General features: G+C 37.8%; 1 protein-coding gene, 1 long non-coding RNA gene and 1 pseudogene across 3 annotated transcripts in view; 2 read left to right on the forward strand and 1 right to left on the reverse strand.

Annotated features, from left to right (window-relative positions):
• BTF3L4 (basic transcription factor 3 like 4) overlaps positions 1-3412 on the forward strand; it is a 29408-nt gene extending 25996 nt beyond the window's left edge. For both annotated transcript variants that reach the window (XM_077779735.1, XM_077779736.1), the window contains 3 exons: positions 701-902; positions 1739-1798; positions 2954-3412. In XM_077779735.1, the coding sequence (XP_077635861.1) occupies positions 701-902; positions 1739-1798; positions 2954-3000 (309 nt within the window). In that variant the 3' untranslated portion in view covers positions 3001-3412. The remainder of the gene's footprint in view (positions 1-700; positions 903-1738; positions 1799-2953) is intronic.
• A 16794-nt stretch (positions 3413-20206) lies between these two features.
• Positions 20207-38930, reverse strand: LOC144244441 (uncharacterized). Its single transcript, XR_013338946.1, has 5 exons — positions 38879-38930; positions 38522-38653; positions 27210-27334; positions 24852-25138; positions 20207-20285 (listed from the first exon to the last, which is right to left on the reverse strand). It is a non-coding gene; the product is annotated as an uncharacterized LOC144244441 (long non-coding RNA).
• A 10265-nt stretch (positions 38931-49195) lies between these two features.
• On the forward strand, positions 49196-49804 carry LOC144244440 (small ribosomal subunit protein uS10-like; annotated as a pseudogene).
• The last annotated feature ends 22285 nt before the right edge of the window (positions 49805-72089 follow it).

Consider the following 72089-nt stretch of genomic DNA (forward strand, 5'->3'; position numbering starts at 1 on the left):
GAATGTGAGGATGGTTTTAAAGGTTTCCTGGTAATTGATAAAGCATTTTCAAGTGGCCAGGCAAGTTTGGAGAGCTTCTTTGACATTTACAAGGGTTATTAAAGGTTGTTGAGAAGCTACATTGAAGAGTTAGAGGAACTGACAAAATACACAGAATGATATGGTGAGAACAAGTTGAAACTTTTGTAAATTTACTAAGTGTTAAAAGAAGTGAAAAACCTGATTAAATTTCCAAGTGCTCTTTATGGATTTTCAGTGGTTATTTTTTACCATACGCCATTACTCCTTTACAACCTGTTGCCTAAGTAAGATGCTACCCCACCAAATAGTATCTGTACCAATTTAGTGTAATAGTGTAAATTAATTAAGATATTGGGTAATTTCATTAAGAAGGCAGTTCTTGGCTGATAATTCCGTTATTTTTAAAATATGGTCATAAACTTCTTTCTCATAGTAGAAGTCTTTGAATTTGTAGATTCTATAATAAAATGACTATTTCCTGAACATCTTAGTAATTTGTGCCACCTATACCATTTTACTTTGTTACTACTAGAGTCTTTTTCCACCCATATCTACTGCTTACTACCTTGGGATTGTTAAAAAATAATAATAAACATAATTGGCTAAACCATTACTTAAACAGATGCTGTTTTAGTTATACCAAATATGTGATATACATTTTGCTTCTGTGATCATACAGGTGAACATGATTAAAGATGATGGGACAGTTATTCATTTCAACAATCCCAAAGTCCAAGCTTCCCTTTCTGCTAACACCTTTGCAATTACTGGTCATGCAGAAGCCAAACCAATCACAGAAATGCTTCCTGGAATATTAAGTCAGCTTGGTGCTGACAGCTTAACAAGTCTTAGGAAGTTAGCTGAACAGTTCCCTCGGCAAGGTAGGTATTTCAGTTTAGTGTCTTTCATTCTCCACCTCAGTTTAAAGAACCTAATGATTTAAAAGGTGTGCCATTTTATACTAGAAGGATTTGCTTGCATGTAAATTTTACTTTTTAAAATGTTGCTTTGCTTATATGCTTCATAATTTTTTTGAGTTTTCTTTAATAATTGTGCAGTGTAGCATACTGAATATTCAGATACATTTCAGGAGTAATAAAGAATTGAGAGGTAATTACCTAAAAGGAAAATGCCACGATCTGCAGACCACATTTTGTGGGCAATGTTTGGTATTCACTTCCGACTAATGACAAGAATAAGATACTGTTATTACAGGACTGTATTTTTGTTTCATATTGTTGATTGTACTATAGGTGCAGCAATCATAAATTCTGAATTTCCAAGATAGTCCTGATTTCAAATGTGTATTGTCACCCCTAAAAATCAAAGAGCCTGTTACTTCAGTAGCTAGATACTTTGTTACACCAAAAGAGAGGGATAGTCTTGAATATCCATTTTTGACTTAGAGCATATGGAATTTAGAGCACAAATTAACTGTAATGTCTTTTTTATTTTACCTCATCCTGAATTATTTCAGTTTTCTTATAAATTTTACCTTCATTGCCCATTGAAATTGCCAGCTATATTTAGTATATGCCTAATGAAGTTAAAGTTTTATTGATTTTACTATTAAGTAAAAACTACGGTATTAGATAAGACAATCTTTAGCTTCTTCTGAACAACTATATAAGATTTAAACAGAAAAGAATAAATATTACAAGTATTCTATGTAGGCCTTTATTCTTCCAAGATTAATTTTAAAATAAACTTTTTGTAGTGTTGGATAGCAAAGCACCAAAACCAGAAGACATTGATGAGGAGGATGATGATGTTCCAGGTAAGTGACATTTCTTTAGTTTTAAGATTTTTAGCAGGGGCACCTGGGTGGTGCAGTCAGTTAAGTGTCCAACTCTTGATCTTGGCTCAGGTCATGATCTCACAGTTTGTGAGTTTGAGCCGCATAGGGCTCTACGCTGACAGTGTGGTGCCTGCTTGGGATTCTGTCTCTCCTCTCTGCCCCTCCCCAACTTGTGCTGTTTCTCTCTCTCTCAAAATAAATAAATAAACAAACATAAAAAAAAATGTAAAACAAAAGATTTTTAGCAGCCTATTTATCACATTTAATTCACTATATAATGACTTTCAGTTTTTGTCAATGGTAAACTCATAAATTTAAATAGATTCACAATGATATGCATTATAATCTAATGAAAAAGAATAAAAGCCCTCCCATTTAGAACTTAGAATCAGAAATTGTCACACAAAGCTCTGCTACCTGCATTTATTAAATTAGAATCACTGTGATTATAAGTTTGCATAGTTATTGTTAATTTTCTGTGGTAATTATGATTGACATACAAAAATGCTGTTCACCTTAGTAGTCTGCGTAGACTAAAAAAGGATTTACATTTCCTTAGGATTACTGTTTAAAAAAAATTTTTAAATGTTTTATTTATTTCTGAGAGAGAAAGACAGCATGAGCAGGGGAGGGTCTAAGAGAGAGTGAGACACAGAATCTGAAACAGTCTCCAGGCTCTGAGCTGGCAGTCAGCACAGAGCCTGACGCAGGACTTGAACCCACGAACCGTGAGATCATGACCTGAACCGAAGTTGGACGCTTAACCGACTGAGCCACCCAGGTGCCCCAGGATTACTGCTTAAAAACAGATAAATGATGGGCGCCTGGGTGGCTCAGTCAGTTGAGCATAAAACTGATTTGATATCGGCTCAGGTCATGATCCCAGGGTCATGGGATTGAGCCTTGTGTCAGGCTCCACACTTAGGATGGAGGCTGCTTGAGAAAAATTTTTTAAAAAGCAGATAAAGGAAGCATTATTAGTGAAATGCCACCAGTTCATTTCTGCCTCTTGTCCTAAATGTTTTCAGGCTAATTCTAGTAGCAACAATTTTGTTTTATTAGGGTTAGAAGATAGGAATTTCATTTAGCACTTTTAAAAAAAAATCTTTTACTCATTTCCTTATTTTTTTTCAGATCTCGTAGAAAATTTTGATGAGGCATCGAAGAATGAAGCTAACTAAAAAATTTTTTCTGGTGTTTGGAAGCTGGCATGGACTAGATTTAACAAATCAGCTATGTGGTTCCAAAGTTTTACAGACATGGAGAACATCAACTGTTACTAGTTCAGTAATATAAATATTTTGTATATTAATAATGCTGTTTGTTCAGCATTTTTCGGTCATTTGATTTTGCATTTTGCACTTCCTCCCAGGATCTATTCTTTTGGTCAAAATACGAAGTATTGGTGCAGTTTGAGGGTGTTTTGGTGTTTGATTCTCAGTTTTTTGTTTTGTTTTTTGTTGGAGTATTTTTGGTGTGTGTATGTGTATGTATGTGTGTGGGTATGTGTGTATACAGTGGAGAGCAAATTGGAAAACAATTCTATTTATCCTCCTTCTTCCCCCAGTAGAAATAAAACAAATCTTTACATTTGTTACTTTTTATTTTTTTCTAATAATGCACAGAATTAATGAAAAGTGAGTATCTTGGATTTCAGATCTGAGGCAATTTTACCCTTGGAAGTTTGGTTAATTTGCTTGGTTAACATATTTTTCATACATATCTCTGGGTTTAAAATGTCTTGAGATATTTTGCCACAGCTCCATGTTGGCATAGTGGGTAGCAGATCTTTGGTGTGGTTGCCTTAGATTCACTTACCTAGTCACACCCAGAAGATTTTCTTCTAGCTCTCTTCCTAAATGCCTTTTTCCCCTCTCCCTTTGGTCTCCCAGTGGCCTGGTCAGCCTTTGGTAATGCTCTTCCTCATCTTCTACCTAACCTGAGAAGGATGTTCTCCATACAGAGTTAAGTGAGTGCCTAATCCCCTCTTTTTGTAAGACATTTTCCCCCCATCTTGAGGAACAACAGCTCCAACTTCAACTTTTTATTTCCCCCTTGCTTTTATAGTTTGGTAGATTTCAAACTGGAATAGCTAGCATGTGCTTGCTAAATAATTTTATGCCAGCCTTATCCTGTAGACTAGCTGTTCTTAATAGCAGGTGCAAAAATACCTGTTTCCAGCAAGGTTAAAATTAGGAATGTCCTTTTGAGTCAGAACAAGATAGGCCATGGACTCATTCCCTAGCACAAAATGTCATTCTATGAAATAGTACTGGCCGCAGGAGGATTTCTTCAACCACTCTCCTACTATTGGTCTTGAACCTACCTCTGGATTGGATTTTACTGTTGTAGCTGCTCACAGCATCCTCCTGCATGCTTAGAGTAATGCTTTTGGGGGGACACTGATAAAATACAGTATTTATTTTTTCACCTCCTTTCAGAAGACTTGGAGGTAAGTTGCATTCATTAGTTCAAGTTTCCCTCTTGCTGTCTGATGATAAAAGCTTGCATTTTGCCATATCAGCGTTTGTTATAGCCAATATTTAAGGATAAGATTTAAAAAAACTTGTCATTTCCTGGCCTACCAGCAAACTAACTGTGGCTTAACCTTGCAGCATATCAGCTTTTGTTTCAAGCCAGATATCTTTATTTGATATCTAAAGTGCAAGACCAACAACATATCAAGAGATCTTTAGACAAGAAGGCAAAGCTCTTGTATTTTTTTCACCCAGACACTTCCATTTATTTTATAAATTTGTTCATTTTTCCTGTTCTGTTTTATATAATATATGGACTTAACTACAAAATAAAGTAACAGTAATAAAATAACAAAAGAGGATAATATTTCCTCTTGTGCCTCTCTTATTATTGTCTACAGAATTTCCTTGTTTTGTATTGCCTCTCTACTCCCCACCCCCAGATGAATTTTAGCCCAGTTGTTATTTGAAATAATGTTTCATCTATTGTTAGATCAGTAACTCTAAATTTTCTACGTAGTCCAAAATTCTATTCTTCTGACTGTCCCTAAGGGGTACATTGTGGGGGAGAGAGGGTCATGGAGACTTCCAAGTAGTTAAGGGCATATAAGAGATAGTATATAGCAAATTTAAAAAAAGCACTCATCTGGAAGTCAGGAAACTTGGGTCTTAGTCCAGACTATACCATTAACTGCTTGGGCAGGTCACCTAACTATTCTAAAATTGATCATCAGGAAAGTGAGAGGTTTCCAAATCTTAATGTTTTTTCTGCTCCTACAGTTCAGTGAATCTCATTTCTGAAAATTCTCAAGGAAGTGGTTTTATATTTTCAGAAATGTCTGTTTTTATCAAGATCCATTAAACTTTTTTGTGTGTATATATGTATATATATACTGCTTCCTCTTTTTTCTTTTGATTACATTTTAACTACTAACCCAGAGGAGCTCCAGTCAGTATTTCTTTTTATCCTATTGACAACAACTGTTAATGCCTGGCCTCTCTTGGGTGCAGTGAACCAATATTCTTTTTTGTTTTGTATTTTCAAACCTTCTGCTTTCCTGGACAAAGCATACTGAGATCCTAACTCAATCCAAAGCAATGTTCCTGCCTTTAGAGTGAGTAGGCATAGGTAAGAGTATGGATGAAACTTTTGTAAATAGTGTTCTTGGCATAAATATTAGTTATATAGTTTTTAATATGTGAAGTAGTAACTAAATGTATACTTTTTAGTAAGGTCATGTATTTATTGCAATGATAACAGTATTTTCTGGGGAAATTCACCTTAAATTTTTGGGATAATTAAAGAAATATCTGTAGAAATTGATTCATGGTCTTAATTTTTGGAATTAATCCTTTCCAATCATGCAAAGCTCCTCATTTATCTGTCTTGGGAAGCCCAAAGTAAATCATTGGGACTCTACTTGTCTTATCCTACTTTTCCTATCAAGTAATGGTTTAAGAATACATCAAGCAAGGGGTACCTGGGTGGCTCAGTCAGTTAAATATCTGACTCTGGGTTTTGGCTCAGGACATGATCTTGAAGTCTCTGGGTTCCAGCGTAGCCCCATGATGGGCTCTGTGCTGGCAGTGCAGAGCCTGCTTGGGACTCTCTCCCTCTCTCTCTCTACCCCTCCCCTGCTTGTGCTCTCTCTCTTTCTCAAAATAAATAAACTTAAAAAAAAATACAACAAGCACTTTTACTGTTAAGTAACTATTATTTATGGGATTCCATTAAATTAATTTTAATATGCATACCAGATTCTTGTAAAGGCCCATGTTGGGGTGTGTTCGATTTGTTTCTTTGTTGGAATTCAGTGTTTAACCTAACTATGCAATATATCCACAAATGATAAGACATAGTATAGTATAACAGGAAATGCACAGTTTTTTAGTTAGAGATCAGTTCCATTACCTACCGTGCTGTAACCTTTCCAGCATGGCTGCTGCAATGTACAACTTCAGGGGCCATCATGTTTGCTGTGGTCCAGGGAGCACCATTTTCATAGAATACAATGTGAATAGTGCCCCTGTAATAGTACAGTAATGGTCTCGGGTTCCTTAGAACCCCTAAATGGTTAAGGTGAAGATGAAAGATGATTCAAGTGTGTCATCTCCCTAGCCATGGAAGAAAGGAGCTAATGGTTCTAGGCATAGCAAGGCTCTCTACACTGTGACCCTCCAGTTCAGCCTTTTGCTCTGCCACATACGAGTTTGCTTGGATTATTGGTCTCGATTATGAGTCACTTCCTTCAATTCACAAACTACCTAAATCTCATATCAGAGCATGTCACAGCTTTACATTTGTCTCCAACATGCCATTCTGTTTCAAGTTTCCTGATGGAAGATGGGGTGTCATCCCCAATATCTAGCAGAGTGTTCAACATGTAGTCTACTCATAACTAATATATATTGAATACAGAGTTGTTTAACTCTCAAACAATCCAGTGGGACAGATATTCCAGTTCTACTCTTATTTTTTTATAATGTTTATTTTTGAGAGAGAGCAAGAGAGAGACAGAGCGCAAGCAGGGGAGGGGCCGAGGGAGACCGAATCCAAACTAGTCTCCAGCCTCCGAGCTGTTAGCACAGAGCCCAACGTGGAGGTCAAACCTATGAACCATGACATCATGACCTGAGCTGAAATCAGATGTTCAACTGAGGCACCTAGGGACCCCATATTTTTATTTATTTTTTAATTAAACTGCTCTTGAAATGGGGCTAGAGCACTAATGGTGGCCCATGTGCAAGCTGGTGAAGCTGGTGAGAATGAAGTGGACATGGTAGGTTATATAACCCCAGAGGAAACCATCTCAGAAAATGGCTTCAACATTCCTGTCCTCATGAAGCCTAGTTGTCCTTTTTCTTTCCCTGGGTTGCTAACTTGCCAGTGAGATTTTTGTGTTCTATAATATACTTAGAAACAAACTTAACCAAAGAGGCAAAAGACTTGTACACTGACAACTACAAAACATTGCTGAAAGAAATTAAGACATGAATCGGGGTGCCTGGGTGATTTCGTTGGTTAAGCATCTGACTCTTAGTTTCAGCTGAGGTCTGCTCTATTTCAAGTTTCCATTCCTTTGTTCTTAAAACACCTCCCTCTGCCACCATTACTGTTGTTTAAGCTAGATTAAGTGAGTGTTCCCTGTAACTAAATGATCCTAGAGAGAAAGCATTTGCATTTCCTCCATAAGAATCTGATCACAGATGAAAAGGAGTGCTTTGAAGAGATCACTGTCACTGGAGGGCATCAGATATATTAAATGAAGGAGTTGGAATAGATTAAGATATTTTCAGACCACTATGGACTGCTGGAAGTAGCATGAAGGTAGTGAAGTGTAATGGTAAAGAGGGTTTGAGGTGCCAGTAGTAGTTGTATATTCAGATCTGAGCTCCACCACTCTGTATGTGACTTGGATGTTTTACTTAACTGCCTAATCCTCCATTTTTCCATTTGGAGAGTGAGAGATGATAATACCTTGCAGAATTATTGGGGAAAATAAATGTATATGAAGTGTGTGCACATAGTAGGGACTCAGTAAATTAGTTTTTATTATTAAAGCATGACTGGCTTTAAAGCATGAGGCTTTATTAAAGCCTCACTGGCTCAGTTGGTTAAGCATCCAACTCTTGATTTCTGCTTAGGTTGTGATCTCACACTTTGCGATTCGAGCCTCACATTGGGGTCCATGCTGACAGCACTGAGCCTGCTTGGGATTCTCTCTCTCTCTCTCTCTCTCTCAAAAAAAAAAATCATGACTAATATGGATTGTTCAAATCAAATCATGGTGGTGTTGGCCCAATTTGTAGTATATTGTTAGGTAATAGAATTGTTCTCAAGTTTTTTCCCATTTGACCCCTGTTTGTTACTACCTGAATCTTAGTAAATGCCAGGAAGGATAGAAGAATGGATGAATCAAATAGCATGGAATAGTAAGAGAAAAATTAGACTCTGAGTTACTTGGGAACAGGGGATAGCTTTTATTACATCTTTGTGTCTTAGGTGTCCAGGACAGGGCCTGGAATATAGTAACAGTAAGCACATCTGAGGTAAACTTGAATCAATTTAATTTAGAAATCCATGGATGACCAAATATTTGAGCCAACTGGTAGCCAGAAGTTTCATACCATGTCGTTCTCTACCCCAGATTGTGCAAGTTTCATGGGATTTATTGAGTCATATAGCCCAAGCAGCAGCATTTGCTCATACCTCAGCCTTGACCTTTCAGAGTCCTTTCTTGCTCTGGGCCCCAGTCAAAAGCACCAACTTGTATCCACTTATAAATGGGTCATAGCAGTATTTTCCAAGTGCAGAATATGCTGCTGCTAAAACTCATTAAGTCTACCTAACGTGTTTCCTTCTTGGTGGTAGGAGGTCTTTGTGCAATGGCTTGTTCTTGTCTTTGGAGGGAGTGTCCTAGAAAATTTCAGATCATTGAACCCCTAAAAACTTCACTGATGTGGTAAGCCTCTACATCTTTGTATAGATACTGCCCCACATTCTGGAGTACATGTTCCTTATCAAGGTACCCAGACCAATTGCCATTTACTTCTAATTATGTCTGATTAACACAATGGTATTGGCATACTAGGCCAATATGATGTTCTGCAAAATGTTCAAAAAGTTCAGGTCCCTTTAGACTATATTATGGACAGAGAGCATGTGAATTAATATGACAGTGGGGCAAGACCATGAATGTATACTGTTGCCCATCCTATGTGACCATCTTTTCAGATGGTTGTGGAAAAGAACACATGTGCCAGATCAGTGGTTGTACACCAAGTACCTGAAGCTCTGTTAAACTCTTCTAGAAAGATATAATCTAGCATAGCAGGTGTAGCTGGAGCCACTACTTGATCAAATTTGTGTTAGTCTTATCATCTGCCATGGTCTATCAGTTTTTGCAGAGGACAGACTGGTTAAATGTGAATATGACAGGGGCGCCTGGGTGGCTCAGTCATTTAGGCATCTGACCAGCTTAGGTCATGATTTTGCAGTTCATGGGTTTGAGCCCCATATCAGGCTCTGCTGACAGCCTGGAGCCTGCTTTGGATTCTGTGTTTTCCTCTCTCTCTGCCCCTTCCCTCCTTGCACTCTGCTCCTCTCTCTGTCTCTCAAAAATAAATTTAAAAAACAATCTTTAAATTGTGAATATGACAGTGACCATCATTCTTGCATTCTTTAAAGTTCTGAGGGAGGCACTAAACTCTGCCAGTCCCTTAAAATGTGACAAGTTTTTTATTTATGTTGGCATTGTCAAGGAGCAGTTTCAGGAGGTTCTAGTTGGCTTTTCTTACTACTACTTAGTAGCTCATATTCTACGGGTCAAGAAACTACTGTGAGGGTTCTTTAATTTGTATGTATGCCCATTCCAATTATACATTCAGGTACAGGGGAAATAACTGGGTAGGTCTATGCATCTTGTAGAACCACTGTGAGAAATACCTGGCCCAAGACTCCTATTTATTACCTGACTCGCATATGCTCCTATTTCAATAAAAGAACCATGGTAATGTTTTCAGTCCCCAGGTATCAGTGTTAACTTGAACCCTGTATTCAACAACCCTAAAAAGATCTAGGTATTTCTGGATATTTCTCAAGTATAGAGTCATCTGAATAAATGGCCATTGTTCCCTTTGGGGACGAACTGGGGGAATCACTACCATATTTACTTGCTGTGATTTTGCAGGGTCCTTCATAATGGGAACCTGGTTCATTTTTTTATTTTTTATTTTTCTTATGTTTTATTTATTTCTGAGAGAGAGAGAGAGAGAGAGAGAGGCAGCATGAACAAGGGAGGGTCAGAGAAAGAGGGAGATACAGAATCTGAAACAGGCTCCAGGCTCTGAGCTACCCGTCAGAACCCGATGCGGAGCTCGAATCCATGAACTGTGAGATCATGACCTGAGCCAAAGTCAGATGCTTAACTGACTGAGCCACCCAGGCGCCCTGAACCTGGTCTCTTTCAGTTGATAGCTTCTGAGTCTGACAATAGGCAAAGATTTTTTAAAAGGTTTTTTTTAATGTTTGTTTATTTTTTGGGGGGGAGGGGCAGAGGAGAGGAAGACACAGAATCTGAAGCAGGTTCCAGGCTCTGAGCTGTCAGCACAGAGGTGGGGCTCAAACCCGCAAACTGTGAGATCATGACCTGAGTCGAAGTCAGATGCTTAACTGACTGAGTCACCCAGACACCCCTGTAAGCAAAGATTTTTGACTTTCCAGTAAGACAGCTGATCTCAGTCTCTTCTTTCTTATCCATTTTTTTAATAATTAAAAAAGTTATGATGAAAAACAACATAAAATTTACCATATGTTTAAGTGTACAGTTCAGTAGTGTTAAGTATATTCACATTGTTATGCAAGAGATCTCCAGAACTTTTTCATCTTGAAAATCTAAAACTCTATACCTGTTAAGTAACTCCCCATCTACCTCTTCCCCCAGCCCCTGACAAACACCATTCTATTTTCTATTTATTTCTATGAATCCAACTACTTTAGATGCCTCATATAAGTAGAATAATACATTAGTGTCTTTTTTGTCTACTTATTCATTCTTGATCTCTTTCAGTTATATGTAATATGCAGTCCATCTATATTGGCTCTGAGAACAACATGTTCTTTGAGCTATCTCTAAAATCTGTCAGCCAGATCTTCCTGGCTACCCACCCTTCTGATGGTTAAGTACTGCCATCTGGCCTCTGCTAGTCTGAGATCTTATCCCCACTGCTACTAGGGATCCCACCTCCTACCATCAGTCCTAACTTAGAGACAATGGTTGCTACAAGATTCTCAGTGATGCTAGTGCTTTCCTTGCCTACTGTATTCTTTGGTGCTTCAATAAATGGAGTGTCTTCCAGGCCCTTCCAAAAGGCACAATCAACTGCTGGATTTTTCAGTCTTAGATATTAGACCCATTATAGCAAGCCTACTTCTTTGAACCTTTTGATTCCTTTGGCCACAGTTTTTCCTGGCAGTTCTGGCATGTCTATTTGATTTAACGTAGATATGGGTTATTTTTTCAAGCTTCAAAGAACCATCCCAGTAGTGTAGAACCATCTCTTGGGACCCTTGCAGAGTATTAAATCCTGTGTCATAGCACAGTGCCCTGGTACGGATGACTCTCCCTTATCCAGCCTTAAATCCCACTCCCATTTATCCAACTCTCAGTTATACTCTCCAAGTACTTGCCATTATATGTAAGTCAGGTCCTATAGCTACTCTGGGATATAATCTTGCCTAGTTGGGCTATTTGATCCTAGTTACAGATCCGGGACCAGGAGGAGAAATCAGGGCAGATCCTCCAGAGGACTTGCATTGTTTTACAAGGTACCTACAAAGTGGGTAGGGATGAGTCTTTATCTTCCTTCCTGAGAGACCAAGGCACTTAGATAGGTCCAGAGTGTCACCAGCTAGACCCCAAGGCCTGACCTTTACTGCTCACCTGCGTGTACCCACTGACATTTGTTACACATTTTTCCTTAAGCTTTTCTTTCCGGCTCATCTCTTAACTCAGACAAAGACCCTACAGGTATAACATCTCATGATGGAAACTGAAACTATCCCACAAGCAATTACAACTACTCAGAGGAAGAGCTCTGGTGGCCCAGATCACCCAGACCAGTTTGAGCTAACTCCCCAACATACACCTGTGCAAACAAGCCATGGAGTGACCTCTGGAATGACCAACAATTACTTTGACCTCATTATAACACTAAAATCTCCACCCATGGAGAAGCACAAGCTTCATTTACATAACATATACTGTATATACAGGCATGTTTCCTTAAGGAGCATGCACGACCTTATGCCTGCCTCTACATATATGACATGACTTCCCTATTTAAATAATTCATCCTAACCCTAGGTGAAGGGAACCCATTCGCCCTTGCTCAGAGAGTCCCGGCTTTGGAAGTTATTCCCCATGATCTCCTTATTTGCAGCAAATAAAGTTTCCTTCATGCAACAACTCACCTGGTGTAGTTTCTATCTGTGACTCCCCAAGAAGCAAACTCATGTTACTTCAGTTACAAGAAGATTCAGAGGAATCTTGGGATCCAAATTTCTCATGTACATTTACTTAGATATCTTTGCCTCAGATCTCAGGGTTCTACTTCTTCCCTATCAGGACCCACTTTTTATGAGGAGACTTTCCTGTACTAAAAATTCAGTCTTTTCTAAAATTCTCTAATTCTCATGTTTGCCTTTGTTTCCCTTGCTTTCCGTAACATGTCTAGTGAGAAGTTGCCCTGGCCAAGGTCACAGAGGTTGCTGCCTGTGGTTGCTGCCTACAGGATTTTGATGATTTCCCATCTCACATTTAGGTCTTTCATCCACTTTGAATTTATTTTTGTGTACTGTGTAAGAGTGGTCCAGTTTCATTCTTCTGTGTGTCATCACCCAGTTGTCCCAACACGTTTTGTTGAAGAGACTGTCTTTTTTCCACTGGATATTCTTTCCTGCTTTGTCAAACATGAGTTGACCATATAGTTGTGAGTCAATTTCTGGGTCTTCTATTCTGTTTCATTGATCTATGTTAACAATGTTTGTTCTTCCAATCCATGACCATGAATGTTTTTCAATTTCTTTGTGTCCTCTTCAATAGCTTTCATAAGTCTTCTATAATTTTCAAAGTACAGATCTTTTACTTCTTGGTTAGGTTTATTCCTAGGTATCTTATTGTTTTTGGTGCAATTGTAATGGGATTGATTCCTTGATTTCTTTTTCTGCTGCCACTGACTTCTGTGCATTGATTTTATATCCTGTGACTTTGCTGAATTCATGTATCAGTTCTAGTAATTTTTTGATGGAGTCTTTCAGGTTTTCTACATAAAGTATCATGTCATTTGCAAATAGTGAAAGTCTGACTACTTCCTTGCTGATTTATATGCCCTTTATTTCTTTTTGTTGTGTGACTTCCAGAATTATACTAAATAATAATAATGAGAGTGGGCATCCTTTTCTTGTTCCTGACCATAGAGGAAAAGTTCTCAGTTTTTCCCCGCTTAAGATGATATTAGCTGTGGGTCTTCCATACATGGCCTTTATGATGTTGAGGTATGTTCCATATCTTCCTAGTTTGTTGAGAGTTTTCATCACAAATGGATGCTATATTTTGTCAAATGTTTTTTCTGCATCTATTGACTGGACCATATGGTTCTTATCCTTTCTTTTATTAATGTGGTGTATCACGTTGCTTGATTTGCAAGTACTGAACCAGCCCTGCAGGCCAGGTATAAATCCCACTTGATCATAGTGAATAATTCTTTTAAAGTACTATTGAATGCAATTTGCTAGTATATTGTTAAGAATTTTTGCAGCCAGTTTCATCAGGGATATTGGCCTGTAATTCTTTTAAGGGGGGTGGTATTTGTCTATTGGGACTTCATCAAGATAAAAAGCTTCTGTACAGCAAAGGAAACAATCAACAAAACTACAAGGCAGCCTACTGAATGGAAGAAGATATTTGCAAATGACATATCTGAAAAAGAATTAGTATCCATAATCTATAATGAATTTATCAAAGTCAACACCCAAAAAACAAATAACCCAGTTAAGAAATGAGCAGGAGACACAAATAGACACTTTTCCAAAGAAGACATCTAGATGGCTAACAGACACATGAAAAGATACTTAACATCACTCATCATTAGGGAAATACAAATCAAAACCATGATGAGATACCACCTCACACCTGTCAGAATGGCTAAAATTAACAACACAAGAGACAAAAGGTGTTGGTAAGGATGTGGAAAAAGGGGAACCCTCTTGCACTGCTGGTGGGAATGCAAATTGGTGTAACCACTCTGGAGAACAGTATGGAGATTCCTCAGAAAACTAAAACTAGAACTGCCCTGTGATCCAGCAATTACACTATTTTGTAACCCAAAGGATACAAAAATACATATCTGAAGGGGAACATGCACCCTGACATTACCAATATTAACCAAACTATGGAGAGAGCCCGAATGTCCATCGTCTGAATGGATAAAGAAGATATGGTATACGTATACAATGTTATTACTCAGCCATCAAAAAATGAAATCTTGCCATTTGCAATGACATGGATGGAGCTAGAATGTATTATGCCAAACAAAATAAGTCAATCAAAGAAAGACAAATATATGATTTCATTCATATGTGGAATTTAAGAAACAAAACAGATGAATGTATGAGAAGGAGGGGGAAAAAAGGAGAAAGGGAAACAAACCAAGAGACTTTAAACAATAGAGAACAAACTGAAGGTTGACGGAGGGATGTGGGTGGGAGATGGGCTATATGGGTAATAGTATTAAGAAGGGCATTTGTTGTGATGAGCACTGCGTGTTGTATATAAGTGATGAATCACTGAATTCTACTTCTGCAACCAATATTGCACTGTATATTAAATAACTAAAATATATATAATAAAACAATTCTCCAATTCTCAGAACTGTCTCTGACCATTGGCAGCAAAAGATGAAGGTCTCTTTATTTATTTTTATTATTTATTTATTTTAATGTTTATTTATTTTTGAGAGAGAGACAGAGTGTGAGCACAGGAGGGTCAGAGAGAGAGGAAGACAGAATCTGAGGCAGGCTCCAGGCTCTGAGCTGTCAGCACAGAGCCCAACACGGGGCTCGAACTCACAACCATGAGATCATGACCTGAGCAGAAGTCAGACACTTAACCGACTGAGCCACCCAGGTACCCAGATGAGGGTTTCTTTAAATGCTAGCAGGAAGGTCCTTTGCTTTGAATTGTTGCTTAGTAGATCTGAGCCTGTCATTTTCTTTCATCAGTTAACCAATGGCTCTTAGCAATAGTCGCCAACTTCCACAATCATAGTTGTTATTTCACATATATCTTTCAAATGCTTGAGACATTGTACCTGTTACACTGAGCATCCCCTTCCTTCTACCTGTATCCCACCCAAGTTCACTACAGATGAAAGACTGAAATTGCATCTATAGTATGCCAGGGAATTTCATGCTCCATCTACCACAGTTCTTGTATGATCCAACTCCACAATCTCATCATTTAAGATCTGCTTTCTAGGAGCACTCTCGGCAACAAATGTTTTAGGTTAGGTTCCCTAGAAGCAGAGCCTGAGATAGAGATTCTAGTTGAAGTGATTTATGAAGGGATTTGCTCTTAGGAAAAGAGGAAAGAGAGAAGCAGTAGAGGGAAGAAAAACTAAGGAACATTATAGATTTTTTTTTGTTTATTATTTATTTTGGGGGGGGGGAGGGCAGCAGAAAAAGAATCCTAAGCGGGCTCCACACTTCCAGCGTGGAGCCTGATGAGGGGCTTGAATTCATGAATGATCTAAGGCAACACCAAGAGTTGGACATTTAACTGACTGAGCCACCCAGGCACCCCAGAACAGTGTAGATTTGAAGACTAGCTTCAATCTAATCCCACAGGGAAACTCTGAAACAAGAATTATACTCTAAAATTAATTTCTTCAGACATGGGACTATGTCAGACAGCCATTGCCTATTCTCCCCACTTCCCTTGCCCCCAGAAGAGATAGCTCTTGTTTGATTGAGGACAAGTTTCCAAGAAGGGGAAAAGCTGTGAGCTGTTATCAGCCAACACTGGTAGTTACTGGAGATTGGATGCATCAACTAGGAAAAAGGATTTGAATGTGGCACCAATACATCTTTCTTTAAAAAAATACATATTTTCTTAAAATTTGGAAATCTACATATTGATAAGGGTCATATTATCTTCAAATAATATGTTTATAATTCCTTATCCACAAGTCCAAATTCCCAACTAAATGCAAGATGGTTTGAAAAAAAGTGTGTTTTTGGGGTGCCTGGGTGGCTCAGTTGTTAAGTTAAGCAGCTGACTTCAGCTCAGGTCATGATCTTATGGTTGTGGGTTCGAGCCCTGTGTTGGGCTGGGTGCTGACAGCTCAGAGCCAGGAGCCTGCTTCAGATTCTGTGTCTCCCTCTCTCTGACCCTCCCCCACTCACACTCTGTCTCTCTCTCTCTCTCAGAAATAAACATTTAAAAAAGAAAAAGAAAAAAGTGTATTTTTAAGAAATTTGGTACAAACTGCAAAAACATAAAAATGTTAGATTATAGAGTACTGCCTTAGACTCAACTGGATCTTACTTATATGACCCATGTCATATACATTTTCTAAATCCAAAAAAAAAATCCTCATTCTGAAGTAAATCTGGCTGGGAGTATTTTGGATACAAAATTATGGACCTATAGCTACCATTTGTCAATGTGTAAACAGTACACATGTCAAAAGTAATCCTTAACAACCTTGAAATAGGGATTTACTTTCCCATTTTTCACATGAGGCGACAGTAGTACAGAAAGGTTAACTAACTTGAGTAATTAACTTACTCAAAGTCACAAGCTAGTGAGTGGAAAAGTCAAATCTGTAAGACTTCCAAGGCTGGTCCTTTCAGTTATACCATGCTGTGTCTGCTAGTGAAATCACTTCTTGTTTCTGTAATGATATTAACTTTCAGTAATCTATGATGTTTTGCAAAGAGCACTGTGACTTCTAGGAGCTCTATTACCCAAACATATTTGAAAATCCCTAGATTTGCTAACTTTAATGGTCTTTTCTATCCCTTGGAATTCTTTGTGGTTCTGTAATTCTAAGAATAGTGCCACTGGTGAGCTACTATCATTGTTATAACATTTATGGTGGGTCAGTTCTTTAGCTTTGCACAAAAATGACAGCTATTTTACTCATTAGCATTTATTCCTCTCACAGGATAATTTTCATGGGATTTAGAAAGGACTGCTTATAAATACATTATCTTTGTGGAATGACTGACCGCCAAGGGCAGCTTATCTTGACTATGACTGAATCCAGGGAGCCAGAATCTAGGCCATTGATAAACTTTCCAATGCTCATTTTATCTAATTAGCCCTTATAAGGATATTGGGATATCTTGCCCATTCTCATCTCCTGGAGCAAATGGGACAGCAACTAGGACGCATGGCTCCCTCAAAACTCTGCTATCCACCAGAGGCATTGGTTGCCTGCATCAGGGGCTACTCAGACCTGATATTCATGAAGGGTACAAGAGGATCCTTACCTTGCCACTTGTATTATTTTGCCTTTTATCTGACTTTTCTTTCTTCCCTCTGGGGCCTGAGGGATGTTTTGGGGTGGTGGTAATAAAAGAGAACAATGAAACTCATTTGGCAGTTGCTCATGAGAGTCATTTCCTTAACTTTATTGCCTGAGCCTAATAAAATAGAACTAAAACCTAAGGATGTGAAGTTTTCCACAGCTTTGATTGTACCCTATTCCCCAGAACAACATCCAATCATAATCTCATATTTATTAATTCAAATTTGCTTTTTTTATATCACTGATGACCTTGTTCAGTGAATTAGAAGAATTTAATCTTGACTTATTTTAGCTTTCAAGTTTGCAATATACAGATCTCTAGGCACTTTAAAAGTCTTGTTTTAGAAGCAAAATTGGAAGTGGCACTGAGTTGGAGGCTAACAAGTCATATGCCCGTGGCCACGACAGGGAAGTAATCAGAAAAATATTTTGCAGTGCATACATACAGAGGCAGGGATCTGCTTTACTTATTTTGTTTTAATCATCATCTAAGGTGAGATCAGATAGATTTACACTCATCATTCTATTTAATTCCAACAACTTTGAGATAGGTACTATCGTTATACCTGTTTTATCAGTGAGGAAAATATGGATCAGAAAGGTTGATTAACTTGTCCAAGATCACACAGCTTGCAGATGTCCTAACTGGAATTTAAACACAAATAGGTTTTGTCTAATTCCAAAGCCAACAGGTTTGGGTTTGGGTTTGAGTTAAGAATAAGATAAACAAGGGGCACCTGAGAGGCTCAGTGGGTTGAGCGTCCGACTTTGGCTTAGGTCATGATCTCATGGTTCATGGGTTCAAGCCCCACACCTGGCTCACTGCTGTCAGTGCAGAGCCTGCTTTGGATCCTCTGTCCCCCTTCTCTCAAGCACACTTGCCCATGTGCTTTCTCTTTCTTTGTCTTTCTAAAAAATAAATAAACATTAAAAAAAAAGAATAAGATAAACAGTAGGATCCTCAGGGAATTTGCAGTACTGATAATCGTCTCAATAATCATATTTCTCTTCTGCCCTCCCAGCGTTGAACAATAGCATTTAATGATTGCTTCTCTGTGCTCATCACTATGCTAGGTGCCTTACAGGCATTACATCACCTAGTCCTCAACAGTTTCCCTATTGAATGGGTATCATTAGCCCTCTTTTACATAAAGTATTACTAATAATAGAGTAATTATAAAGTACAGCTAATATTTATTGAGCTCTATGTACAAAATATAGCTAATATTTCTTGAGTCCTCATAACAACTGTTGTTGCAACAACTGTGCATGAAGTAGATGTTCTTATCATTTCCATTTTACAGATGAGGAACCTACAGCATAGTTGCTTTAGTAACCTTCTCAAGGAAACACAGCTAAGTAAGTGGGGAGAAAACCTAGGTACTTTGGTTTCAGAGCTTATTTGATTAACTACTTTGCCAAACTGCCTAATGTCAGGAGAGCTGGATTCATATCCTAAGTCTGTCTTACCCCCTATTATTCTCTGTCCAGGCCATATGTTGTTCTTCTCAATTTTTCACTTCTTTTGTCCTCTTTTTTTTTTTTTTTGAACCACCCAATTTCTCAACAAACACTCACTGAATACCTACTGTATATGCTACATACTAGGGAAACAGGATACCCAACCAATGAAATACTGTGTAGTCATAAAAAAAGGAAAGATCTCAATATACTGATAGAGCATAATCTCAGAGCTATACTGTTAAGTGATTAAGTAAGGTACAGAAAAGTATATATAGTATACTTTTTTAGGTGTAAGAAAGAAGGGAACTATGGAACAAACAGTCTAAACTCTTCCCAAGTGTTGGTGTGATGAATGACATTGAAAGGTTAAAGGGTGAGTATTAAAAGACATGAAAGAGACTTGATAAAGTAAATGCAACATGTGATTCCTTAATAAGATCCTGGATCTGAGGAGGAAAAAAGCTGTAAAGCATTAAGTCCTAAATTGTACAGAGTCTGAGATGCTACCCCAGTTGCACAGACACATACATATACATACACATGAAACCTCCAGTTCTGGATAAGAGAGAAACTGCTTTTACTGACAGCAATGTTAGCACCAGTCTCCTATGCCCTATTTTCCCATAGGGTGACAGAAAAGGGGCCTGGTATCACCTACATGTACAGTGGAGTTTGTACTACATAAAAGTAAGTCCAAAATTATCAATTTCAGAGCTTATCTAGCATGGCCTTCACAGCTGCCCATCCTTCTTTCCAGAGATCCTGGCTCTGGAATGTAAATAAAGTCTATGTGGGAAAAGGTGGGAAAGACCTCTAATTCACCTTTGTGGAATGTAAACAAGTGGCTGGGGAGGGAGGAAGGTAAGACTTTTTATCACTCCAGAAATCTTTCTCTTTAGGGTTGCTATTCAAACCAGAATTATTTCCCCCCCTTAGGAAAATACTTTCCATGCAGAAATGTGAAAGTATTTGTGGAGAACTGCATTTTGACCTAAGGGATATCAGTGAGACAATGAGTGAAAATTACATAAGGATTATATATTAGACAAAAACATGAAACGAATGTTAAATTTCCTGAAATTGATCACTGCATTATGATATACAGTAAAACTTTGGTTTACAAGCACAATTCATTCTAGAAACATGCTTTTAATCCAAAGCACTTGTATATCAAAGCATATTTCAAGAACCATTGGTTCAGTTGTAATCATGTGACATTCAGTGTCATGTACTACTCATATTGCAAGACATTGCTCATTTATTGAGTTAAAATTTATTAGAAATATTTGCTCACCTTGCGGAACACTCACAGAACAAATTACTCACTATCCCTTTTCTTAGGAGATAACTGCTGAAGTATTTATGAGTAAGTTCATGATGCCTGCAACTGGCTTGCAAATGGTTCAGCAAATAATAATAATAATACAATGAGCCTAAAATAAAAAATACAAGAGGCAACAAGTGTTGGTGAGAGTGGGGAGAAAAAGAATACAGTCCTAACAAGAATCCTTTAAGGAAGGCATCATTATCCTCTTTGTATAAAGAAAGAGACTAGCTCAAAGATAAAAAGTGGCTTGCTTAGTCACATAACTAATAAGTTAAGGAGCCTGCTTTTCAAACCTATGTATGTCTGATACCAAAGTCATTGTACTTGTTTTTCCACATGATTTCCTCAGGGGCAGAAACTACTTTGATTTCTTTTTATATTATTAAGGCCTACATTGTGCCTGTGAGTAGTAGCCACGTCATAAATATTTCTTTGCTGAAAAATTGCTAGTCCAAACCATGTTAGATCATACTTCCGTATTTTCTTTGAGTATTTTCCCACCTGAAATACCCTGACTTATTCTTTGCCTATTTAAAATCTACGTTTGAAATGTCTCTCCTTGGAGTTTCCCTGACTGTTGCAGCTTACATTGAGCTCTTTCTCTCTGTTTGAATAATGCTAGCCCATACACGTTAGCACTGGATTGCATTCTGCCCTATATTGCCTGTACTGTCTTATTAACAGCTACCTTCTCAGGACAAGGACAGGGTCTTCTCTTTGGAATGCATCAGAGCTCATAACATAGACCTAATCACATGGCTCTTTGGTTAGATGACTTCTTTCATCTAGAGCCAAATAGCCCTTAGTAACATTGAGACATTACATTCAATTCTACACACTTCTGAGATTAGTAGTCGAAATCCTACTCTCTGATTAAGAGTCCTCCCTCACTGAGGGGTGCCTGGCTTGCTCAGTCAGTAGAGCATCTGACTCTTGATCTTAGGGTTGTGAATTCAAGCCCCATGTTGGGTGTAAAGATTACTTAAAAATAAAATCTTAAATAAAAAGAGTCCTCTATCATTGAACAGGAATTGCTGCTGAGGCACAATAAATTCACTATTAATATAGGATAAGAGTTGAAAACAGAGATGAAAACTAACTATATCAAGATTCCACCAATATAATTCCAAGTTCTACTTTCAGTCCCAGAATTCTTCAGTGTCTCTAGATTGTTTTGGAATTCCCAGGTTCTATTCTATCAACTCCCGGTTCTAATATTGGACATCCAGGTCTACTCTGAAAATACTGGGTTCTACTATTGGGAATCTATATTTTCCCATCATTCTAGTTTTGGGCTACAAGATTCTACTCTAGGAACCTAATAATTTATGTTTATATTTCCAGGTTGCATTCTTTAAGTCCCACATTCTCCCACTGGGCAAACAAATTCTGCTGTTAGAACCCAAGATGCTGCTTTTGGAATCATAGCTTCTACTTTGGCAACTCCAGATTCTATTTCCTAAATCCCAGATTCTAATATTTTAATAGTCCCAGATTCTATTGTGAAGGCTCAAGATTCTCACATTGGGGTGCAACTGGGTGGCTTAGTTGGTTAAGCATCTGACTCTTGATCTCAACTCAGGCCCTCAGCTCAGGATCTTGATCTCAGACTTACGNCTTAAAAAAAAAAAAAAAAAAATTCCAACACTGGAACTCCAGGTTCTATTGTTGGAATCACAGATCTCATTTTTGGAACAAAATGTTGTACTCTTTGAACTCAAGATCTTAATATTGGATAATACATTCTGCTATTACAATTTAAGATTTCATTATTGGAATTCCAGTTTTTAATCTGAGAACTCAAGAATTTAATGATTCTAGATTCTCGTATTAAAATACCTGGTTTTTGTCTCCCCTAAAGTTTCTACTATTAAAACTCGAGGTTTTATTCTCAGAAACTAAAATTCTACTTTAGTAACTTATAGTTTAGTTTCAGAAACACAGAATCCACTATTGGGATTAGACTTGACAATTCAGAGTTGAAGCTGAAGTGCTGGTATTAAAATTTAGGACTCTCATACTGAGATTAAATCAGGATCCTTCATCTGGAACTCTAATTTCAGAAATGAATGAATTTTTTTTGAAACCCCAGATTCTACTGTGTGAGCCCCTCATTCTATCATTGGACATAAAGATTATTCAAGTTGCTGCTACTAGAACTATAGTTTCTTTTTTTTTTTTTTTAATGTTTACTTTTGAGAGTGAGAGAGCTCATGAGCTGGGGAGGGGCAGAGAGAGAAGGGGACAGAGGATCTGAAGCAGGGTCCATGCTGACAGAAGTGAGCCTGATGTGGGGCCTGAACCCATGAACTGCAAAATCATGATCTGAGTTAGATGGGCAACTGACTGAGCCACCCAGGCACCCAGGAACTATAGTTTCTATTACGGTAACTCTAGGTTCTATTTATTAAACCTCAAGTTTTACTAATGGAATTCAAAGTTCTAGATTCTAGTATCTAGAGATACTTATGATAGTGGTTAGAGGCATGAGCTGTACAGGTACATAGCTTATGGTCAGATATGATCTCTGTGCTTCCCAGGTGTGTGACCTTTGGAAAGTTATTTAACCTCTGTGCTTCAGTTTCTTATTTGTAAAATAGGAATAAAAATAATAGAATTTTTGTGAGCATTAAATGTAATAATAATACATGCAAAGCTCTTAGAACATTGGCACATAGTAAGCAGACAGTCATTAGCATTATCACTGTTGAAGCCTGAGTCTAATAGTAATCTAATGAACTAGATTCCAATTTAAAAATTTCATAATTTAATATTGCACCTCAAGGTTCCATTATGGCACCTCAGGATTCTCTCCTGAAACTCAAGATGTGCTATCTGAATCTCATACTTTATACTTGTATTTTAGGCTAAGCCTTCAAACTTCAGTACTGTATTATTAGAACTTAAAGTTCCAATCTCAAAATCAAAGATTCTAATAATATAATCCCATGTTCTAATCTTGGAACTCCAGGTTTTAGTTCAGAAATTCTATGTTCTTTCTCTGACACTGAAATTCTATTTTTTTAAAAAAATTTTTTAAATGTTTTTATTTATTTCTGAGAGACAGAGATAGTGTGAGCAGGGGAGGGTCAGAGAGAAAAGGAGACACAGAATCTGAAGCAGGCTCCAGGCTCTGAGCTAGCTGTCAGCACAGAGCCATATGCGGGGCTCGAACCCATGAACCATGAGATCATGACCTGAGCTGAAGTCAGACGCCCAACCGACTGAGCCACCCAGGCGCCCCAACACTGAAATTCTATTGTTGAACCTCTAGATTCTCATAACCTGACATTTCACTATTAAAATTCCAGGCTCCAAATTCAGAGCTTGAGATTTGAATACTAAATTCCAGTATCTACTACTGAAACTTCAGGTTCTATTTTCTGAACCTGAGCAGTCTACCAATAGAACTCAGCTGTTCCTTGGAACTCAAAATTCTACTACTGAAAGTATAGGATCTACTCTTTGAACTTGAATCCTATAATTAGATTCCTAAGCCCCAAGCAGAAATTCTACTTTAGGAATTTCAATAATGGCAACCCAAGATATATATTTAGAATACCAAGTTCTGATCTGTGACTTTTATATTTTATTTTTGACCTCAAAGTTCTATCAGAGTCTGAGATCTTAACACTAAATTACAGGTGTCAAACTTGGAATGGCAGATTTTACTATTTTACTCCAGATTTCATTCTTATAACCCTAGATTTGAGTCTCCATTTTCTAGTTTCTATCTAGTGGATGCTGAGAAAGGTTTCTTGAGAATTTCCCAGGCATTACTACTTGATTATATACTGTCTGAATCATGCTCTCATATTCCTGAGATAACAAACTCCTTGATGAATGGAGTCCTCTAACAATGATTACAGTAAGGGGAAGAAAATTGGCCCATGACAAAATTGTTAAGTTAATGAAACTTCCCACAGTTCTCCTTCTTGCTGCCACTTACTGTCTCATCTTTGAGGCTCTTCTTCAGATACCTATTTCCTATGCACTCCCAATGCATCCATCCAATCCACTTAGGTCAAGTAAGTGGCTCTCAAGAATATATTTGAAACTTTTTACACTAGTGTACAAATGAATTAAAATATTTCATATATTCCCCTTCCCCTCTCCTCCATTTAAATATTTGCAATTTAAAGCCTCAGCCAAAGAGTTGAAGCTCCTAAAGTGACATTTCCTATATTTTCAAGGAATGAGAGCAGTAATTTGGAAAGAAAATCACAGGGCCTCTGAAAGACTGTTGTAATCAATCACCTTACCTGGTGGATCTATATATTATGATCCAAAAGATTCTGTGATTTGGAAAAGTTCCCTCATTTCCATTCCCATTTGTAAAATGGGGATAAAAATTCATGTAGATAATTTATATAAGAGAGCTTTGTGAACAATTATGCAATTACTCAGTGTTGGTAATTGTTATTGCCTCTATCCTTTACTCTTTTCTAAAGAGCACTCCCTAGCTGCTTTGGCCATGACTGCTGTGCCATGTGTTGGACATAGCTTGAATTACACTGCTATTTTTCTCCTAAGCAATGCCAACAATCACGTTAGATTTTCTCTAGCACACTTGAAGATCCATTAGAAAGAAAACTCCCTTGATTGGTTTCACTGAGTTTATAATAAATGATTGGAGATTAATGGGTTCAACAATTACTTACTGAATACTTACCAAGTGGAAAGGGCCAAGGAGACAAAGATGGAGAAGTGTTAATGCCTAGAGTTGAGGGGATGAGGGATATGCCAGTGTATTAGGGAAGACTTCGCAGAGTAGGTGATTTGGGGCACGCGGGTGGCTCAGTTGGTGAAGTGTCTGACTTTGGCTCAGGTGATGATCTCACAGTCTGTCAGTTTGGGCCCTACGTCAGGGTTTGTGCTGACAGCTCAGAGCCTGAAGACTGCTTTGGATTCTGTGTCTCCTCTCTCTCTCTCTTCCTCCCCAATTTGCACTCTGTATCTCTGTCAAAAATAAATAAAAATTAAAAAAAAAAAAGTAGGCGATTTCCTACCTGGGTCTCATGAAAGGAGTATAATTTTGAGAGGGGAATAAGAGCACTTCAGGCAAAGAAAACAATATGAACGAAGGTACAAAACTGTAAATGTGCCTTTGGGAGGGGTGCCTGGCTGGTTCAGTCAGAAGAGCATGTGACTTTTGATCAGGGTCATGAGTTCAAGCTCCACATTGGGTGTAGAGATTACTTAAGTAATTAAACTTTAATAAATAAATATTTAAAATGTCTTTGAGAATGGTAAATTTCTCTGTATAATCAGAGCATTATGTCCAAGGAAGGAGGAAATGATAACAATGGTTAATAGCCAATATTCACAGCCTCCTGTGTACAAAGACCTTTTAAACATATTCCCTCAAGGAAGGCTTTATAGTACAATGGCTGACACCATGGACTGTGATAGCAGCTAGATCGAGGTTTAAGGCTGTGTTATATTTGATAACTGATCCATTTAATAATTATTTAACCTCTCTAAGTTTTAGTTTTTTCTTCTGAAAATAATAATGCCCACTTCATTGGATTCTTGTCAGGATTAAATAAATTGGTCAAGTTCTTATACACTAGCCAGCACTTAATAACTGTAATAATTAGTAGCTAACATAAGTCACTATTATTTTTTAAATATTCATTTATTTTTTGAAAGAGAAGGAGAGCACAAGTGGGGGAGGGGTAGAGAGAGAGAGGGAGACACAGAATCTAGACGACTAGCAAAACAAACCCCAACAAGCAGCCTTGCCAATTTCTGTGGTATAAATGTTCTCACCATGGCCAATTTTACAAAGTTTTAAATTTTGAGGAAGTCCAATTTATATCTTTTCTTTGATTACTTGAACTTTTGGTGCCCTATCTAAGAAATTACTACCTAATCCGAAGTCACAAACATTTATATCAGTGTGTCCTTCTAAGAGTTTATAGTTTTAGCTTTTACATATAGGCCTTTGATTCATTTTGAGTTCATTTTTTTTTATATGGTGTGAGGTAGGGGTCCAAATTCATTCTTCTGCATGTAGATAACCAATGGTCTTGGCACCACTTGTTAAAATGACGATTCTTTCCCCATTGAGTGGTTATAGCACATTATAACTTAAAATATTCAACATGCTGAGAGTTAAAGTGTTTTATTTCTTAGTAAAAAAATTATCAACAGTAATTTGAACATTGCTTGCCTTCTTATTGTATAATTTCCAATATGACTGACCAACTTCTCCATGTTTGGAATATGCTCCTACTTCTTTCTAAGTTTGGATCAGCTTTCAACATTGTATTCTTTGTACTTTCAACATTGTGCAGGATCTCCAATAATTTTAATGTGAAAAACATTCATTCTTTTGGTCACAACCATTTTCCTCAATTATATCAATAAGTTTGCCTTTACTAAGTTTCTCTGGCTACATATGTAAAGTCTTTCAAACGCAGGGTGTGTCAATATTCCCATACTTAACCTTTTTTTCTATAATTCCATTTACATCCAATTAAAGTTTCACTTCCAGCCTTATCTCTTTTTGGTTTCTTTTTTTTAAAGTTTGTTTGTTTGTTTATATAATCTCCACACTCAACATGGAGCTTGAAGTCACGACCCCAAGAGCAAGAGTTGCACATTCCTCTGACTGAGCCAGACAGGTGCCCCTCACTTTTTGTTTCTTTGCTTCATTTGATCTCCTCCCCCCCAATTCCCTTGTTTGTTTATTCATTCCTATAAAATGTCATGTGGGTTTTATCATTGGTAGAAAAAGAGGCAACACAATATACAGTTTATTGTCTGTATGAAAATTTAAAAAAAGATACTAATCACTGACAAACTTGAAAGAAGTGATTGATGGGGCCTGGCTGGCTCAGCTGGTAGAGCATCTGACTCCCAATTCCTGTGTTGTAAGTTCAAGCCCCACGTTGGGTGCACAGCTTACAGAAAAAAAGAAGGAAAAAAAATAAGGAAAGAAAGAAGTGATGTGATTGGTCACTGAACATGATATTCATGGACTGAAGAGATAGCAGCAAAATTTGTACTTAATGCCATTACTTACAGTTAATATGATAAATGAAACTTGGGGGCGCGTGGCTGGCTCAGTCTGTGAACCATGCAACTCTTGATCTTGCAGGTGTGAGTTTGAACCCCAGGCTGGGTGTAGGGATTACTTAAAAATAAAACCTAAAAAAAAAAAAGAAAGAAACTTGAATTGTGTTATTGGGGGATGATATTACACTAATCTGTGCAGTTTTCAGAATTGTGCAAAGCAAGGGCTGCTTGTATTTAACTCTGTTTTTAATATAATGTGTTTAATTATACTTTTATATAATTTAGTTTTAAAAACTGCTGTGTTTAACAATTGGCTCACAAAGTTTCTTAAAATTTAATAACTTGCTCTCATGATCCAATACAAGCTGGCCCCAGCCCATCACTGTTTTCAGCTTACATACTCTTCAATTTTATGAATCCAATCCTTCCTTTCTAAAGCCAAAACACAGACACACATACATATAAATACTTTCAAAATGAAGAAAAAAACAGGTTTTTTTCAACTGTGTATTCTTACAGCATCTGTATCATAGCTGGAGCTCAGTGTTTGTAGAATTCAGGTGAATTCATACAAGAATGTACGCATATGTTCAGTTATTTCCTCATATGCACAATTGGGGTACAGCATGTCCAAATAAAACATACCTGTGAGTCATCGGGTTGTAATGCATGCTCACTATATGGGCTGGTCTGTGTGTGCCCCCAAATATTTTTTTATTTACTTGTTTTTCTGATTATGAGAGAATATATGTACATTGGAAAGAATGGGGAAGGATATAAAGAAGCTGTTCATTCTTTTTTAGAGTTTTAGAGATATAGATAGGAAACAACATTTGAGGTTGAAAAGATGAGAAAGGGCAAGGGAAGATAATTAACTTTGAGTGCCTACCATATACCTGGCACTTTCTTGATAACACATAAAATCATGTACCATACAAATGAGAAAAATAAGACTTAGAAAGAATGAGTGTCTTTCTTCGAATAGCCTGACATTGGTGGAGCTGTGAATTGAACTCATATCACTTAATTTCAAAGTGGGAGCTCTTTCCATCGTACTGCACCATCTCTCTAGTGTGGAATAAGCTGGTGAGCTAAAGGAACCCTAACTGAACTGGACACCCTAAGGAAAGGCCCATATTTTCAAATGCCTAAATAACAACTTTCCTCCTCAGTCTAGTAGATTATTTATATTATTAGAACCCAGGTGTCTGGTCTCTAACCCAGGGTCTTTGTATTGTAACCAACCATAAATGCCATGCTGCCTTATATGTAATTCTTATGAAAAATATGTCATAATTATTCCTCAAAGTCAAGTGTATCCTAATACTTTCCTTCTGGAACCAGAGGATGGCAGTGTGAGTCACTATGAACAGTGTTAATAATAATGTTTATGCTCATGCAAATACACTCTTATGTATATGGAAGCACTGGACTCACATTACAAATGCTTGCAGTGGTTTTCCCCTCCCTGATGGTTGGTGCACATTCCCATTCTGAGTGTGGGTGGAGGTGTGGCTGTGTTGAAGCAATAAGGAAATCTGTTGTCAGATGGACCTATGCTGAAATCTTAGCTCTGCCACTTACAATCACCTTAGACAAATAACTTCACCTCTCTAAACCTCAGTGTCCTAATCTGTCAACATGTTAAAATAGCAGTTATCTTTTTTTCCTCCAAGCCTGTTCCTCCTTCCCTACTGTCTCCCTCTCTGATAGCACTGACTACCAAGTTGCCCAAGACAGAAACCCAAGTGTCTCCTTTGATTTCTCCCTCTTTTTCACATGCCAATACAGTCATAGTTGGATGATTTTGCTCCTGAGATCACCATTCTCCCTATACTACCCTAATTCAGGTCACCATTACTTTTGCCTGGATTACTGCAAGAGACACTTATAAAGGCTTCCTTGTCTCCAAATGTGTGTTCTCTAGGTTCTACATAACAGTTAAAGTGATCTTTTCTAAAAACAAAGATTTTAGACCAGCTTAAAGCTCTAATGGCTTCCTATCACCCATAAGATAAAATATAAAGTCCTTGATATGAATTATAAGGCCTTTTCAGATTTGGTGCCTGTCTTGGCTGTCTCTGCTCCCAAGCTTGCCCTCACTGCCTCAGCCGAAATAGCTTTCTCCATTCTCCAGACACATCATGCTTTCTCTTGCCTGTATATTTTGCACATTATTATTTTTGTAATGTTTATTTTTGAGAGAGAGAGTGACAGAGCATGAGGGAGGGGCAGAGAGAGAGAGGAAGACACAAAATACAAAGCAGGCTCTGTGCTTGGTGCTGATAGTTCAGAGGGTCCTGGGGCTTGAACTTACAGACTGTGAGATCATGACCTGGGAAAGTCAGACACTCAATTGACTGAGCCATCTAGGTACCCCTAGGTTTTTCCACATTCTATTTCTGCTTCCTGGAACATGTTCTTTCCCTATCTACTCCCCTCCTGCTCCTCCACCCAAGTTTTACTTACCTAAGTCCTAGTCACTCTTGAGATCTCTGCTTAGGTATCATTTCGTCTAAAAAGTCTTGCCCAAACCTTACGTTTGGGTCAGATGTCCCTGAATTGTGTTCCTATAGCACACTATCCTTACCCTCTAAAATCATAACTGCCTATTTTCTAATCTGCCTCTACCAGTGGAGTCTGAATTCCATAAGGGAAGAGGCAATATCTTGCTTACCACAGAACATAGTGCTGGGTAAATAGTAGTGTTCAGTAAATGGTTGACCAACTGATTGAATTAACAAACTGTTCTTTGATCTCATTGCCCAGACTCTTGGTTTTGTGTTCTATGTTTCAGCATCTACTTGTGGCCTCTTTTCTGGTTTTGGTGACCTGTTCTCTTCTTGCACCCTAGGTATCTCCCAAGGCAACTCTATATTCTCTCTTATTGTTAGCATCTTCTGTATTTCCAATTAGTATAGTCCATTCTTTATCCTCAAAGAATATAGGATATCTGTGCTGGTTGACTCTGACCACCACACCTACTTGCTCTGAGAGATTCAGATAATAACAACCATTACCATTAATGAGCACCTAGTATGTGCCAATTCCTTGTATATATAACAAACATTAGCTTCATTTTATTGATGAGAAAACAGGTCCTTCTGTACATATCTAGTAATTACTAAGGATGTGAATCAATGGCTATCTTGTTTCAAACATTTTTCCACTACATAGTCTTGAAAGTGTTTGTTCCCTTATTATATCAGGTTTGACAGAAAATATTTGTGTTGGTAGGGGATAGAGGCAATGATAGCAGTGAGGCACAACCTTTGGTAAGGGGAATTTGATGATATCTAACAGAACTACATATGCATTTATCTTTTGGGTTTTTTTAAAGGTTTTTTTTTTTAATTTTTGAGAGAGAGAGAAAGCATGCATGAGCAGGGGAGAAGGGCAGAGGGAGAGAGAGAGAATCTTAAGCAGGCTCCACATGGAGCCTGATGCAGGGCTGGATCTCACAACTGTGAGATCATGACCTGACCCAAAATCAAAAGTCAAAATCAAAAGATACTCAACTGACTGAGCCACCCAGGCACCCCTGCATTTATCTTTTGACTCAGATATCCCACTTCTAAGAATATACCCTAAAGATACATCTGCAACATTAGAAAAACACACATATACAAAATTATCCATTGCAACATTGTTTATAATGCAAAATACTGGAAACAACCTCAATATCTTCACATAGGAGAATGGTTGAATAAACTGGAGATGGCTCTCAAACATTTGGTCACAGGCCCTGTTTGCTCTCTTAAAAAATTATTGAGGACCCCAGAGTTCCTTGTTTATGTGGATTATACCTATTGATATTTATCATCTTTGAAATTAAAACTAAAGAAAAATTTAAGGCAATTATTCATTTAAAATAGCAATAGTGAACTTATTATGTTTTAACATAAATAACTCATCTTAATAAAAGATAACTGTATATTCCAAAACAAAAATATAGTAAGAAGAATGGTATTATTTGCATTTTTGCAAATTTCTTTAAAGTTATTCCACAAGAAGACAGCTGGGTTATTATATCTGCTTCTGCATTCAATCTGTTGGGATATGTTGTTTTACTTTACGTATATGAAGAAAATCTGTCCTGTAGTTAGAAAAGTGAGGAGTATGTTAATTGTCATTAGATACTTGTGGATATTTTCTTTGATACTACATCAAAACTTCACAAGTGGCAATTTCTTAAAGATTAGCTGCAATATGGAATCTGAAACCATTATCAATGAACTTTTTGTACTTTGCTCCATGAAGATCCTTTGGTCTATAGTACACTTTAATGGGATATTTTATCCATATATGTTTTTGTAACATCATGCATTGGTCATCTGAAAAAATACCAGCTCAATGAGTTATGTAGATCTACAAATGTTGACACATTTCACTATACAATAATTAAAAAAAAAAAACCACACTCCACAACATTTGTTAATATCACCACCCATGTCTTCAGAAAAGTTTCGGAAGCTGTTGAGTTCATGGTGGTGAATATAAGATTTCCAAAATTCTAATTTTTACTTGAAAGCTTGCATTTTATCATTGGGAACAAGTACTATTAGTTCTTTTCCTCGAAGTGACAGGCATACTTCATCTTTACTTTCCAGAAAATGTCTGCCAAATTCCCATATCTGAATAACCATAGTCTATTTTTCTTTAAAGTAAAAGTGATATTCAAGTAAAAGTGAGGTGTGTGTGTGTGCGTGTGCGCACGCTTCCTAGTTTTACTCATTGAAAGAGTTTAGACGTGATGGCACTATGGTGGAAATGAGAACACCTACTACCTAGATTTTGATTTTTAAATACCATCCTCCGCTAAATGGAACTAGGACTGTGAGAGGAAATGAGTGATTCTAGGCTCTGGGAAAGCACAAAGTGATCCCCGGATTTAGTGCCAGAAACTAAGTAAAATGCTTATAAAATGATGATGAGATGATAAAAGAACACAGAACCCAGCCAAATCTGAAAGTATTTTTATAGTGATTACATAATTCATAGAACAAAATAAAAATTGATGAGCTCATTCTAATATAAATCAATAAATTGATAAATGAATAAATATGGGAGAAGCAAGAAGCTCTCCCATATAAGAAAAATAAAAAATGTATAAGGAATAACGATGGAATTAGAAAATTATCATTTGGCAATCTCTAGTCATAACAGATTCAAGCAAGAATTATCAATAAATGTTAAAACTTGTGTGTGGTCTCAAATAATCTCTCCACAATATATTAATTAGAAAAAGTGAACTAGTTACTTTACGCTGGATAAACCTGGCAGATTATCACCTTAATTAACCAAGTGAACAAAGCTGTTATCACCAGTGATGGGACCTACAGGTATCACATGCCTCATGATGCATTAAGAAAGATACAACATCAATTCTGTAGTATTCTTGCCAAAAATGCATAACTTGAATCTAGTCAAGAAAAAAACCAGACAAATGCAAATTGAGGGATATTTTACAAAATAAATGGACTGTATTCTTTAAAAGTATCAAGATCATAAAAGACAAAGACTGAGAAACTGTTCCAGATTAGAGAAAATGAAAGAGATTTAACAACGTACTATAATGTGTGATCTTGCACTGAATCCTGGACCATAAAAAAGCAATTATTTTCTTTTTGTGTAGGAATATTGGTAGGACAATTCGCAAAATTTGAATAAGGTCATAGATTAGATCATAGTATTATATCAATGTTTAGATCATAGTATTATATCAATGTTAAGTTTGTGATTTTGCTAATTGTACTATGATATTTGTACTTTGTTTTGAGGAAATGCACTGAAAAGTATTTAGGGATAAATGAGTCAGAAAATAATACACTAGTTTGTTTATACATTTATATGTATATCTATCTCTCTATAGAGACAGAAGAAAAAGCAAGAATGACAGCGAGTGCACACATAAAGTAACCAAGTATAATAAAGCCAATGTGGTTAGATATGGGTAAAAGATATATAGGAATTTTTGTAGTAGTTTTGCAACTTTTCTTTTTTTTTAAATTTTTAAATGTTTTATTTATTTCTGAGAGAGAGAGAGAGAGAGAGTGAGCAGCGGAGGGTCAGAGAGAGAGAGAGACACACACACACACACAAAATCTGAAGCAGGCTCCAAGCTTTGAGCTCTCGGCACAGAGCCCGACACGGGGCTCGAACCCACGAACCGTGAGATCATGACCTGAGCTGAAGTCAGACACTTAACCGACTGAGCCACCCAGGCATGTCATTTGCAACTTTTCTTTAAATCTGAAATTTTTTTATTATTTTATTTATTTATTTATTTATTTATTTATTTATTTATTTATTTTAACATTAATTTATTTTTTAGAGACAGAGTGTGAGCAGGGGACTGGAAGAGAAAGAGAGAGACACAGAATCCAAAGCAGGCTCCAAGCCTGACATGGGGCTCGACTCACAAACCACGAGATCATGACCTGAGCCAAAGTTAGGTACTTAACCAACTGAGCCACCCAGTCTCCCCTATTTCTTTTTTTTTAAGAGAGAGAGCATGAGTGGGGGAGAGGGGCAGAGGGAGAGAGGATTTTAAGCAGGCTCCATGCCAAGCAGGGCTCAATGATCCCACGACCCTGTGGATCATAACCCGAGCCAAAATTAAGAATCAGATGCTTAAATGAGCCATCTCGTTGCCCCTAAATCTGAAATTAATTTTTTTAAGTTTAAATATCCTATAAACATTTTGCACTATTTCCTTCTAAATATTTTATTTATATATTCAATATGTAAAAACATAGTTGGGATCATACAATAGTCTTTTTTACTTAACATTGTTTTTCTTAATTTGATATTGAATCATCATTTCTTTTTCTTTTTTTTCTTTTTTAAAAACATTTATCTGTTTATTTTTAATGTTTATTTATTTTTGACACAGAGAAAGAGAGAGTCAGAGTGTGAGTGGGGAAGGGGCAGAGAGAAAGAGAGGGAGACAAAGAACCCAAAGCAGGCTCCAGGCTCCGAGCTGTCAGCACAGAGCCCAACGCAGGGCTTGAACTCACAAACCATGAGATTATGACCTGAGCTGAAGTCAGCTTAACCTTGACTGAGCTGGCCAGGTGCCCCTTCAGAAGCGGTTTTCAATGCCATTTGAAATTCTTTAAAAACACAATTGTTAATGAATGAATATTTTTATGTGTATAATGATTCATTTAATCCATTTATAGTTTCTCTTATATTTGTCATAAACCTACAGTAAAATATATAATACATTTCTTTTTGCACTTATTTGTTCACATATTTAACTTACTTATGTTTGAGTCTCCAAATGGGAATTGCTTTGTTCTTTTTTAAATGATTCAAGAGACCTAACAAACTCCTAAATGTCCCCAATTTCCTTTTTATGTTTGTGCTGCTTTACTGACTTATGGCCTGCTCTAAGGCTTGCTTGTTTCATAACAGACTGAATTCTGGGTTTGACTCCTGGTTGTGGTTGGTGATTGTAGAGGGGTGTGGAGGACAACAGCTGGGAGCAGCAGGCTGGGGCAGTTGGGGTTGCAGGGCAATCACTGGTTGAAGGGGAGTCTTACTCTTTGGTGGGCCCTGAAAGTTAAAGGGAAAGGCCTAAAAAGTCACTCACTGAATGGGTGGAATACATTAGCTTGATGCACATCAGCTTAGTCCAGTTTAATATTCTCTGAGCTGTATTCTGTGCTGAGACTGGTTGGGGGGACACAGAGAAGAATCAAACACTGAACCTGGCTCACAGGGCTCAAAAATCTGATAGGAGAGACATATAGGTAAACAGAAATTGACAGTGTAGTGATGAGTACTTATAAATTGAGAAGCACAAAGATTATTGCAAGCATGAAAAAGGTCTTGTGCCTTCTTTTAAACAAACCTTTAGGGGCACCTGGGTGGCTCAGGTCATGATCTCACAGTTCGTGGGTTTGAGCCCCGTGTAGGGCTCTGTGCTGACAGCTCAGATCTTGGAGCCTGCTTCAGATTCTGTGTCTCCCTCTCTCTCTGTCCCTTCCCCACTCATGCTCTGTTTCTGTCTTTCTCAAAAATAAATAAACATAAAAAATTTTTTTAAAAAGCCAAACTTTTATACAGTATCTACTCATATACAAATATAATATTCATTCATTCGTTCATCTTTTCTCCCTCCTTTCCTTCTTTTCATTCATTGTATATATATTTTATTTTTTAAAATGTTTATTTATTTTTGAGAGAGTGTGAGAGGGGGAGGGGTAGAGAGAGACCAACAGAGAGAATCCCAAGCAGGCTCTGTGCTGACACTGGGCTTGATCCCATTAACTGTGAGATCATTACCTGAGCCAAAATCAAGAGTCAGATGCTTAGCCAACTGAGCCACCAAGGCACTCCTGTATATATAATTTATTGAGCATAGACCCTAGACCAAAGTGGGTGGCAGTGGAGTTGGAGAGGAGAAAAACTCAATAAAAGCAAGAAGTAGAATTTATCAGGCTCAGCAACCAATTGTCCAGGACAGAAACACAAGAGTTAAGAATCACTCCTTTGCTGTTCACAAAGTCAGGAAATGGATATCTTTTTGGCCTGATTTCTCCCCAGTTTTATAGAGGTATAAGTGAGAAGTAAAAGAACTGAACTTTTTTTTTAGTTTATTATTATTTTTTTAGTAATCTCTACACCAATCATGGGGCTTGAACTCAGGATACTGAGCTCAAGAGTTACATGCTTCTAACTGAGCTGGCCAGGTGCCCCAAGGCCTTAATTTTTTTAATGTTTATTTCTGAGAGACAGAGACAGAATGCCAGTGGGGGGGGTGGTGGGCGCAGAGAGAGGGAGACACAGAATCCAAAGTAGACTCCAGGCTCTGAGCTGCCAGCACAGAGCCTAACATGGGGCTCGAACCCATGAAACATGAGATCATGACCTGAGCTGAAGTTGGATGCTCAACTGACTGAGCCACCCAGGCACCCCCGAAGGCCTTAATTTTTAAGAATAAAAGTTAAAGGGCACAGGAACTTTTGATCAGGGTGCTACAGCTTTAACTCATATGGAGAAACTATTTTTAGAATACTGGGTTTCTATAGGATATATATGGCACAGCAAGGAAAGCAGGAAGGTGTACCAGGTTACAAATAAACAGGTATTTTAGAGTCACTGTATAGTTGTAGAAATCAACACAAAATTGAGAGTGGGGTAATTAAAGCAATTGACAGCAGGTAAAAGATTAAAATTAATAGTAGAGAAGGGGAAAACAGACGAGAGTTTTCAGGAGCAGAAAGCAAACTGGGTAGGAAGAGTTGAATGATAGAATTAAATTATAGATGAAAGGATTTATAGTAGATTACTATGATCTGGGAGGTGGTAGTGATAATAAAGACAGTCTCTTTCAGCAACATATTTTAATAGAAGGGGAGAAAGTGTGAAGCAAGAGGAAACTGGTCCTGGGAACAAATGAATCATCTTCCAGTAGTAGCTACACCCTGGGTAGCATGATTATTCATAAACAAATGCAGATTTCCTGTGGTGGTAGTCAACCAGGCTTGGAAAGCAGTGCTAATGTTGGGTTGCCAAACTAATCTAAATGAAAGGGCCTATTTCTCTAGATTGAAAATTTTTAGCAACAGTAACTTACTCTTAACAGCATATTCTGAATATTGCAGAAACAACTATTAGGGGCATCAGAAGGGAGAATGAAGAAATTTCAGGGTCTACTTCCAGCTTTCCCTTAGGATGTATTTCACATGTAAAATGGTGGTAGTATAGTACTTAATTCATAGAATTGTTATGAGGATGAATCATAGTTTCCCTCTGAGCCCCAGTTTCTCTTGTTATAAAAAGAGGATAGTGATTTTTCTTTTTTCTATTTTTTTGTAATGTGACTCAGAAGTAGGTGGTGAAAGCACACTTAGGATTGTACAAGAACAGGAACAGCTTTCATTGATTGGAAGAGAGCCGTAAGGTTATATTTTTTCTAAGGTGGCTGTTCAATTATTATTTGAAAGATCCCAGAGACTTTATATAATTTTCTCATTAAGATTTATTATTAGGACATAACCTAAGGTCAGATTGCCTTATAATCTTTATATACAGAAAAATATACTAGCTTTATGCTAATATCTGCTATGCAATAGAATGTTATAGCATCCAGTGTGTTAAGCTCTATTTTTCCTCAGTGGAGTGATGTTATATAAATCCATTAGGAAAATTCTGGGAAATTTTACCCAGACCAGGGATGATAAAGAACAATGCAACCATTTTTCTTCTTTTTTGATGCACTCATCTTTTGATACAAATAAATTTTTTAATTTTTTTTAATGTTTTATTCATTTCTAGGAGAGAGAGAGAGACAGTGTGAGCAGGGGAGGGTCAGAGAGAGAGGGAGTCACAGACTCTGAAACAGGCTCCAGGCTCTGAGCTGGCAGTCAGCACAGACCCCGACGCGGGGCTCGAAACCACGAACCGCGAGATCATGACCTAAGCGAAAGACGGACGCTTAACCGACTAAGCCACCCAGGCGCCCCTGATACAAATAAATTTACATATAGAGATTAAGTGAGAACAAAAACAGAAGAGAACAATCTTGAATCTAAGAAAGACTGAGAGGGGCACCTGGGTGGCTCAGTTAAGTGTCAACTTTGGTTTAGGTCATGATCTCACGGTTTGTGACTTTGAGGCCCCGTTGGGGCTCTGTGCTGATGACTGGGAACCTGGAGCCTGCTTTGGATTCTGTCTTCCTCTCTCTCTGCCCTTTCCCCATTTGTGTTCTGTCTATCTGTCTCTCAAACATAAAAAAATTAACGAAAAAAAGAAAGACTGAGAGGGTGTTTTGGAACCAACAATAATTGGAACTAACATTTATTGAGTATCTTCTCTGGGCCAGTTCCTTCACATAAATTATCTCCAATTTTCACAACAAGCAGCAAGGCAGGCATTAGAAAACCCAGGTTCAGAAATATTATGTAAGTTGCCCAGGGTCATAAAGCTAACCATGACAGAGCTGGAATTGGTAATATCACGAACAGTCGGCCACCAACGGCCCTGCTCTTTCTACTATAGCACTCTATGATAAAATAATGTACCGTTATTTGGGAAATTTGGGACCAGAGGATTTGAAGAATTTCTTTCCCTATTTCCCCTCTAACGGTCTTTTCGTTTTTATTGTTTTTGGTCTGATGTTTGCACTCTAGAGCTTGAATGGGATCGAATATGGGGTATCTGTAAACAGAATGATTCCACAGCCCCCGCTCAGTAACAATTTCCTTCCTTCAGAGCCTTACCTGGGATTTGGCGGGGGTTGGGAGGAAAGAATAGGGGTAGAGGTGGGGGAGGGGGTTCGTTAGAAAAGATGGATGGCTTTTTTCTTACCTTTAAGTTGTTTATGAATTTCAGGACAACCCGTTGGCTATTCTCTTGATCGGCATATTATTTTTTTCTAATTTTGGGGCGGTTTGGGATTAAAGATTTGGTATCTGTAGGACATTTCTGTAACGATCAGCACTGTAAATCCAAAAAAAGTTAAGGTCAATGGCAATTCCTTCATCTGTTTTGGGAGAGGTGTGTGTGTGTAAAAGGTTGGCTCTGGGTCACTCTCGTCTCTTGTTACACCCAGACACACTGAAGGGATTAGAAGGGATCCCTCTCGAATCATGAGAGATGAAAACGAGCGATTCCCTCACTTCCTGCTCTCAGGTGAACGTCCGAGCGACAGAAACGTTCACGTACCTTCTGGAGGGCAGGAAAAGGTGCAAAGGCGCTCAGGGCCCAAGGGCTGGGAGTGGGGCGGGGGCTAGCCACGGTAGGTGGGGATCTAGGGGTTTCTGCNGTTCGCTGGCCTTCAGCCACAGGGAAGGGCCCTGGCAGTAGCCTTCGGGCCGGGCGGACGGGGCGTCCTGCCGCTGCGGCCGCCTCCCCCACCCCGCGGCTCTGGGCCCTCAACGCTTCTTCTCCGCGTCCCCCGGGAGGCGCGTGGGGGGAGACTAGGCCCTGCGCCGCCGGGAAGCCCTCGCCCGGCCTCGGTTCCTGCGCGGCCCGGTGTGTGTGTGTGGAGCGGGACTGCTGGCGGGGGCTCTGGCACCTTTCAGGTTGGCTCCGGACCCGGGCCGAGCGCAGCCTCTTACCCCGGGCCCGGCACGTACATCCAGGAGGGAGGCAAAGGACGCCTGTTTGCAAACAGCCTCGGCTTTTCCGCGCCGGGTAGCGAGTCCCGCAGAGTCCCGGGGGGAGGGGTGGGAGGGCTGGTGAGAATTGGAGTGCGGAAAGTGCGCGGCCCTGACAGCCCCCGGTACTCCTGAGTGTCATTCACTGATCTGACTGTGTTGAAAACAGTTGTTTGCGTTTTATTTGAGCTGAAATTTCATCACCTGCAGGTAGCTCATCCCTGCCGCTTTCTATTACATTTTGCCCCTAAGAGTGGTCTGCCTTAGAGAAAGCCCAATCCTAGCTTTGCTTTAAGTTTCCTACATAAATACAATTACAAGAATACCTTTTTGTTTTTGAAACAAGGGTATGTGCCCCTTCTCCCCAGCAAAAGAGTGTAAATATCTTAATGTCTCAGTTCTGGGTACAAGAATGTTCCACCTACATAGATCCATAGAATGGATGACAAGAGAATTTTAAGAAGTTGTGCTGTCCTAATAACAGATACCTGATGAAAAGGGGACATATTCTAAATTTTTCGAAGTTAAGTAGTTTGTTTGGTATTAATGTGGAAAAAAAGGTAATGATTACAGTTTGATAACTTAAGTCAGGTGTTTGGGTGTTTATGGTTCATGATCAATATGATTACAGGTTTTTCTTGTTTTCCTATTATGTATATAAAGGTTGTAGAATTAATAAGTACTTCTAAAACTTTCATAATCATGAATAAAGTAATTATCTTTATTGTAGGAAATTCAAAAGTGCAGGATCCTACCATGTCAACTCTCAATAAATATTTAATAGTGAGGGAAAAGTTACCCATAATCTTACAGTTAGTACATTTTGATGGTCATTTAAAGTTTTAAATGGGCTTGTATTGGCGATTTTAAAATTATTGATTTAAGATTAGTTAAGTATTCAAATTATTACTATTGAATTATTATTATTTCTATCAGGTTAACTGTTCCATTTTACTGTTTAACATCCAGTCATTTGTGTAAGACCTATAAAAGTGTTTTACTAAATTATATTGCAGTCATAGTTGAATTCATCAGTTTAAACAGAATAACATGGGTAACTATCTAATAGACCCTTGATTTACCTTCTGTGCAGCATGGGAAGCTTCTGAAGTCTAGGGAGGTTTGATGTAGTAAACATTTTTGAGGACCTATTGGACCTATTCTGTTAGTTAGAGGCAGTAGCCTTGGATTGTTTTTGTTACGATTTTGCTTAAATATTTATAACTGTAAAAAATTGGCTTGATTAAAAAAGTGGAGGGGGAGTAAATTAAGTTTCAAAAAGTCTAGTTCAGTTCTCATTGTGTTTTTAAAGATTACCAACATTAGAATCAGCTGAGAGTGCTTATTGAAGTGTGCAGATTCCTGGTCCCTTGAATCAGAATTTCTAGGGATGATGCTAGTCCAGGGATCTTTATTTTTATCAAGCTCCCCAATTCTTAGTCCTACTAATGTTTGAGAATCACTGATACAGTAAGTTAAAACTTAACTAACCTTGCCAAGGCTAATGACAGTATCTGTTTTCTAGCAAAGCTATTAATCTTAAGCAGCATTACAGTCATTTCTTATAGCAACAGATAATGGCATTACAATCTTAGAAAGAAAAATGATATTTCAAGGGATAGCTGATTCAATTAACATGTATTGAGAGTTTTTTTCTGGTAGATGTGGTGTTGTAGAAGGATACCTGGCTACTTTGGCACTTAATCTCTCCTTGGACTTTGAGGACGTCTAAAATATAGATACAGATGGTTATTAACTTACCTTGCAAGGTTTTTAGAGTAAATTCACCTGAAAAAGTTTTGTAGTTTGTAGAATATCTTTATAAAATTTTAGCTATTAATATTAAGTGTCAGGTCCTATCTTTGATGTTCTAAGAAATACAAAAATGACCATGGTCTCTGCTAGCAACTAGCCAACTGTGGAAGCAGAACATGTTTAACTGTTACAAGGCAGGGTCAAATGAGAGTTGTTATGAATAGAACATGCTAGCTCTCTCTTTAAGGCTTCTAATCTTTAATCCAATAGCTTGTCCTTTAAGGATATTAATATTCTTAATATTATATTATCATTGTATTATATTAATACATAAGAATATAATATCAAGAACATTAAAAATTTTTATATATGGTGATTCCTTTTTCTTTCAGTTCCTGATTCAGGGTTTTATTCTGTAAGGAGAAAATTGTTTATGTTGCCTGGTAACCAGTAGTTGTAGATTAACTCCCTTAGAATGAATGAAGATGATCCCATTTCTTCTTCTGTTACTAAGCTACTGGTGTTCATCCCATTCAGTAAACTTTTATTTGGCACCTGTTATGTGCTGACCACAAAAGAATTGCAAGACACAAAGCTTGTTTAAGAGCTAATTGCCTGGATTTTTAACTTAAATTCTTATGTTCCTAAAGAGATGCTGTGTGTGTGTGTGTGTGTGTGAGTGTGAGTGTGTGTGTGTGTGTGTGGTGTTTTATGGTTGTTAATTGCATGATGTGGTGAATATGGAGTTAGATGTGGTCAGGAATCCTTGCTACAACTCTTAGAGCACTGTGACATTAAGATCCTGAGTTTCTTCTTATGTAGTAATAGTTGAAGTAATAGTACCCATCACAGGGAAGTAGAACTGGTTCCGTGAGAATAAAAATAATAAAAACCAATTAGCTCAGGGTCTGTCTCATAGAAGGTGCCCAATAAATGTTCACATCCATTCCTCTTTTTGGGAAAAACAAAAGCAAAAATTAGAGTTTGGAATTTCTTTTTTTTTTTTTAATGTTTTATTTATTTCTAGGAGAGAGACAGAGAGAGAGAGACAGCGCGAGCAGGGGAGGGTAAGAGAGAGAGGGAGTCACAGACTGAAACAGGCTCCAGGCTCTGAGCCGGCAGTCAGCACAGAGCCCGACGCGGGGCTCGAACCCACGAACCGTGAGATCATGACCTAAGCGAAAGTCGGATGCTTAACCGACTAAGCCACCCAGGCGCCCTAGAGTTTGGAATTTCTAAGTGACTTAAAACATGGTATTTTTAAGTTTTTTAGAGAATGAGTCTACTTTTGGAATTCTTAAAAATTTTTTGGTAGAAAACAATTTTGATCTTTAAAAAAACTTTTTTTAAATGTTTTATTTAGTTTTTGAGAAGAGAGGGAGGGAGGGAGGGAGTGGGAGTGAGAGGGAGACACAGAATCCAATACAGGCTCCAGGCTCTGAACTGTCAGCACAGAGCCCAATGCGGGGCTTGAACTCACATACTGTGAGATCATCACCTGAGCCAAAGTCGGTTGCTTAACCAACTGAGCCACCCAGGCGCCTCAATTTTGGTCTTAATTATACATAATTCCCATTTCATTTTTACTGAATAGATGAGCTATTCTCTGTGTATAGGGTATACTTGTTACATTATCTAAGTTTTATTCACTTTCCATTATTTTCAGAGTTTTATATGATTTTTTATTTTACTTGTGTGTGTACCTGCATTGCACTTTCTTACTATAAAATAATCGACAAAAGATAAATGGTTGCTGTTATTGAATAGAAGTAGTTCATATACTTCGTTTTCAACAAGTGATATCAATTTATTAAACTTTATTTAAAAACTGAAGAATCTTCAAAACAGACTTTTCCTTACAAACTCTAGTAGATTAGATCTAGATTTTTATGACCTGTTAGATATGGGATCTAGTCTTTTCTTATAACTTATAGCACCCTGGACAAATTTCTTACCCCTCAAGCCTCAATTATTTTTTTCATAAAATGATGCTAATACCCATTTTATAGAATTATTGTGAGGATTAAATGATATAATGTGTAAGTCAGAATGGTAATTTAGTCCCATGAGTCTTGGTAAATCATTGTTACCCTGAAAGTAGAAAATATACTTCTTGTTTATTTGTTTGAAAGAACTTGAAAGATCATTATTTACACAGTTTACAACTAGGAAATAAAGTTAGTATGATCAATTTTGAACTATGAATAAGATTGCTAAGTTAAGGAGAAACCAAGGTATCAGTAGTGTTAGTATTTTATTTTTTAAGTTTATTTATTTATTCTGAGAGAGCACACGGGGTAGCAGCAGAGAGAGAGGAAGAGAGACTTCTAAGGAGGCTCTGTGCTGATACAGTGCAGAGCCCAGTGTGGGGCTTGAACTCACATACTGTGAGATCATGACCAGAGCTGAGATTAAGAGTCAGATGCTTCACCACTGAGCCACTCAGGTGCCCCTAGAGTTAGTATTTTAATGGTGTAGTTAATGGAATGCTTTATACTTTATAAATAAATGTTATTCAAAAACAGTTAGAAAATGCTATTTACATATTAAGTGGTACCTAAATTTTTTTTCAGTTATTATAAATAGCCCATTTTACAGAGCTGAATCATTGGAAAAATGAGCACGGTATATAATGTTTTGTACTTATGAAATATTTCTTGACAGCCTTTAATAAAATAAGGTAAAGGTGAGGAAATCTCTGGACACATTGAAATCAAGAAAAAGTTATTGAATTCATATTGGGCAGGGAAAAGGGAGAACTGAATGCATGTTGATGGGTATCTTGAGGCATTTTGAATTTTATACTATAGAAGTATTTGTAAAAATCTTAAATTTTTCTCTAAATTATCTTTTAGTTGAAAATCCATGTGGAAACTAATTTGACAATAAACTATTAAAAAAAAAAAAAGAAAATCCTTACACTGGTTTATTTAAGCTTAAAAAATGCTTTTGTGGCCCAAGGCTTTGGACTATAATAGTTTCCTTAATTGATAATTCTGTGATGACTTAACCTTTTTTCTGATTATTTCTGAAAATATATGCTTGAGGATATGTGACTTCATATTTATGATGGTAGTTCTGTTACAGTAAAAAAAAAAAAAACAGAAGTAGTAAATTCATGCCCCAGGTTTTAAAGATTAATTAAACTTAAATGAAAATGTAGTGCCTTTTGAGGGAAGGAGTCTTAGGAAGTAAGACCTAAGGAAATGGTAAAATGAGTCTAGAATTTTTCATTAATTAGGAAAAGTTTGGGTGTATTCAGTCCTGGGTTCTTCTGGCTGTTTGAAATAATATTAACTTTAGAGAAATAATATTTTTTTAATGTTTTTTAAAAATTTATTTCTGAGAGAGAGACAGTGTGAGCAGGGGAGGGTCAGAGAGAGAGGGAGATACAGAATATGAAACAGGCTCCAGGCTCTGAGCTAGCTGTCAGCACAGAGCCCAACCCAGGACTCTAACCCATGAACCATGAGATGATGACCTGGGCCGAAGTCAGACACTTAACGACTGAGCCACCCAGGTGCCCTTAGAGAAATAATGTTAACTTTAAGATACAAAGTGAAGAATATATGTATTTCAATTAAATTTAAAATATTAGGTAAGGCCCTTTTTTAAAATAGCAGCTTCATTGATATATAATTAAAATACCATGCAATTAACCCATTGAAAGTGTACAGTTCAATGCTGTTAGTATATTTAGAGTTATGCAGATATCATCACTATGTAATTTTAGACATTTTTATCACCCCAGAAAGAAATCACTCCCCATTTCCTCCCTATCTACCCAGCCCTTGGCAACCACTAATGTACTTTCTGTTAATCTGTATGGATTTATATGTCATATAAATGGAATCATAGGATATATGACTGGTTTCTTTCTTTTAGCATAATGTTTTCAGGGTTTGTCCATGTAGTGTGTATCAGTACTTCATTTCTTTATACTACCGAATAGTATTCCATTATATGGATATACCACATTTTATTTATCCAACTTCATCAGTTTAGGTTATTCTTTTCTTTTGGCTGTTATGAATAATATTGCTATGAACATTTCATGCACAAATATTTGTCTTTCTCATGGGTATATACCTAGGGCTGTATTGCCAGGGTCAAACGATAACTCTTTGCTCAAACCTTTTGAGGAACCACACCAATTTACATTTCCACTAGAAGTGTAGGAGGGTTCCAGTTTCTGAACATTCTCACCATCCCTTGTTATAATTTGTCTTTTTGATTAGAGGCATCCTAGTGACTGTGAAGTAGTAAGTTAAGTTTCTATTTGAGGATTGTAACTCCCATTTACAGTCATTAGGTAGATTGTTCAAGTTTTTACTTGCAGATACATTGCCAGATTCTTTGAGGATAAGGAGTCTTTTTGGTTTGAGGACAAAAGTTGTGAGCTTTCTAGTTTCCTGTTTAGTAAGTAGTGAACTTGATGGAACTGGTTAACCACTTTGGGTGGAAATGGGGATAGTGGTATGGGGACTTCTAACTGAAAGGCTGTCTTCTAAGAATTATTTATTAACAAAAAGCAATTGTAAATCTTAGGCTTAGTTTTCCTTTAACTGTGAAAACATTTCTAAGAAGATAGAGTCCAATAGCATATTTACCCATTAACATTTCTAAGCACTCTGGTCTGACAGACTTTTAGGATTGCTATTACCTCTCCATGATATATAATTTTATATAAATATAGTTTAGTTGTTGCTCTCCCCTCCCCCCTTCAAGATTTTATTTTTAAGTAATCTCTACACCCAACATGGGACTCAAACTTATAACCCCAAGTTCAATAGTTGTATGCTCCATGGGCAGAGCCAGCCAGGCAACCCTGTTCTTCATTCTTATACGTAGTTTAGTCCTCTATTGTTTGTTCCCATGAAAGATATTAAAGCTTTTCTATGAGGTTTTGTAGGACATAATTCAAAGTCAGCAATTTAGCAACTTGTTAACATTTCTAAAAATTTTTCAAACTAGTTAGGGAACACTGTAGGCAACTATTGTTTGAGCAAACCAACTGCAAGTTTTGGACTTTCATTCTACATCCAGTGGATCTCCCATAGTATTTTCCCACTTGATTAGGATCACTTTTAGGTCCTTTAATTCTTACTTTAATGGTTAAGCATCTGACCTTGGCTTAGGTCATGATCTCATGGTTTGTGGGTTCGAACCCTGCATCAGGCTCTGGGCTGACAGATCAGAGCCTGGAGCCTACTTTGGATTCTGTGTTCCCTCTCTATCTGCCCCTCCCTGCTTGTGCTCTGTCTCTCTGTCTCTTTCTCTCTCAAAAATAAATATTAAAATAAAAATATTACATATTATAATAACATACAATGTTATATATTATTTAAAAATAAAATATTAAAATAAAAATATTAAAATAACACCAGCATTCTTCAGAGCTAGAGTAAACAATCCTAAAATTTGTATGGAACCAGAAAAGACTCTAAATAGCCAAAGCAATCCTGAAAAAGAAAACCAAAGCTGGAGACATCACAGTCCTGGACTTCAAGATGTATTGCAAAGCTGTAATCATCAAGACAGTATGGTACTGGCACAAAAATAGACACTTAGATAAATGAAACAAGAATAGAGAACCCAGAAGTGGACCCACAAACATGGCTGACTAATCTTTGACAAAGCAGGAAAGAATATCCAGTGGAATAAAGACAGTCTCTTTAGCAAGTGGTATTGGGAAAACTGGACAGCGACATGCAGAAGAATGAACCTGGGCCACCTCTTATACCATACACAACAATAAACTCAAAATGGATAAAAGACGTAAAAATGAAGACAGGAAGCCATCAAAATCCTCGAGGAGAAAGCAGGCAACAACCTCTTTGATCTCAGCTGCAGCATTCTTATTCAACACATCTCCGGAGGCAAGGGAAACAAAAGCAAAAATGAACTATTGGGACCTCATCAAGATAAAAAGCTTCTGATAAACTATTTGTAAAAAAAAAAAAAAGAAAAAAAAAGATAAAAAGCTTCTGCACAGCAAAGGAAACAATCAGCAAAACTAAAAGGCAACCAATGGAATGGGAGAAGATATTTGCAAATGACATATCAGATAAAGGGTTAGTATCCAAAATTTATGAAGAGCTTATCAAACTCAACACCCAAAAACCAAATAATCCAGTAAAGAAATGGGCAAAAGAATGAATAGATCCTTTTCCAGTGATGATGTCCAGATGGCTAAGAGACACAAGAACAAATGATCAATATTACTCATCATCAGGGAAATACAAATCAAAGCCACAAGGAGATAACCACCTCACACTTGTCAGAATGGCTAAAATTAACAACTCAGGCAACTAGAGATGTTGGCAAGGATGCCGAGAAAGGGGAACTCTTGCACTGTTGGTGGGACTGCAAACTGGTGCAGCCACTCTAGAAAATGGTATGGAGGTTCTTCAAAAAGTTAAAAATAGAACTACCCTACAGTCCAGCAATTGCACTACTAGGTATTTATCCAGAGGATACAGGTGTGCTCTTTTGAAGGGACACATGCACCCCAGTGTTTATAGCAGCATTATTGACAATAACCAAAATATGGAAAGAGTCCAAATGTCCATTGACGGATGAATATGGATAAAGATGTGGTGTGTATACACACACACACACACACACACACACACTGGAGTATTACTCAACAATCAAAAAGAATGAAATCTTGCCATTTGCAACAATGTGGATGGCAACTACAGTGTATTATGCTAAGCAAAATTAGTCAGAGAAAGACAGATTTCATATGACTTCACATGTATGTGGAATTTAAGATACAAAACGGATGAATATAGGGGAAGGGAAGCAAAGGCAATATAAAAACAGGGAGGGGGACAAATAAGAGACTCTTAAATATAGAGAACAAATTGAGTGTTGCTGGAGGGGTTGTAGGTAGGGGGGCTGGCTAAATGGGCAAGGGGCATTGAGGAAGACAATTGTTGTGAGCACTGGGTGTTATATGTAGGGGATGAATCACTGGATTCTACTCCTGAAATCATTATTGCACTATATGCTAACTGGGATGTAAATTAAAAAAAATAAATAATAAAATAAACATTAAAAAATTTAATGCTGACTTTCAAGTGAGTGTGCTGCAAGGCCTCCACTGTTTGTTTTTTAATAACATTTATCTTAGAGCACAAGCGGAGGAGGGACAGAGAGAGAGGGGGACACAGTCTGAAGCAGGCTGCAGGCTCTGAGCTGTCAGCCCCATGTAGGGCTCCAACCCTTGAACTGTGAGATCATGGCCTGAACTGAAGTCGGACGCTTAACCGACCGACCAAGCCATGCAGGTGCCCCATTTAGTTTTTTTGAGTGACATAATTTCTATATAAAATTACAAAAAACAACAGTTCTAGAGCCTTTTAGCTAAGATTAATGGAGAGGTATGCATTTCTGATTGTAATATGTTTTTTTTAAAGGTGTCTTTTTTTTTTTTTTTTAAGATTTTATGTTTAAGTGGTATCTACAACCAATATGGGATAATCTCTATACCCATCATGGGGCTTGAACTCACAGCCCTAAGATCAAGAGTTGCATGCTCCACTGACTGAGCCAGCTCAGGTGCCCCTGTATTATGGTTCTTTTCTAACCTCTCATGGTTACAGTTTGGTAGTTTATCTGCCAAACTTTTATGTTTTTATTATTATATCTAAGCAGAACAGAGCCTGTCTCAAATTTCTCTTTGCTAAGATAAAGAGCAAGCAGTATCAAAATTTTGTGAAAGCATTCTGTCAGGGCTTATGTAAAGTTTAGTCTCCATTTTTCATTTTCAGTTGAACCAGAGAAACAACCCCTAAAAAGTAATCGAAGCAAAACACTGCCAGTTTGAGAAAAACCTTAAAATTTCAGAATATATCATCTAAATCTTTTAGTGATTCTGGTGATGTAATAACTGCCCATGGGTTTTTTGGGTTTTGTTTTTATTTAGTAGCTGAAGTAAACTGTTTTTGAAATTATTGTGAGATCAACTCTGGAAAGTTTTTGCTCAATGTCTAAACAACAAAGTTGAGCTCTGGGAGAAAGATGCGGTCACAGCTACAGTGGAGCTCTGGGCTCCTGTTCCTGACTCACCACTGTTTGCTCTCCACGAGGAACAAGTCTGTCAGGAAGCCACACTGTAGCCATGTCTTTTAAAAACACCGGGAAGATACCTGTGGAATTAGAGATGGTGATTCAGTGAATTAGAATTATTCTAACCAGCTGCAGTGTGAAAAAAATCTTTGGAGAAGGTATGTGCTGACCTGATCAGGGAGGCACAAAGGAAAAGAATCGTGAAAAGATCAGTTCAGAATCCCACCAAGACTCTGAGAATCACTATAAGAAGCTTTTCTTGTAGTAAAGGTTCTAAGACGTAGGATCATTTGCAGATGAGGATCCACAAGTGACTCATTGGTTTGCTCAGTCCTGAGATTTTTTTTTAACTCCCCCCCCCAAAGTTTTTTAAAATTTATTTTGAGAGAGAGAGCGAGAGAGCGAGAGCGAGAGAGCGAGAGCGAGCAAGGGAGGGCCAGAGAGAGAGAATTCTAAGCAGCTTCCATGCTGTCAGTGCAGAGCTCAGTTGGGCTTCGTTCTCACCAACCGTGAGATTGGCTGAACCAAACCAAGAGCCAAAACCAAGAGTTGGAAGCTCAACTGAGCCACCCAGGCACCTAGTTCTGAGATTGTTAAACAGATTACTTTCATCAGTATTGAGCCAGGAGTCAATATTCAAGTCACTATTACAGATGCTTAAATCAACCTTTTTAATAAAATGATTAGGAGTTGTTAAAAAAAAAAGGTTGAGATTTTTTTTTTTTCATATTTTTAATCTGGCACAGTCCTTCGTGATTTGGTTCCAGCATTGCTGTTCCTCACTTGTTTCTGCATGCCTCACTATCCAGTCCTTTAAAGATTCCAGGTTTATGGAGTTTTTCTTAATTTCTTTTACCTTGTTTTACTTATTTGTGTAATATAAAAATTTTATAGATCACTGTGTGCCATCTTTCTGCTAGGTGTTTCATGTATGTTATTTCTAATTCTTTTTTTTTTATAATTTTAAAACGTTTATTCATTTTTGAGAGTCAGAGCACGAGTGGGGGAGGAGCAGAGAGAGAGGGAGACACAGAATCTGAAGTAGGCTCCAGGCTCTGATCTGTCAGCATGGAGCTGACATAGGGCTTGAACCCACAAACCATGAGATCATGACCTGAGCTGAAGTCAAATGTTCAACTGAATGACCCACCCAGGCGCTCTTGTTATTTCTAATTCTTAAAATGATCCTATAGGGGCGCCTGGGTGGCTCAGTCGGTTAAGTGTCCGACTTCAAGCTCAGGTCATGATCTCACGGTTCGTGGGTTTGAGCCCCACGTCGGGCTCTGTGCTGACAGCTAGTTCAGAGCCTGGAGCCTGTTTCAGATTCTGTGTGTGTGTCTCTCTCTGGCCCTCCCCTGTTCACGTTGTGTGTATGTCTCTCTCAGAAATAAATAAAACATTAAAAAAATTAAAAAAATAAAAATAAAATGATCCTATAATAGTCATAGTGTCATACATATTTTATAGCTGAGTGATCTGTGGCATGGAGATTTTTATTGACTTTCCTAAGCCCACATCCATGATTCAAACCATATATCTCTCACTACAAAGTCCACACTCTTTTTAATCATGTGAACTTCTCCATGTGTTCTGTGTTTGTTTTATCTTAAGATTTTCCATAGTGCTTTAGGAAGTATTTATTATTAGCAGAGCTCAACTTTAGTTGATTGACTTTGCTGGTATTTGCCTTTGAAGTATACTATTGGCATGTAGCATTTTATATAAGAAAAAGATGTGTATGTGCATATATTTTAGGAATATCAGCTTTCATATATATGTTTCTGAAGTATTAAACGCCTGCTTAACTGTTAGAAAAATACAGTAACTGATCTCTGGGCCTCCTTTCTCTGATCTGAAAATGAGTGGTGTACTAGATGCTAATGCCCCTTCTACATTTTATATTCTATTCAAGTTTCTAAAGAACTGCATGAAAAGATAGGTGGCATATGGACAGCTCCAGGCAATGGTGACCGTATCATTAATGAAGAACCAGAGTAGGTGGCTAAGGAAGACAGGAGAATTAAGACCAATGGATTGTAATTTACATAAACATTTCCCCTGTACTAAGTAAAGAGAATATATTTCTAAATAAGAATGTAGACACTCTGGGAATTAGCTGGGTGAGTAGTTTGTAAATAATGCCTCCTTCCTCCCTACATGTTACCCCCATTCTTCTGTCCTTTCTTGTGATGGTGTATATGTGTTAGAGAAAAATGCATCTAGAGCTGTGTTATATAAAAATAACCAGGTCATCAGTAGCACACTTGAAATAATTAAAGCTTTCATATTGTTCATAAAGTGAGAATTCAGTAATTAAAATGTGAACTCATTATTGTAGATCTTCATAGAGTTTGTTGATAAAGCAAAGGAGGGCATATTTTGCATTAAGAAAGAATGAAATGCCTTTTAGTGACAAAACTTTTATATAGCTTTTCTACCATCAAGGTATTAAAGATGCTTATATTGACATATAGACAGGTGGTTTGACTAGTTGGAAAATTGTTAACCAGCTTAGAAAATTGTCATTCGTTTCCTTGTTAGCTTCTGGAGAACTTAGATCAGTGAATTTTGAGTTTGGAACTAAATCATCCTAGGCCAGGAGTAAGGAAGTGTTCTTTAGTCAAATAAATTTGGGGTTTTCAGCATACTATAACCCTCAGAGATTTATAAATACACTTTAGTATTTTTAAAAACTGAGAAGTAAAAGTAAAGAAACTGGTTTAACTTTGTTCAGCAGTATATTATCCAGCTTATTGGCTGGGGACCCTTTTTTTCCACATAATACTTAGTAGTACATCTTTTACTGATCTAGGTTAACTTTTATCTGTTTTATGAAACCTCACTCTCAAAATATCCATGACTATTTCAACCCTCAGGGGATAGGCCCTGATTACTTCCTGAAGGATTTCATTCTAATGTTCATTACTGATAATTATTAGAAAAAAATCTTTGGTATTTAGCCAAATGCTGTTTTTCTTTAATATCTATCCCTTCACTGTTTTGCTTCCTAAAATTGTACAAAAATAAATAATTACTCTCATCTTAATATCTGAAGATGCCTTGGCTAGCATAGTGATTAAAAGCTCAGACTTTGGAGTCAGGTTGCCTGAGTACAAATTTTAGCTCTACTGCTTTTACTGTGTGATCTTTTCTCATCTGTAAGATGGAAATAACCATAATACTTTAGTGGGTTAAATGACATTCATAAAAGAGCTGATTATGTTGTGTGTTGGTTTGGTCCCTTGGAAAGCAGATATTGAGACGGAGTTAGTGCAGGAGATTTTATGGGGAGCAGATAATAGAATGCCTATGAAAGGAAAGGGAGCACAAGCTGAATTGAGTTACAAGAGCTTCAGTCTTTGATGCAGATCTAAAAACCAAAAAGAAAAAACCAACACAAAAAAACTTAGCTAATCCAACGGGGAGCTCCAGAGCAAAAATCACCTGTTAGAGGAGTCCTGCATTGGGAAGAAATGGCCAGGTTCTAGTATACCTACCATGTTTAGTTACTGGCTAAGAGCTGCCCAGGAGGAGTATGGCCTCAACTGGAAAACTGAGATGAATTCTGAACATGCTGCAGCTGGAGGCTGTTAACTAACTGTACTTCCTTGCATCTGAGTGTAGTCCTTCCCTCCTTCCTTCTCTCTTTCTTCTTTCCTTCCTACTCCCCTCCTCCCTTCCATGCAAGTTCTTTCTTCAAGGGAGATCCAAGTGATTGCCACAGGTCCATTTCTGGTGCTGCAGGATCTAGGTCTCCAAACATTTTCTGAGAGCAGTTCTTTCAGGGTTCTATGGACTTCTCTCTCTTTTTTAAAGGATTTTATTTTATTTCATTTTTTAAAATAATATATCTCTTTAATAGAGAGAGCGCACGAGCATGAGAGAGAGAGAGAGAGCGCGAGCGCAAATAGGGGAGGGACAGAGAAAGAAGGAGGCAAAGAGTCCCAAGCAGGCTCTGCACTGTAAGTGGGCAGAGCCCCACGTGGGGCTTGAACTCACAAACCTTAAGATCATGACCTGAGCCGAAATCAAGAGTCAGATGCTTAGCCAACTGACTTAGCCACCCGGGTGCCCCAAGTATTTTATTTTTAAGTAATCTCTATATCCAATGTGGAACTCAAGCTCACAACTCTGAGATCGGGAGTTGTATGTTCCACCAACTGAGCCAGCCAGGCACCCTGGACTTCTCTTTTTGATGGGAAATTTCAAAGAATTAGGTTTGTGAGATAGGCTTCAGTCCCCATCTGTGTACCTGGTCTCAGGGCCACAGTGATTCTCCTGGTCTCTTCCACTATTCAGTCTAAATTCCCCTTGACATTAGCTATAATTTTTGTTGATGTTGGTGGTTTACCTAGTAATATGACACACCCCTCATTTTTGAGGGATCACAGTCACAACAGAGCAGAGGAGTGTCAGGTGGTACCCATGTGGGTCATCTGAGTTCCATACATACTTTTTGTTGTTCCCATTATGTAACAGCATACCTGCTTCCTGAGGATGAAGGTTAATTTATCCTGCCCTGATGGTGATTCTTCTTCTTGCCTCTTGGTCCAAGGACACAGAGAGTCCCAAATGCGCTGGCTTCGGCTATAATTTATAGCTCAGTATGATCCTTAACATGTCTCCTGGCAAAGGTTTCCCCAGGATCTCTAACAAGATGGAAAGCACAAAGTCCTCTAGTAGATCACTAGAAATTATGGTAAGTGGAGGCCATTTCTCTTTCTACCTTTTGTTTCTCAGACCCACATGTTCTTTCTACTAGGAGAATAGCTCTGAATCAGTGCGTATACTGCATCCCTGAGAATAGCATACTGTTCTTGTCTCTGAGCTGGTATATCAGCTGTGTCTTCTTAGGCCATTTCAGTAATCTATAAGGCTGGATGATTTTGTATGGTGCTGTTATGTGATAAAACCCCTAGATCCCATGGTTATGGGGCCATTGCCACAATTCCTTCACTGTGAATTGGTTCCCTTGGTTGGTTGCTGTGTTATATGGGGGATTCCATGTCTGTAGGTCAGGTACTCTGTAAGCCCTTCTTTTATGGTGTGGCTGGGGGGTCTATGGACAGGAAAGAAAAACCCATACCTGGAATAAGTATCTGTTGAATACCTGTGGGGATCAACTCTCTTCACAGCTCTCTGTGGGTCAAGGTTTTTTTTTGGGGGGGGGGAGGGTCAGGTTTTATTGGCTGTTTCCCATCTTGCCAGTTATGATGATAACTGTGGTCCACTGCCTTCTGTTTTTGTTTGTTTGCTTGTTTGAGAGAGAGAGAATGCCCCTTGGAGAGAAGAGAGAGGTAGAGAGAGAGAAAATCTTAAGCAGGTTCCATGCTCAGCACAGAGCCTGATGCAGGGCTCAATCCTAAACTAATCTGAACTAAAATCAAGAGTCGAATGTTCAGCCAGGTTGCTGTTGCTTCAGAGCCTCATAATCCCTACTGCCATCAGTTAACAAAGCTGTGACAGTGTATACTTTAGAGGAGAGCCACTACTTCTTTGTGATGCTGGTGTCTCTTTCACCATGTATTCCTGATAGCCTTGGTGAATAGTGTGTCTCATCCACCCTCTTATGGAACGTCATCCTCTGATAGGTCTTTTGACCTCACATAATATATTCACTTTAGCATAGCCACTTTACTGAGCCTTTTAATCTCCTACTACACCCTCTGCTGTGTTAATTCAAGCATTTCAATTTCACTCAATATGGACCATCTTTTCCAGGCTTTTAGGAGTCACTGTAGCAGCAAATTTATGCCAAACTGTAGATTCTTGCCATATCCCAAGATGGTGTCTCCACCTTCAATGAAACTTTACCTCGTAAGCCTAATATTTTGGTCTCCTTGATTAAGTACTCTTAAAATCCAGCACTGTGTTCTCCTTGATCCTGCTGGTATATGTTGGCTAATTCTTGCAGTAACTTTGGACTGTTGTCTTATCAAGCTTAAGCTATCTTTGCCAGGGTTAACATTAGTTATTATCATGGAAACCAGGAGTGGAGGTTGGGGGCACCTCCTGAGAGGGAACCTTTGTTGCCTTGCAAGTGGGAGGCCTCAGAAGTGTGTTCCTGTAGAGTGGAAAGTACTAATGTCATCTCTGCAGATTCTGAGAGTTCAGAGGAGTCTGGAGAATCATAAGCTTTGGGGGCAACCATTTTATTTATTTATTTTCACTTTTTAAAGTTTATTTATTTATTTTGAGAGAGAAAGAGAGCACATGACCAGGGGAGGGGTAGAGAGAGGATAGAAAGAAAACCCTAAGCAGGTTTCTCACAGTCAGTGCAGAGCCTAATGTGAGACTTGAACCCATGAACCATGAGATCATGACCCAAGCTGAAATCAAGAATCAGCTGCTTAACTGACCAAGCCACCCAGGCGCGCCTCTCCCATCTCCCATCTCTCCCTCTCCCATCTATCATGCTTCCATGAAAACATCCAAACCAGGACCCAGATCTTGGTATAATAAACCTCTTTTGAGCTACCAGGGAACCCTCTGACTTTGGCATTTAGTTTCTAATAGTTTATTAGTTTCTCTCTGTAGCGAGTTGGTATAGCATAATAGCTACCCACTTCCATTTGTGCTTACATGCATTGTTCTCACACGTTTCAAAAATTGGAATCTTCATACTGGTCAGAGTGTTCTTCTTTGGGAATATTCTCGTAAGAAAGTTTTAGCATTTTTTCTAAGAAAGTTTTAGCATTGGGGCTACCAGCTTGTGCCAGGGACTGTCATAGTTCCATAATAAAAAAGAAATTCTGGGGCACCATGATGGCTCAGTTGGTTAAGCCTCCGACTTTGGCTCAGGTCATGATCTCATGTTCATGGGCTCGAGCCCTGCATCAGGCTATGTGCTGACAGCTAGCTCAGAGCCTGGAGCCTGCTTCAGATTCTGTATCTCCCTGTCTCTCTGCCCCTCCCTTTCTCATGCTCTGTCTCTCTCTGTCTCAAAAATAAATAAAACATTTAAAAAAATAAATAAAAAATTAAAAAAAGAAATGAAAATAATAAAAATAGGCCAATGTTCAACAATAATAACAATGTTAAGTAGTAATGGACTCTTCTTACTTTTCATTAGGAGCTACTGGTCTCTTGTTTTTAGTTATATGCATATAATTTAAAAAAACATAATAAACTTAATGGTGAAACACTAACAGTTTCCATTAATGTCAGAAGTAAATTGTTCATCATCACCACATAAGTGATTAGACACGAGAAGAATAAAAGACATCACTGGGGAAAAAATAAAAGACAAGCAATTTGATTGAGGAGCCCCATTGATCTCCTTTGACTCTGCATTAGAGAAATAAAAGTCTCACGGGAAGATTGTGGGAGCCCTGAGCCATCTGTTCAGGTGGGTGTTGTGTGTATGCCTGTGTGTTTACATACATGTGCATGCATAAAAAGAAACAAATCAGTTGAAACCTGGAAAATTTTTGACAGAGTTAGATCAGTGAGGTCCACAGAAATCATTATTGAAAGTAAGTAAAGGAGAGATGCAAGGTGAGTTCATGGGGTTGTATATCCCTAGTGATTTTCTGGCCACTTACTTCAATCTGCGCACTTACTCTTCATATGATGCTGTTGAGGCTCTGCTGCTAATAGGACCACATTGTTCTAGAACCCTATGGATTCTTCCAACAGAAAAGCTTAACAGTTCAGGTTCAGTTCAGTGGTTAGTAGTCAGCATAGTTCTAGAACATAGCAGGATGATTGAGATTTATAAGAAGAGTCACTGAAGGGACAGACATATAAATACATAAGATTAAGTTAAAATTTTTTTAAATGTTTACTTTTTGGAGAATGAGAGAGAGAGAGAGAGAGAGAGAGACAGAGTGTGAGCAGAGGAGGGGCAGAAAGAGAGGGAGACACAGAATCCGAACAGGCTCCAGGCTCTGAGCTGTCAGCATAGAGCCCGATGTGGGGCTGGAACCCACTGACTTTGAGATCCATGACCTGAGCCGAAGTCTGGACGCTGACCTGACTGAGCCACTCAGGCACCCCGATATAAGATTAAGTTAAATGTCTTCTAAGATGTCAATTATGTAAGAGTTAGAAGCATATCTTTTATTTTATTTATCTTCTTTGAACCTCCTTCTGTTACTTGTGTTTTCTTTCTTAATCCCTCTTTTTTGTTTTGAAGTCAAGATAATATCCACAGAAAAAGTGGCTAGTTGTGAGTTTTCGTATCAAGTGACTGTGCACATGTTTTCCTGAGATAAGCATCACACTTTGGTATGCAGCAGACATGGCTTATTGGTACTTCTCATTTTGTTATGCAGAATATTAAAAAAAATTTACTCAGGAATTGAAATTTGACAAAATTAATAATAATTTTTATTGCTTCATTGATCAATTGAAACTGGCTTTTTTTTTTTTAACTGAGAGTGTGTGACTGTAAAGAATATAACTACTAGTACAGTTTGGTGTTGTTGCCTTGATTTGTGCAAAGTGCAAGCATTTCTACCCTCCTTTGCTTTTGCATTGTGCAAATATGTATATTGATGCAAATGTCAACACAGTGAAAAAAACATACTAAGAAGTTATGTCTTAGTAATATGAAAATAGCTTTAAAAATTGAGATATAATTGATACTTTATACTGTAATAGCTTCAGATGTACAGCATAATGATTTCAACATATGTGTAAAAATAATTTTGATCTCATACTTCCTAGAAGAGTCTTCAGGATCCTGAGGAGTCAGTGGACTGCGCTTTTAGAACTCATCCATTTTGTGCTTGGATGCTTTCAAGCAGCCTGAACCTAACCTTATAAAATTACCTAGCTTGTTTTTAAACTTTCATAAATTCAACAACCTGGTTAGGTAAATTCCACTGAATGTTTAACTGACTTAATCATTAAAAAATATTTTAATAGTATAGTGCACCCGTTCTTATTTTTAATCTGAATATTTTACTGCTTACTCATATCTACCCTGGTGACTTAAAAAAATAGTTTTAAGGTTTGCATTCCATACTTTTTTACTTTGAACAAATCTCTTTAAATTAAAAAAGCATAGCAGTTGATCTTTTGACATTTAAATTCTGTGAGATTCTTGCAACAAAAATATTTGTTTTGACTAGCTCCTTTGGGAAACAGTAAATAAATTTAGGTTTAGTGGAATATTTCCAGCAGACTCTTGAAAGCAATTAGAAGTTTAATGGCATTGTAGTATTATGTACATATTATCATCCAGTTTTTTTTTTAATGTTTTTTATTTATTTCTGAGAGAGAGACAGCATGAGCAGTGGAGGGTCAGAGAGAGAGGGAAATACAGAATCCGAAACAGGCTCCAGGCTCTGAGCTGGCTGTCAGCACAGAGCCGATGCGGGGCTCTAACCCACGAACTGCGAGATCATGACCTGAGCCGAAGTTGGATGCTTAACCGACTGAGCCACCCAGGCGCCCCTCATCCAGTTGTTTCTGTGTGAAATTTGGGGCTGCCTTTGGAGTGAGGTGGGATTGCTTTCATTTAGTATAGTCCTTCTTTAGGGAAACCAATATTAAAACCCCTTATAAGTGAAATTTGAAAATAGAAAGAAGTTTGTGTTAAAGATTAGATGTCTTAATAGCAAATTCTAGAGGGATAATCAAGATTCTTTCAAGTATATTGAAACTTTTAGTGAATTGATTTTTGCTCGAAATAATTGGTAGTTGGCCAGCCTTAATCTGATCCCTCTCATAAACCCCTCCTGCTTATCTAGTGTTTTCCTCCCTTAATTTACTTTGTCCTTGCTTTTTCCTCTGCTTGGAACTCTCTTACCCTAGATATTTTTAGAGTTGTTTCCTGACGTTTAGGTTTTGACATAAATGTCACCTTCTCAGTAGGACTTTCTCTGGCTGCCCTGTCTAAAATTATAACTTTCCTTGGGGCACCTGAGTGTCTCAGTCAGTTGGGTGTCTGACTTCGGCTCAGGTCATGATCTCATGGTTCATGAGTTCAGGACCCCCGTAGGGCTCTGTGCTGACAGCTTGGAGCCTGGAGCCTGCTTCAGATTCTGTGTCTCCCTCTCGCTCTCTACCCCTTCCCTGCTCACACACTGTTTAGCTCTTTCTCTCAAAAATGAATAAAAATTTTAAAAAATTTTAAAAATTATAACCTTTCTTTTTTCTTTAAAAATCTTTCTTTTTGGTGTTTATCATCTTGTATGTCACGTATTTTACATGCTTTTGTTGTTTATTATCCATTTTTACCCATTAGAATGTAAGCTCCAAGAAGGCCAGAATTTTGCCTGCGTGCTTGCTGCTTTATTCCCAAGATTTAGACTTGGGCTGAGAACAAAACAGGTACTCAGATATTGGCAAGATGAATATTTATATCCATAAGAGATTTTTTATTGTAATTGTGTTTCTTATAAGATTTGACACAAAAGCTTGGTCTTATGAAGTCTTTCATCCTAGCTCCCTGTCTTCTTTTTTTCTTTTTTTAAGGAAAATGATTTCTTTTTTTTTTTTTTTTTTTTACAAATAGTTTATTGTCAAGTTGGTTTCCATAGCTCCCTGTCTTCTTGTTCTCAATTTGATCTTGGCTGTATAGTAAGCTCAAATATATATATTCATTGAATGGATTTGTCAATCAGGAAAGCTCAATTTTTTTCCTACAGAAACATATTTTTGTTTTATGATATAACAATTGTATACATTGAAACATCCTAGAATTAGTTTTGATTTTTATAGATTAAAAAAATTTTCATTTCCCCTTTTTCCCCCAACTCCTATCTATCTCTTTTTAAAAAAAATTTTTTAATGTTTATTTATTTTTGAGATAGACAAGAGCGTGAGGAGGATCAGAGAGAGGGAGACACAGGATCCGAAGCAGGCTCTAGGCTCTGAGCTGTCAGCACAGAGCCCACTGGGAGGCTCGAACTCAGAAGCTGTGAGATCATGACATGAGCAGAGTCAGATACTTACTTAACTGACTGAGCCACCCAGGGGCCCCCTACTTCTCTCTTTAAATACTCATTTCAAAGCTTTTCCTTGGTGCCTTCTCAGATTATTTTAAGTTGCAATGATTTTTGTTTCCTCTGAGTTTTTATAACAGTTATATTTGTACATCTGTTCCATTTTAATATTCTGCATTTTAAAAAATGTTTTATTTATTTCGGAGAGAGTGAGAGAGAGACAGCGTGAGCAGAGGAGGGTCAGAGAGAGAGGGAGACGCAGAATCTGAAGCAGGCTCCAGGCTCTGAGCTAGTTGTCAGCACAGAGCCTGACGCCGGGCTCGAACCCACGAACTGTGAAATCATGACCTGAGCCGAAGTCTGACGCTCAACTGACTGAGCCACCCAGGCACCCCTGCATTTTTTTTCTTAATTCTGACTTGTATTTTGTATCGTTATGTAACTTTTCATGAGTGTAGGTCTTTCTCATCCTTTGCTACATATCAAGCTTTTTTGTTTTGTTTTGTTTTTTGAGAGAGTAAGAGCAATCACAAGCAGGGCTGGGGCAGAGAGAGAGGAAGAAAGAGAAAGGGAGAGAGAGAATCCCAATCAGGTTCCGTGCTGTCAGTGCAGTGTCAGTTCGAGTGGGGCTTGAACTTGTGGAACCATGCGATCATGACCTGAGCTGACATCAGTCAGACACTCAATCGACTGAGCCACACAACTACCCCCCCGCCTTATAAAGTTTGTTTATATATTTTGAGAGACAGAGAGAGAGCAGGGGAGAGAGAGAGAGAGAGGGAGAGAGAACACTCAGAGAGAGTGTTTCTCTACATTTTCGGCTCAGAGCCTGACTTGGGGCTTGAACCTATGAACTGCAAGATCATGATCCCAGTGGAAACCAAGAGTCAGATGCTTAACCGACTGAGCCACCCAGGTGTCCCCATATCAATAAGCTTTTTGAGAAAGGATAGTTATATTTCTTAGTAGTGCCCAGTAAAATATTTAATTCATTCATTTATTTGTTCATTTAGCAACAGTTACTGACATTTTACTCTGGCGAAACTGTGCCTAAGTGGTGGTGATAGAAAGAGGAATAAGACATCCTTGCCATCAGGAAATTAAAGGGCTTTTGGGAAAGAAGATCATGTGAATAGGTAAATGCACCAGATTTAGTGAGGATTATCAGTTCCACCAAAAGTTTACTGAAGAGATGATGCTTATTTACCAAAGAATTTACTGAAGAGATTGATAATTAGCAGGAGTTTTCCATGAAGATAATAAAGAGAGGGATATCTTAAAGGAAAGCCTGGGCAAAAATAAGTGGAAGTATGTGGAGCAACATGTCATATTTGGGGACCTGCACGTAGTGTGACATAGTAGTTTTGTAGGTTGAAAAGGATGAGGCCAGCAGTTGAGGTGGAAACCTAGGCATGAATCCAGATGAAGAAAAGCTTCATATGCCATTTAAAGGAGTTAGATTTTTTTTTTTTACGTAGAGCATGAGGAACCAATGAAGAGTTTAAGATAGTAGACCAATTGGTCATATTTGAGCTGTTAGAACAAGCTCAGTGTCAGTATAGCAGATGGATTGGAGGTGGGCCAGAATGGAGACAGGTATACTATTTGGGAAACTATTGAATAAATCTAAGCCAAAGATCAGAGTATGAGTTAGGGTAATAATATCTGGAGTAAAGAAGAAAGAATGAATGTGAGAGGTAATTAACAGAATTTTTGACATTGATTGGACATAGTTTATGAAGAGAATGGTTCCTAGGTGTCTGGCCATGGATTATTCAATGTGTGGTGAAAGCTTTATTTAGAGAGGGAATACAGAAAATATAATAGGTTTTAAGGAGAAGTAGTTAAAGTCATGAGACTGGATGAGATCATCCAGTGAAAACAGGTAAGAGTAAAGAGAGAAGAAGTCTGAGAACATGACTGGATAAAAATCATATTTAAGAGATACACAGTGGGAAAGCACACAAAAGGAGACAGAGAAGGTAAAGACAGAGGAAGAAAACCAGTAGAAAGTATCAAGTTTAAAAGAAGAGAGGGAGGAGAGTTTTTAAAGGGAATGATCAGCTGTGTTGGATCCAGTGAGGATTTAAAGGATCTCTTGGGCTTTGCAACTAGAGTCTGATAAACTTGATGAATTTCAGTGGATTGAAAATGTGAGTGTGGATCCATAGATTTTTTTTTTTTTTAAAGAAATTGTGAAGGGAAGACAAAAGGTAGTAGTAACTTAAAGGGAATGTAGAGTTGAAGGAGAAGGTTAATGTTTGTTATTAAAAGATTAAAAGATAGCTCATACTAAAAGATATCTGGAAGTATTTACAAGCCATGAGAGGGAGAAGTTGTAAACACAGAGGCTATAGGCATTCAGTGTATATTGGAACATAGACTGATTTCAAAATTAATTAACGTGTGTATTAGGAGATAAATTAATCTCCAGTTGACTAGACTAATTATGAGTGTTTGGGATATATTATTTTTGTAGTTTATTAGAAGCAACCTACCTGAAATGGCAAGACCTTCAGCCAGGTGGAAATCAAGCCTGAGATGACTGATTGCCCATTAACTGGGCAAGTTCTCCATGACCTACAAGCCTGTGAAGCACAGCAGGCCTGGCATTGGGGCCACTCACTACTCATTCCTCCCGCTTTATCCCTCTGAAGTAGTCTCTTCAGCTCATAAATGCACAGACTTATCTAAAAAACAAACAAAACCAATAACCACCAACCAAAGGTAGAACGTTCAAAGTTAAATTTTTTGATAAATAAAATTTTGTAATGTTTATTTTTGAGAGAGCATGCATGTTAAGTTCAGGCAGATTAGAAATAATAGTTTTTTCTAGTTTTAATTCATTAAAAATAGTCTATTTTATATGTTATATATTGAATATATTATATAATATATTACATATTTTATATAATATTTTATATAATATAGCACATATTATAAAATTCACTTGCTCAAAATGTACAGTGATTTTAATATATTCACAGAATTATAGTTATCACCACTAATTTTATTATTATTATTTTTAAATATTTGTTTATTTTTTGAGAGAGATAGAGAAGGCAAGCCAGGGAGGGGCAGAGAGAGAGGGAGAGAGAAATCCCAAGCAGGTTCTGTGCTGTCAGTGCAGAGCCTGATGGGTCTCGAACTTAGGAACTGTGAGATCATGACCTGAGCTGAAACCACAATTGGACCCTTAACTGACTGAGCCACCCAAGCACCCCTACCACTATCTAATTTTAAAACAATTTCATCATGCCCCTAAAAAACACCCATTCCTATTACTAGTCACTCCCTGCTTCCTTTTAGCATCTTTCTTCAGCCCCTGGCAACCGCTAATCTATTTTCTGTCTCTATGGAATTGTCTATTCTGGACATTTCATGTAAATGATGTTTGGCTTTTTTCACTTAGCAAAATATTTTCAACCTTCATCCATATTGTAATATATATCAGTACTTCATTTCTTTTTATTACCAAATAATATACCACATTTTATATATCTGTTCATTAGTTAATGGACATTTGGGTTGTTTCTGCTTTTTGGTCACTGTAAATAATGCTGCTTTGAACATATGTGTACAAATTTTTGTATAGACATAATTTCTTGTATATTTACCTAGGAGTGAAATTGCTGGATCATATGATATCTCTATATTCACCTTTTTTGAGGAACTACCAACCTGTTTTTGCACAAGGCCGCACTATTTTACCTTCCCGTCAGCAATGTGTGAGGATTCCAATTTTTTCGCATCCTCTCCATCACTTGATATTGTTTGTCTTTTTGATTCTAGCGATCATAGTGGTTGTGAAGTGATATCTTATCAGGGTGTTGATTTGCATTTCCCTGTTGCTCATGATGTTTTTTTTTTTAATTAAAAAAAAATTTTTTTTTTAATGTTTTATTTATTTTTAGGGGAGAGAGAGACAGCGTGAGCTGGGGAGGGTCAGAGAGTGAGGGAGTCACAGGCTGAAACAGGCTCCAGGCTCTGAGCTGGCAGTCAGCACAGAGCCCGACGCGGGGCTCGAACCCACGAACCGCGAGATCATGACCCGAGCGAAAGTCGGACGCTTAACCAACTAAGCCACCCAGGCGCCCCCCTGTTGCTCATGATGTTGAGCATCTTTTCAGGTGCTTGACTTTTTGCGTATTTACTTTGGTGAATTGCCTTTCAAATTCTTTGCCCATTTTTAAATTAGGTTATTTGTCTCTTTTTATTATTTTATTTTAATTCCAGTATAGTTAACATTTTAAAAATTATTTTATTATTTGGCTTTTTATTTGAGTTGCAGGAGTTTATGTTTATTTTTGTTTTTGTTTTTAATTTTTTAAATGTCTATTTTTGAGAGAGAGTATGAGCAGGGGAGGAGCAGAGAGGGAGACAGAATCTGAAGCAGGCTTAAGGTTCTGAGCTATTAGCGTAGAACCTGATGTGGGGCTTGAAACCCACCAACAGCAATATCAAAGCAATATCAAGGCGTCATAAGCTACGTATGTGTGTGCTTGATGCCCGCTCCTTTAGGTCGGTTAACGGTTTAGAGGGCATTTTCACCGGGATGTGGAGGCTTGCATGTGTAATCCTGTTAATAACTAATGGAAAGGCCAGGACCAAACCTTTGTGTTTATGGAATCTGACGATTCATCTAGGCATTTTCAGTGCCTTGCTTTACGTGTTTAAGCTACATTAACGTTAATTTTGTGTGTTTAGGTTGTTATGGTCTATGTTGCGGTTATAAAGGGGGCTAGATAGGGACGAGTTAGAGCGAGCAACATATATCTATAGATATCCACGAACAGCTATGATAATGCAGATGTTTAGATTTAGTGTTTATTGGGTTGTGGTGATCTTAAATCTGTATTCGGGCCTTATGATTGAATATGTGTTTAGTCTTGTTTTTGGGGTTTGGCAAGACGATAATAGACGCATTTTTATATTATAGGGTTACGGGGGGTAAGGGGGGGTTTGTTTAAGCTAGTTGTTTATCTGTTGGATATACACGCGTACATTTGTGTGTACGTGTGCGTGGGTGTGCGTGCGTACGTGTGTACGTGTGCATGGGTGTGCGTGCGTACGTGTGTACGTGTGCGCGTATACGTGGGTGCGCCTTGTCTGAGCCAAAGTCGGAAGCTCAACCAACTGAGCCACCCAGGCACCCCATAGTTGTAGGAGTTTTTGAATATATCCTATATGGCTTTATATATAAGTCTCTTAGCAGCTATAGTTTGCAAATATTTTCTCCCATTCTGTAGGTTGGTTGTCTTAAAGCACTTTCATGAAGGTTTCCTTTGAAACATAAAATTTTTTAATTTTTTGAAGATTTTGTTTTTAAGTAATCTCTATACCCAGTGAGGGGCTCGAACTTAAAACCCAGAGATCAAGAGTCGCATGCTTCACTGAGCCAGTGAGGTGCCACTAAAAGTTTTAAATTTTGGTGAAGATTAATCTAGGTTTTTTTCATCACTTGTTTTTTTTATGTCTTATCTAAGAAATTACTGCTTAATCTAAAGTCACAAAGATACGCTCTTGTGTTTTCTTTTAAAACTTTAAGCTCCTACATTTAGGTTTAGGTTTGTCATAGATGGCATTTATCAGGTTGTGAAAGTTCCCTTATAACCCTAGTTTATTGGGTGCTTTTATTGTAAGAGGATATTGGATTTTGTCAGATGCTGTATTTGTCAGATTTTTCTATTGAGATTATGTAGTTTTTTTCCCACTAATATATTACATTGATTTTCATATGTTAAACCAACCTTGCAGGGGTGGAATAAATCTCACTTGTTTATAGTATGCAGTTTTTTTTTTATGTGCTGCTGGATTTGGTTTGCTAGTATTTTTTGAGGAATTTTCATGTATGTTCATAAAGGATATTGGTTTGTAGTTTTCTTAGGATGTCTTTGATTTGGTATCAGGGTAATATTGGCTTTATAGAATGAATGGGGAAGTGTTCTTTTTTAAAAAAATTTTTGTGAAAGATTAGCATTAATTTCCTCTTTACATATTTGGTAGAAGTCACTGGTGAAACCACCTAGGTTGGATAGAAAGTTTAAAAACTAATGATTCTATCTCTTGTTTATAGGTCTGTTCATAGCTTCTGTTTCTTTTTGAGTCAGTTTTGGTAGTTTATTTCTAAGAATTTGTCCATTTCATAGCTTGTCTTATTTGTGGGTGTGCAGTTATTCATAATATTATAATTTTGTGTTTCCATTAATAATGACCCACTTACATTTCTGACTTTAGTAATTTGAATCTTCTCTCTTTTCTTGGTCAATCTAGCTAAAGGTTTGTCAATTTTTGTATTCTTTTCAAAGAACTACCTTTTGGTTTTGTTGAGTTTTCTCATTTATTTTCATTGTAATCTTCATTATTTCTTTCTCATTGCTTTGAGCTTAGTTTGCTCCTTTTTTCTTCTAATCTTTTTTTCCTTTAGGTTTATTTTGAGAAAGAAAAAAACAAGTGGGGGAGGCATAGAGAGAGGGGAGAGACAGAATTACAAGCAGGCTCTAAGCCATCAGTGCAGAGTCTGACATGGGGCTTGAACTCTGGAATCATGAGATCATGACACCGAGATAAAAAATCAGGCACTTAACTAACTGAGCCATCCAGCTGCCCCTTTTATCTAGTTTTTAAGCTGGAAAGTTGGGTTTTTAATTTGAAATTTTGCTTTTAAAAAAAGTGTAGATGTTTTAAACTATAAATTTCCTTTGAAGCATTATCTTTACAACATCCCAAAAGTTTTGATATGTTGTGTTTGCTTCCTTTTTTAAAAAAGATCTTAAGTAATCTCTACACCCAACATAGGGCTCTAATTTAACAACCCTACAATGAAGAGTCACAGTCTCTACCAACTGATCCAGCCGGGTGCCCTGTTTGGCTTACATTCTTAATCATCTCAAAGTATTTTCTAATTTTTCTTGTGATTTATTACTTGGTTATTTAGTGTGCTGTTTAATTTCTACATATTTTTGACTTTATCAGATTTCCTTCTGTTAGTGATTTCTAACTTCATTCCACTGTATGATTTCAATCCTTTTAAATTGTTTTATCGAAGGTTATTTTATGGCTTAACATATGGTTTCTCCTGATCCATACGTACCTGAGAAGAATGTGAATCCTGCTGCTGTTGGATGGAATGTTTTGTAAATATCCATTGTGCCTAGATGACTTACAGTGTTGTTCATGTTTTTTTCTTGCTAATCTTCTACTTAGCTGTTTTATCCATTATTCAAAGTGGAATATTGGAGTGCCTGGGTGGTTCAGTCGGTTAAGTGTCTCACTTTGGATTAGGTAATGATCTCACAGTTTGTGGGTTCAAACCCCGCATCAGGCTGTGCTGACAGCTTAGAGCCTGGAGCCTGCTTTGGATTCTGTGTCTCCCTCTCTCTCTTTGCCCCTCCCCTGCTCATGCTCTGTCTCTCTCTCACAAAAATAAACACTAAAGGGGAGCCGGGGTGGCTTAGTCGGTTAAGTGCCCGACTTCGGCTCAGGCCATGATCTCACGGTTTGTGGAATTGAGCCCCACGTCTGGCTCTGTGCTGACAGCTAGCTCAGAGCCTGGAGCCTGCTTCAGATTCTGTATCTCCCTCTATCTCTGACCCTCCCCTGCTCATGCTGTCTCTCTTTCTCTCTCGGAAATAAATAAAACATAAAAAAATAAAAAATAAAAAAATAAACATAAAAAAGAAAGTGGAGTATTGAAGCCTATAAATATTATTGTTAAATTGTTTTTTTCTTCATTTCTGTCATTTTATGCTTTATGTATTTTGAGGCTCTGTTGTTACATACTTTAGCTTTTATTTTTTTGTTTTTATTTTTTTTTTAAAGATTTTAGTTCTTAAATAATCTTTACATCCAACATGAGGCTTGAACTACAACCCTGAGAGCAAGAGTTGCATGCTCTGTGACTGAGCCAGCCAGGCATCCCTACATACATTAGCTTTAATTCCGAGGCATAATCTTGATTGAATTCTATGAATGTAACACTATTGATAACTAAGTAAAACATTGTTCCTATCTTATATGCTGTGACCAATATATGGAATTTGTTTTGATACAGTTTTGATGCTTAAGTGGTTTTGACTAATAATAAATTATTATGTCTAGATTGTATAAAGAAGCACTTGTCTCTGAGAAGACTTTTAACTTTACTGGGGCAGTAGCTCATATAAAGGTTTATGTGTATGTGAGTCACAGTGAACTGTAGCTGTTTAAAGATGGCTGAGAGAAAGTATTTAAATAATGACTTGGCCAATATATTAATTTTTATTGAGATTAAAGGACAGTGATATTATAATGTTCCTTAACCCAGAATGATTTGAGTCAGTACCCATTATTATTAAACTATTAACAGTATCTACCTTTTTATACAGCCAAGTTCTAAATTATATCTGACTTAGGAAGAAACAAATAGAAAAGTATCCATTATGTTATATTTTATGGATATTATTAAAAAAATTTTTAACGTTTATTTTATTTTTGAGAGAGAGACAGAGAGAGAGACAGAGCATGAGCATGGGAGGGGCAGAGAGAGAGGGAGATTCAGAATCTGAAGCAGGCTCCAGGCTCTGTGGGGCTTGAACTCATGAGCTGTTAGATCATGACCTGAACTAAAGTCAGTGCTTAACTGAGCCACCCACGTGCTCCATCTGTGGATATTATTTCTTTTATTTTTTTATTTTTACTTTTTACATTTTTCTAAATTTTTAATGTTTATTTTTGAGAGAGAGTGTGAGTGAGTACATGAGCAGGGGAGGGACAGAGAGGGAGACCCAGAATCTGAAGCAGGCTCCAGGCTCTGAGCTGTCAGCATAGAGCCAGACATAGGGATCGAACCCTGGAACCATGAGATCATGACCTGAGCCGAAGTCGGTTGCTTAACTGACTGAGCCACGTAGGCACCCCTGTTTTTTTACATTTTCTTTAAATTTTTTTTTAATGTTTATTTATTATTGAGACAGAAACAGAGCATGAGTAGGGGAGGGGCAGAGACAGAAAGGGAGACACAGAATCTGAAGCAGGCTTCAGTCTCTGAGCTGTCAGTACAGAGCCTGATGCAGAGTTCGAACCCTCAAACTGTGAGATCCTGACCTGAGCCAAAGTTGGATGCTTAACTGACTGAGCCACCCGGGTGCCCATTTTTTTTTTTTTACATTTTTCTTAATGTTTATTTTTTTAGATACTTTTTAAACGTTTTTAAAATTTATTTCTGAGAGAGAGAGAGCGAGAGAGAGAGAGACAGAGACAGAGACAGCATGAGTAAGAGAGGGTCAGAGAGAGAGAGGGAAATACAGAATCTGAAACAGGCTCCAGGCTCTGAGCTAGCTGTCAGCACAGAGCCCAACGCGGGGGTCAAGCCCATGGACCGTGAGATCATGACCTGAGCCGAAGTCGGATGCTTAACCAACAGAGCCACCCAGGTGCCCCTTTATGTTAATGTTTTTGAGAGACAGAGTGCAAGTGGGGGGAGGTCAGAGAGAGAGAGGGAGAGAGAGAGAATCTGAAGCAGGCTCCAGGCTCCAAGCTGTCAGCACAGAGCCTGATGTGGGGCTCGAACTCATGAACTGTGAGATAATGACGTGAGCCTAAGATGGACACTGAACTGACTAAACCATTCAGGCAGCCCTGTTAATTTCTTTTATTTATTTATTTATTGAAAAAATTTTAATGTTTATTTTTTTGAGAAAGACAGATATCGTGAGCAGGGGAGGGTCAGAGAGAGTGGGGGACACAGAATCCGAGGCAGGCTCCAGGCTCTGAGCTGTCAGCACAGAGCCCGATGCGGGGCTCCAACCCACAAACCGCGAGATCATGACCTGAGCCAAAGTCGGATGCTCAACCGACTGAGCCCCCCAGGTGCCCCTATTTTTTTTTTTTTTTAAAGATTTCATTTTATCTTTATTTATTTATTCTTTTAACATTTGTTTATTTTGAGAGAGAGAGGGAGGGAGGAACAGAGAGAAGAGAATGGAAGATCTGGAGTGGGCTCTGCAGTGACAGCAGAGACCCCATAAGCTCAAACTGACAAACTGTGAGATCATGATCTGAACTGAAGTTGGATGCTTAACTGACTGAGCCATCCAGGTGCCCTTAAAGATTTTATTTTTAACTAATCTCTGCATCCAACATGGGTCTTGAACTCACAACCCTGAGATCGAGTCACATGTTCCACAGACTGAGCCAGCCAGGTGCCCTGATAGTATTTCTCTTTATTCCTCCTAGCAGTCTTTTGACTTGGATGGTGGTGCTTTCATTTTGCAAATGAGCAAACTGAAACTCAGAGATTTATTAATTTGACTAAAGTCACTAGTGTTTTTTTTTTTCTTTCCATTTTCTATCATTCTTTTAGTCTTTCAACAAATAGGCCAAGCTCTGGAGGTATAATCATGACCCAGACAGATGTGATCTTTGCTTTCAGGAAGTGAATTGTCTGGTGGAATCCATTTACTGAGGTTTTGAGCCATATTTCATATGGTAGTGACATATTTATAAGCTATTTCTGCATTATTACCTAATTTTATAATTCTTTTTTTTACAGTTTTATAACCCAGATGCATTATATATTGTTGATGATATTTTCATTTGAAAACTGAGGAAACTGAGACCTAGGGATATTAAGGTCATATAAGTAGTAAATGGCTGGGCCGATACTCAAACCCAGGTCATCTGACTAAGGATCCTGCAGTTCTTCTACTGTACCACATTGTTTCATTGTTTCACATGAAACAACAAGCCTTGATCACCAAGAGTGACATTCTAGAAAGTAACCAGTCTAGTAACACTTTGCAAAACAGAGCTCTATTGGGCAGAGTGAGTGGGAAGAGAAATCAGGAGACCCAAACAGCAGTGTCTAGAGTGCTGAAGTAGACTTATTCTTAAATAATGCAGGTAGAAAAAATGCTTTGGAGAGATACTAAAACAAGAGAAATACTGGGCGGATGTGGTCAGGCAACACCTAGATGGGCTCAGGACACAATAACTTGCCTGGGGCATTTCCCCCCCCTAAAACAAAGACTTGAAAAAGTGAATTTAATACGAAGAGACTCAGACAACACCGGACTGTGTACAGAGCTATCCACAGCTACAAATCAGAGTGTAATCTTTATATGAGGAAGGGATTGCTTGTTTTATATTGATTACCTCAGCTACTTTCATGCAGGTACAGAGATAGTGATCTGGTCAGTAAAACAATTTGAATGCCTCTGTATAAAAGTAGTGTTAGGCATTGTGGGAGTGATATCAGTGTTAAGTATGACACCATCCTTGCCCAGAAGGAGTTGTAACCTAGTAAGGAGATTTTGCATTCATTCAAATAATACTTGTTCATCCAGAGTCTTTTATGTGCCAGACCCTGTACCAAGTGTTCAGGAGACAAAACTGGTAAGATAGAAATTGCCCCTTAGCCTTTAGCTTATACTTTCCATTGCTTGCAGAGTATTTCTTTACTTCCTTCTCAGTCTAAGCAGTTAGAAACCTTTGAAAGTGGAGAATAGGACCTGAAATTCTCTTAGCAAAAGAGCAGTTACTACTATTATTCTTATGACTTGGCCACAAATAGAACCCAATAACCTATTTGTCAGAGCTTAGGTAGCATACTAAAAAATATTTGCATCATATTTAACAGTCAAGTCACAGTTCTATTGTGCATAGTCAAAATAAACATCCCAACAGAAATGGACAAAGGATATCAACAAGAGATCACAGAAAAGGAAATAAAAAAGGAAAAATATATGTCAGTCTTACTAGTAATCAGAGACATGACCATTAAATAATGAAATACTATTTTTACCTCTCAATTGCAAAAATAAAAGTGGATAATAACAAATATAAATGGTCATGATAAGAAACTTTATTGAGTATTTTTCCTATGGCATACACAACAATCTTCACAACAATCCTGTGAGATAGGTATTATTATTATTACTGTTTTTTTTAAATGTTTATTTACTTGTTTATTTAGAGAGAAAATGCATAGGAGAGGGCCAGAGAGAGAGAGGGAAAAACAGAATCCCAAGCAGGCTGTGCACTGATAGCATGGGGCTTGATCTCATCAACTGC

Source organism: Crocuta crocuta, unplaced genomic scaffold, assembly GCF_008692635.1.
Source record: "Crocuta crocuta isolate KB4526 unplaced genomic scaffold, BGI_CrCroc_1.0 scaffold168, whole genome shotgun sequence".
NCBI lineage: Eukaryota > Metazoa > Chordata > Mammalia > Carnivora > Hyaenidae > Crocuta > Crocuta crocuta.